Source organism: Benincasa hispida, chromosome 3, assembly GCF_027475165.1.
Source record: "Benincasa hispida cultivar pf3 chromosome 3, pf3_genome.v1.1, whole genome shotgun sequence".
In the NCBI taxonomy this organism is placed as follows: Eukaryota; Viridiplantae; Streptophyta; class Magnoliopsida; order Cucurbitales; family Cucurbitaceae; genus Benincasa; species Benincasa hispida.
Genome location: NC_143480.1, coordinates 52,213,897 through 52,285,985, shown reverse-complemented (window position 1 = coordinate 52,285,985; position 72,089 = coordinate 52,213,897). Strand labels below are relative to the sequence as shown.

The 72,089-nt window shown below is 32.0% G+C and overlaps 6 protein-coding genes, 1 long non-coding RNA gene and 1 pseudogene across 8 annotated transcripts; 5 read left to right on the top strand and 3 right to left on the bottom strand.

The window, feature by feature from the left end:
- Positions 1–16,979: 16,979 nt before the first annotated feature.
- Positions 16,980–25,802, top strand: SCAR2 (SCAR homolog 2). The gene is made up of 9 exons (XM_039028014.2): positions 16,980–17,380; positions 18,343–18,506; positions 19,390–19,513; positions 19,648–19,762; positions 20,663–20,724; positions 20,830–24,730; positions 24,817–24,903; positions 25,015–25,119; positions 25,198–25,802. The coding sequence occupies exons 1-9, from the start codon at positions 17,226–17,228 to the stop codon at positions 25,252–25,254; spliced, it is 4,770 nt and encodes a 1,589-aa protein (XP_038883942.2). The 5' UTR covers positions 16,980–17,225; the 3' UTR covers positions 25,255–25,802.
- A 6,292-nt stretch (positions 25,803–32,094) lies between these two features.
- LOC120074734 (solute carrier family 40 member 2-like) lies at positions 32,095–35,494 on the top strand. Of its 2 annotated transcripts, none has more exons than XM_039027956.2 (8): positions 32,095–32,656; positions 32,921–33,071; positions 33,480–33,676; positions 33,761–34,237; positions 34,414–34,585; positions 34,692–34,829; positions 34,990–35,100; positions 35,185–35,494. In XM_039027956.2, exons 1-8 carry the CDS (start codon positions 32,547–32,549, stop codon positions 35,350–35,352), a joined length of 1,524 nt encoding a protein of 507 aa, XP_038883884.2. In that variant the 5' UTR covers positions 32,095–32,546; the 3' UTR covers positions 35,353–35,494. The 2 variants fall into 2 exon arrangements, with proteins under 2 accessions (XP_038883884.2, XP_038883885.2); XM_039027957.2 differs by lacking the exon at positions 32,095–32,656 and adding an exon at positions 32,701–32,829.
- A 3,972-nt stretch (positions 35,495–39,466) lies between these two features.
- On the bottom strand, positions 39,467–41,522 carry LOC120073597 (CASP-like protein 4B1). Its single transcript, XM_039026414.2, has 3 exons — positions 41,259–41,522; positions 40,842–40,977; positions 39,467–39,819 (listed from the first exon to the last, which is right to left on the bottom strand). Exons 1-3 carry the CDS (start codon positions 41,519–41,521, stop codon positions 39,613–39,615), a joined length of 606 nt encoding a protein of 201 aa, XP_038882342.2. The 5' UTR covers position 41,522; the 3' UTR covers positions 39,467–39,612.
- Positions 41,523–44,268: 2,746 nt separating this feature from the next.
- LOC120074530 (seed maturation protein) lies at positions 44,269–45,056 on the top strand. The gene has a single exon (XM_039027685.2). It carries the CDS (start codon positions 44,581–44,583, stop codon positions 44,815–44,817), a length of 237 nt encoding a protein of 78 aa, XP_038883613.1. The 5' UTR covers positions 44,269–44,580; the 3' UTR covers positions 44,818–45,056.
- Positions 45,057–56,610: 11,554 nt separating this feature from the next.
- Positions 56,611–58,910, top strand: LOC120073098 (methyltransferase). The gene has a single exon (XM_039025714.2). The coding sequence runs from the start codon at positions 57,140–57,142 to the stop codon at positions 58,703–58,705; it is 1,566 nt and encodes a 521-aa protein (XP_038881642.1). The 5' UTR covers positions 56,611–57,139; the 3' UTR covers positions 58,706–58,910.
- A 1,304-nt stretch (positions 58,911–60,214) lies between these two features.
- Positions 60,215–62,841, top strand: LOC120073099 (Protein phosphatase 2C family protein). Its single transcript, XM_039025715.2, has 5 exons — positions 60,215–60,794; positions 60,937–61,266; positions 61,356–61,473; positions 61,797–62,020; positions 62,121–62,841. The coding sequence occupies exons 1-5, from the start codon at positions 60,582–60,584 to the stop codon at positions 62,574–62,576; spliced, it is 1,341 nt and encodes a 446-aa protein (XP_038881643.1). The 5' UTR covers positions 60,215–60,581; the 3' UTR covers positions 62,577–62,841.
- On the bottom strand, positions 61,535–62,247 carry LOC120073100 (uncharacterized). Its single transcript, XR_005480674.2, has 2 exons — positions 62,108–62,247; positions 61,535–61,968 (listed from the first exon to the last, which is right to left on the bottom strand). It is a non-coding gene; the product is annotated as an uncharacterized LOC120073100 (long non-coding RNA).
- Positions 62,842–63,789: 948 nt separating the features above from the next.
- Positions 63,790–66,269, bottom strand: LOC150037375 (uncharacterized; annotated as a pseudogene).
- Between the last annotated feature and the right edge of the window lie 5,820 nt (positions 66,270–72,089).

Sequence of the window (72,089 nt, the reverse complement as noted above, 5' to 3'; positions counted from 1 at the left end):
TAATTTTGAATTTCTAAAATTTTGGTCTTCACTATACATTGGTTGTTGATATTTTACTTCACATTCATCTTGCTCAACCCATGTTATATGCAATTTCATTCTTAACAAATTTCATCTTTAAAATGCTAACATAATCTGAACGGTAAAAACCAAAATAAACACTTCTTAAAAATTCAGGGATTAAAATGGACGTTTTTAAAGTCTAGAGACAAAAATAGAACAAAGTTCAAGTTTAAGGGTCAAAATAGGATTTAAACCTTAAAAAATAAAATATGTCATTTTTATATCATAAATATATATTAAATAGAGCTGCTTCGCCCCTCTCTCCAGGGATCCCAGATGAGGGAACCCTAAGAGAGTCGCCGACTCCAACTACTCGCTACAACGATCTATTAGATCGTGTAGTTATTTATTCTCTCTTTCACATGAAAGGAAGAATCGTAACAAAAGGGTGCAGATCGGATTAACCAACCAAAGTTAACTTCGGTCATTATATATTGAAATTGATATTTCTAGAAAAACCATTATTAAAATTCAAATCAACCTATGAAGAATTAAGGTATACCCTAAAAAGAGAGGACATGATGAAGAAAATATATATGTAAAGACATTTTACAAGTTAGAAGAGAGAGTAAATTTTTTTCATGGTTATGGTTTAGAGAGAGAGAAAGAAGAAAAATAGTTTGGATAGTGAGAAAGGTGGTGAAAAGTAGGGGAGGGTGTTAGGTGTAGGGTATCTATCCATTCAACTTCAAGAGAGAGAGTCCATTAATTTAGGATTTGGTCAGCCAGCTCATTTGGTGACTGGTCTAAGGCCCTTTAAAAATTGATTCTTTATAGACTTTAGTTGGTTCATGTTTGTGACAAGACAGAGAGTATGGACATTGACTAGTGAAGCAAAAATTTATGGAAATTTTGATTGCAACTTTGGCAAGAAATTAGTAAATCAAATGTATATACTTAATATGGCCTAACGTTTACAATTTACAATCTTCTATTATATTCTTTTTCAACTTTAGTTAAATGGTAAGTTTAGCTCTTAAAGTTTTATGTTGTATTTAAGTTTCTTTTAATTTTGTATCTAATAGATTGTTGCACTTAAAAGTGTCAAATAGGTCTTTTTTTTATAATTACATGTTTAATATGTCTTTAAACTTTCAAGTTTGTATCTAATAAATCTATGGATTTTCAATTTGAACATAACTAAAGTGGCATAAAATATGTATTCTTGACTATAAGGTTAGAGGTTCAAATCCTTTCCTCTACCTATTGTTCAACTTTTAAACAAAAGTTGAAGTAATCATGTCATATTTGTTTGGTGATTAAAATCATATTTTAAATTAAAAGGCGGATGTCCAAATCTCCACCATTAGAAATTGAATTGAGTGACAAACGTAATCATACCACCTATATTAGTAAGAAATTGAAATAAGTATGCGTAAAAGGAAATCACTAGTTTTTATATTGTTATATGTAATTTTGGACTGAAGGGTATAATCAACATAGAGTAAAGAGAGAAGTAACAATGCCAAGAAATTAACAAAGTTTGAGTCAAAGAGAGAGTTATTTTGTGTCAAAGCTTAAGTTAACATGCTCGGCCGAGGCTTAGCTTAGTGGAATAACTAATGGGACATGTCCCACATATCCTCCCTAAGCATCACCCTAAGACCAAAATGGGCTTAGAGGATGGGGATGCTTGGCCAAGGACGAACCTAGCCAAATGGGAAATAGGACATACCCATCGGCCTGGTAAATTGTATGATTGTCCTAAAGCAACTCTGAAATCCTATCAAAATAAACTAGGTCAATTACCTTTATAAATACATCATCTCCCTAGATTCCATATTTTTTACTCTGTGACTTGAGCATAAGAGTGCATGTAGCAAGCACTAAAGTGATGTGTAGTTTTCTCTTTTATTGGTCACATTGTTGAATGCGAAATTTGAACTAATCATAAGTTGTCATGTCATCACAACAAAAATCCAAGCTCATTATGAAAATTATAAGTCGGATCGGACCGAGTAATTAAAGTCGCTAGAGTCCAAAGTCTAACCTAGTTCGAAGAAAAGATTGGGCCAAAGCTCAACCTTAGCCCAAGCCCATTGTGAAAATTATTGGTTGAATCAAGCCGAGTAATCAAAATTGCTCAAGTCCAAAGTCTAACCCAGTTTGAAGCCCATGATAAAAATTTAGGCTAAAATTTTTTTTATAAATAGAGATCTTACCCCCTTAATTTAGAGAGAGGAAAGGGGGATTGGAAGCTTTAAATATTGAAGTTTTGAAGAATTGAAGATCGAACTTCCAAGCTCTCAAGTTTTGAAGACTAAAGCTCCCAAGTTCTCAAGCTCCAAAAACTGAAGCTCCCAAGTTCTAAAATACTAAAGAATGAAGCTCTGAAGATCAAAGGTCTCAAGCTCTCAAGTTCGAAAGATCGAAGCTCTTCAAGTTCTCAAGCTCTAAAGACTGAAATTCCCAAGCTAAGATCTGAAGACCGAAAACTGAAACTAAGGCTCCATTTGGGATTGTGTTTCCAAAAGTGATTTTGGAAAAATCTTAACCGCCATTGTCGTTTGATAAATAAATTTATAAAATAATCTAAGAGAATCACTTTTTAAATTATAACTAAAAAGCTTATAGTAGTAGTTTTTAGATTTAGTTTTCTAAAAATCTGCTAATTTCTTAACAAATAAATATATTATGATAATATTCTTCCATATTAATATATTTTTTACATATATTTTCAAATTTTAATTGATTTATTGTTTTATAACGATTATTTTTCTTAAACTTTTATCAAATAATTTAGATTAAATAAAACTAGTTGAAACACAGATGATATATATATATATAATCAATGTGAAAATAATTAAAATAATAAGTCTACTTTGATTCATATAATTAAATTGCCAATTTAGTATTAACTTATGTAACTAGTTTTTCTAATTTAAAAAAATAATAATAATAATAGCAGGCACTATTTTACTTCCTCCTATAACTAATTTTTCACAAAGCAAAATTAAGTAATTACTTTAAAAGCTACAGCACCCTTAAATGAAGCCTAAGACTCCAAGTTCCTGAAAACTTCGAAACTAAAACTCTAAGAAGATTTGGAAGATTTAAACTTCTTGTAACGTTCGAGAGAAAGAATCAGAGAAACATATATAAGAGATTGTACTGACATATACTACAAATCAATATAAATACAAAGTTCAAATTCAACGTATTAAATTTCTTCGAAAATCTCATCAATATTCTTTTTTCCTTCAAACAAATCCACTATTAGTGTTACGTGAAGGTCGGGTGCATTTCTCCTATCTAAATTTTGGCATCAACAAATTTAGTCTTTATTAGTTTCTCATTTTTAAATTTTGTGGCTTTTCAACAAGTTTTTAAAACTACTTCAAAAAAAATTAAAATTAGTTATTGAATGATTAATTTCTACTCATCCTTAAAAAGAAATTTTGATTTTTTTCGAAGGCTGATATTTGGCATGTTCCCATTTATAAGCAAAAATTGTCATGCATTACAATTTTGTTATATTTAATCCTTTTTTTACTGCAAATTCAATTTAGCAAAGCACTTCTCAATTTATCATCAAATTTTATACAACCATAGTTTTACAAAGTTAATTCAGATGTATCTTATTTAATCTCACTTATATGAGGATGAAAAATATAAATTTAGATTGGTTAGTATAATATTTTTCTTTTGCTAAAAATTCATGTGAGAAGATTGAAATCATGGTCAACTTTTTAGTCAACATATACACCTTAATTACTTTGAGAAAAACTTGGATGCTTTCTTGGATGCATCTATCTCGGTACATCCCAAGTATAGTCCAATAAAATATTACCACATGACATTTTTATTCTTTTAAAAAATATATTTTTTTAATTTTTTTTTGTATAGTAGAAAAATGTGAAACATATGAGTTAAATTACACCTAATCATTGTTCTTATTTTGTTTTTGTTTTTTTTTCTTTTCTCTTTTGAAATGTTATAGAAACTTTTATTTTTGAGTATTATTGTGCATGTTCGAATTTCTAATCTTTAGATCAAGAAAACAAATGAAATATGAGGCCCAACAGCAAGCTCTCTTTCAGCCCAATTATTGAGTCAATAATGGGCTTCTCAGTTCTCAAGCCCATGTGTACAAACACAGCTTTATCCCTTACATCATATTATTGTTAGTTGTTATTCTTTAAGAATATATGTGCAACTATATTTTTTTACACAAAAGTATTAGTTTTGTGCACATACATGTAATAATTAAATAAAATAATTTTCTTCATTTGAGTGTCAAAACCCTTAAGGAGGTCTTAAATTTTTCATGGTCAAATCTTGAAAAGCTTTATTTCTTCAGCAATGAGGCAAAAAAAGAAAAAAAAATGTAGAGAAAATGACCTAATTATCTTTTACAGTTGAAAATTGCATATAACAATATTTACATTACACATTCAATAGGATATGGCTGAAAACTACCTCTTCTTCAGCTTCTTCCATTTGAGATAACCTTTGATTATTTGATTTTTTGTTTTTTAAAATTAAGCTTATCTTGTCTTATCGTTTTTTTAATTAATGTTTTCAAAAACCAATCTAGGTTTTGAAAACTAAAAAAAAAAAGTAATTTTCGTATTTTTTTTTTTTTTTTTTAGAATTTGATTAGAAATTCAAGTGTTTATTTAATGAAAGTGAACATCATAATTAGAAATTTGAAAAGAAAAAGAAAAACCTAAATTATTTTAAAAATATAAAACTAAAAACGAAATTGTTATTAACTATAGACTTTAACGAGTCGAAAAAGAAAGTTTTGGATTCTTGGATAAACTATAGTTTTCAACTAAAAGTAGAAAGAGTTGTTAATTTATGATTTGATATATTTATTTTTTTGTGTGGTGGGACCAAAGTCCAAACTACCACAACTGTAACAAGTCCTCTCCACAATGTTTTAGTGAGCCCATCATGAATGAAACTTTTATTATTTTTCTTTGTGTTGATTAGACAGTAGTAGATTTTAAATTTTTATTTGAAAAAATAGTAAAAATTTTAAACGGTGAAAATGGCAAAATGGATTATAAAATTAAAAAATAATAATTAACAATCTAATTGCCAACCCGTATGCATAACGTTCGGAATTCTAAAGGTTAATGTTTCAAAACCATTTTAAAACAACAAATACACTCTACCTAAACAGCTATCATAAAAAACAATGCGTTCTGACAAGTGTCTAATCTACACTTACAACAACTTATTAGCACTCTAGACAAGGTATTTATTTAAACCAAAAATCCAACCAAATCTATTGTCAACAAAATCAAATTAGAGATTTAAAAAGGCTTATGACGTCCCAAAACAACTTCAAGAGAAGAAAGAAAGTGCTTCTAATGTCCTAAAAACAGCTTCATCGTAAGAAAATAAAGACGTGCCTCTGTTGCCCTAAAATCGTTAAGCCTCAAACACTATGAGTACAGAAACACCTTCTCCACAGGTATTGACTCTTAAACTTTGTCGAATATTTCATTTGTTCTATCAATCTTTGCGGAATAATGAGTTTTAATCTACAACTAGTTTTGATATTAAAGCCACTTCTTTACTGATTCGAGTGAGAGAAGAAGGTCAAGTCTCGCATGCACTACAATTATTTGTACCATTGGAACATTTTCTACAAGTAAACAAAACTAAACAATTCTCAAGCTTTCTTCTTATCCATGCATAGCAAACTGTTCTGACTCTGAAACTAGAAATGACTTCAATGGGAATACCAGATTGAAAGGACTCAAAATCTTGGAAATCAACAATTTCAGTATTGCCCTTGTGAGGTTGGGAAGAATGATCAATTTCTACTAATTCATTATTCAAATACAGTGTATTTCTAGTTTCGGGGCAACAGACGAGATATGATCAACCACTATACATAAATCAATTTGGAGGGACTATGATAAAACTGACATCAACCACAAAATATCTCTATCTTCAACAATCCTAATAAGATTTGAATTGGTGGAACCAACCGGTACAATGTCAAATGAGATATAATAAACTCACTCGAGGGAAAAAGTTTACCTTGGATATATTCCACAAATTGTTAGAATGATGGATTTGACGGGATATGAGCCTCAAAAGTTTGAAAATTATAGTACTGAGAATTCCCATCCCATCGACTGTCAAACATAAGTCTAATTCGTTGTAAAGCTATAACAAAAACAATAGCTTGAAAAGAAAACCATGAAAAACCAAAAATCGATAGCCACTTTTTTTCAAATCGTTAAAATAATATACAACGGTAGAACTTTAAATAAAATCGTGACTAAATATGAAATATGTACAATTGAATCTAATAACATGTATAAAACAATTTAGACCTTTAAAAATATGGAAAAATATTTGGTTAATTTATTGAGAATATATATAAAATGATGAAAAGTAATTCAAACATTTGAATAAATTTTAAATTTGATCAGATAAAATAAAATTTGATATTATATGGATATTTAAAATATAAATTTGGTAGAAAAATCTATCTATTTAATTCAACTGAGATTAATTTGAAAATTAGTTAAATAGAATCTAAATTAATAATAAAATTTACATTGAAACATTAACTACTTGAGGAAAATCAAAGTGAGGAACTAAGGCATCAACAATTATCCTGTATACAAAACCCCATCATTGTTTATGTTCTACCGTTACCATGTATTTGTAGTTTCATTAATAACAAAAGCTACGAACTAACAAGAATAAAATAGGGATTTGAAAATTCGCAGCCATGTGCATGTCATGTGAATGACTATAAATCTTATTATTGATCCCATTTTTCAAAACTAAAACCTAAAATCTATCATACTCTCCAATTCTCTTTTTTCGTACAAATTTTAGACAAAAAATTCTTATAAATAGAAAAAATCCAAAAATATTTATACTTTATAGCAAAAAGTTCTAAAAGTTGTTTGTACTTTTGGAACTTTTTGTTGTAAATTGTAAATATTTTTAAATGTTTTTTTTTATAAATAGAAAAAATCCAAAAATATTTATACTTTATAGCAAAAAGTTCTAAAAGTTGTTTGTATTTTTGGAACTTTTTGTTGTAAATTGTAAATATTTTTAAATGTTTTTTTTTATATATTTAAAAAGACCCATTTTAGACTTTTTCCTATACCTAAACCTACATCCACTCCCACCAAAGATTAGTTTGTCTCAAGTTATATATATATATATTATATAAAAGGAAAGAATAAGATAAAAAATGTAAAATGCAAGACATGAATTTGATGAATGTCAATAGTATTTTTTTTTTCTTATATATGTTTTAATTCCAAAAAAAGTTATTTCTTGTTGTTTTGTGATGGTTTATTGTTTCTAAAATGTCATATTCCTAAATATCGATTCTAACCTATATAATATGTTATTATTTGATGCTTATGTCATTGAACCAATTAGTAAAGCCAAGTAGATTACGGTGCTAAAGGCAATTATAAAGTAAAGTAAAGTAAAGTAGGTTATGTATGCCTAACTTGTCTAACACAAAGTGCAATGAACATGTATAAACATACCTAGCAAGGTAAGAGAGACTCTTAATATGATGTAAATTAGAAAATTTACCTCAATATTTACATACCTTCAAACAACTAAAAGGCCAATGACGCTAATCTTCCTAGAACATATAGACTTAAAATTAGGCTTGTGAGATGACAACCAAAAACATTAATTACCCTCTTTCATAAAAATAAAAAGCTTAAAAGATCATTATTAAAAGTCGTCAAATCTCACCTAACTTAGATTGAGTAATGAATTTAGTAAGTTAAGTAATGATGTAGTACAACCTAGACTGCACCTAATCTCATGTAGCTCATTTTAATTTTCTTACATAGTAGAAAATAGACAAAAATAAATAAATAAATAAAAGAATTACCACAAAGCCCAACTACACAAAGATTGGTGCAGACCAAGCAATACCCTAGTTTTTTTTATTTAGGTTTACTTTACAATCTTTCTGATATTGGACAACTATAAGGAGGTGTTTGGCCTACTGACTTCATAAGTCGTAAATTAACACCACTAACTTCAACAACGTTTACAAATGAAGTTTGCATATTTATCAATGACTAATATATTCTCCTCTTTCTCTCTTCTTCCATCTAATGTTTCCTAATTATATACTAGACAACTATAGATCTCAAACACAGACTTTCAAAGTACAACATATTAACTCTAAACTTCAGAACTAATCTCAATGTCCTAAAATCAGAGAGTTTAACAAGAACCACATTTATATATATATATGATCTTGTACGTATATATTATGTTCTCTCATTCATTCCTAATAACTTGATAAATCCGATATGAATAATCAAATTAAAAGTAATTTTTTGAGACTCACATAATTAGGGATAGATCCTAAAGCAATTTCCCTTTTTAAATAATGGTTTGAAACTTATTTGTTTATTTGGTGGGTGAAGTTTTGGGGAAGTGGAAAGGGGTTTCGATTGCTACAACTAAATAATCTTAAAGGTGATGGCTTCCTTCCCACCTTTCTAACCCAACTCTTTAAAGCTACGTTTATATGATGTCTTTCACCACTTTTTTTTTCCCTCTCTTTTTGTTCATTTCTTCAGCCCCATCGCGTTCAACGACGTCGTATTTTAATACAATTAATTTCTCTTCTCATTTACTTTTAAAAAAATTAAAACAGAATAAGGCTAAAATCCTATGCTTCCACCCGTGTAACATGACAACCCAAATAAATTAATCCCAAACATCAAACGGTCAATATTTCATCCAACGGGATCCACGTTGGAAATGGAAGCCGTGCGATATTTAAGAAAAGTTATTTTAAAGGATTAAATTGTTAAACATATTTATAAATAATAACAAAATATTATAATCTATCGACGATAAACTACAGATAGATATAAGTAGTGATCTTTCATAATATCGTAGATAGATTGTGGAATTTTGCTATCTTTATAAATATTTTAGTTCATCTCTATACTTGAAAATAATTTTTTTTAACAACAAAAATTTCATTTTTTTTTATATATATATGGAAGTGTTATAGGCACAACAATAAAATTGATATGGTTTTTCTTTACCACGAATAATAAAAATGGGATTAAGAAATTCTATTTTTATCACTTAATTTTTAGGGTTATTTTAATTTGATTTTGAACTTCTATAATATTTGTTATAGTCCTCGATCTTTTTCATAAAGAAAATTTATATTTGTTCTTCTTATTGTTTAACACCTAATATTACCTTGACACATATTCATCACTAAAATATTTCTTCTTTAAAATCTATGGACAAAAAAAATATATTTTTTTTAAAGGTTCATAAGACTTAAAATGACAATCCTTAAGGTTTAGGAACTATAACAAAATTTGAATTAAAATATACTAAATGATAGTTAATCTTTTAGGTAAATCTAAAATTAGTACCATCTTTTTAGAATTAAAAATGAGTACTTAATCATTTAAACTTTTGAGCATTACCCTTGACAACCTGTTGTAATAGGTTAACAAAAAGTAGACATGTTATTAAAATATTATTTTATTAACGAGTTCAAACACAAGAGTATACCCCATTAAAACAAATAAACTTTTTAGTTTCATGAGTGATATACTCTTACTCATATATTAATAAAACAATAACTTTTTCACACATCAATTTTTGTCAATAAAGTTTTGAGAAAAATAATCTTATTAAGACTATTGGGTATGCTTTAGCTTAAGATTACGTAAATATCAACATATTTACGATTTATTTTTTAGGTTTAAATCCTATTCTGATCTATGAAATTTAAATTTTATTTTATTTTGGTTCCTAAACTTTTGGAAATGATCGTTCTAGTCCCTAAATTTTTAAAAAGTGTTTATTTTAATTCCTACCATTAAGATTTTGTTAACTCTTTTGATGAAATTGTGTCACATGTGTTAAGCAAAATGAAACTGAAGTAAAATGACAACAATTAATGTACAAAAATATTGAACGGTCAAAAGCTTGAGCATGAAAAAATAACTTTAGAGTTCTCTTATAGAAAATAGATTTGCCGTCTAATTCAAAATTAAAATCCTATATTTTTAACGTGGTTAAATTATTTGATAGCTTAATCATATAAAAATACATGTCATTTCATCATTTTGTTTAAGGGTTAACAGAATCTTAATAGGAGGCACTAAAGTAAGCGTTTTTTAAAAATTTAAAAACTAAAATAGACATTTTTAAATTTTATGTACCAAAATAAGACAAGATTTAAAACTTAAAGATCAAAATAGGATTTAAAGTTATTTTTTATTATACTAAAAACTTAAAATTATAAACAATAATAAAAAATTTTAAAAAATGTGGGCCCCAGAAACTTGGGCCCACAGCCCTCCACGTTTCCAGAATAGACGCGCTTTGGCCGCTTGTCATCGCTCACGGGTCTCAGTTTCCACAAGGAGCTAAATTACATGTATGACCCTGACTTAATGTACGAACGAGATAACGCCACGTGTTTAAATCTTGCTACTGACTAATAAATTGTTTTTCGTATTTTTTATTTTTGCAAAGGTGAATAATAAATTGTTACATGGGAGTGTGGGAGAGCATAACATAACAGTGTGATTCCCCAAAATAATAATTGTTAAATATTATTATCATTAAAGAAGCATACTTTATTCTTTCTTGGCATTCGCTTAATAAATAAATAATCATAATTACTTTCGTTGTTTCCTAACAAACTATCTATTACTTTACTATAATCTCCTTCCTTCTTCAAGTTTGTTTCTAATCGTCTAAGTATAATATTTGGTCCTACAAACATATGCCATTCTTTTCAATTTCAACTTCCTTAAGTTTTAATTTCATACTAAAAAAAAATATATTAGTGAGATAAAAGTCACATTTGAAATAGAATAACAACGAGCCCATCAAAATATAATTTCTTTTAGTTCAACTATGGTAAAAGTGGAAAATCGAATTATTAACTTTAAAATACTATTTTATTATCAAAATATAATTTCTTTTAGTTCAACTATTATAAAAGTGAAAAATCAAATTATTAACTTTAAAATACTATTTTATTTATTATTCATTGGATTATGTTCCATTTTGAAAAAATGTATCTCATAATAATAATGAATAAAAAAATCTTGTATAATGATACATAATTGATGAATTCATTGAGTATGTTAATTTTCATTTTGTAAATCATTAGATATTTAATATTAACACTACCTCGATTTAAAGAAAATAATAAGTTTTAGATATCACATCATCACAAAACCATTCTAGTTAATCTTTTTTGTTTCTTTTACGTAAATGAGAAATATAGGGTATACATTTTGAAAATAAAAACTATACATTCATTTAAATTTAATTAAAACACGTATTGGATTTTTTTTAGGTTAAATATATGTTTTAGTTCTTAGTAATTGATTTTTTTTATTTGATTTCTAATATTTTAAAGGTTTATATTATGGGTAATTTTGGATCGAAGGGTATAATCAGTATAAGATAAGGATGAAAGCAAGAAAGTCGAGAAAATAACAATATTTAAGCCAAAACTAGCATCTTAGGCCAAAAAATGGGTCTAGGGAAGAGAGTTGGTTTGTGTCAAAGTCCAAATTAATGTGCTCAACCTAGTCAAGGCTAACCCTAACAAAATATGAAACCGACATGCCCCTTGACCCGATAAGTTATATGGTTTTCCTAAAACGACTTTTGAAACCCTACTAGAACAACCTAAGTCAATCACGTCTATAAAATACAACATTATAGCTTCATATAAGGTAATTAGAATCTTAGTCTTAAATTCCTTGAATTTCACTCTTTCAACTTAAAAGCATCAAACTATGTGATAAGCACAACAAAAAGTGTGCAAATTTTCTCTTTTGCAGGCTTTATTCTTCTCCCCTTCAAACAAATTCACTAATGGTGTTACTAAAGGTCAAATGTGTTTTCGATGTCCAATTTTTGACATTTAACAATTTTATTTTCAATTTGGGTCTCTTATGTATTTGTTTTTTTTTCCCGCTAATTAGGTCCTTAACAAAATAACTAGAGAGTAAAAGAATGGCAACGTATAAATTTTAAAATAGGATATTTGTTTTTATGAATCCTTAATATTCATGGATGAATTTTTGGCATAGTAAGTTACTACATACTAAGTCATAAAAAATGAATAGGTTTTTAAAAATTTTGGACGGGTACTAACTACTAATGGTACGACTAATCATTTTGTTAACTAAATTTAACTTGAGGTGAAAACAAATTAATTTTAAAACAAAAAAGTAAATACAAAAGAGACGAAATATAAAATACAGTTTTGATCCCTAAATTTGAAATTTGTTCAATGATAGTTCATAAACTTTCAAATGAAGTTAATTTTATTGAAATTGGATAACTAATATTAATAATCTCTATGCAATGACCACAATGAGTTAAACTTAATGGTAATTAACGTGACCTTCTTTTCTCGATTTCTTATTCCGCAGTTGTTATATTTTTTAAAAAAATAAAAAAAATCTATGCAACAAAATATAATATGTGTATATGTTCTCACATCTTAAAGAGAAAATACTAACAAACAACAATTTTTTTAAAAAAAAAAATCAACAATAAATAAATAATAGAGGCTTAATTTAAGTTTTTCTGAAAGTATAAAAATTAAAATCGGATAAATAAAAGTGTGACGACTATACAAAAATTGTATTTTAACCTAAAAAGAATTTAAAAAACTGAACATATATTTGGACATTTTTCTAAAAAGATTATCAAGCTTGTTTCAATATCCTAGTACTCTATAATAGTGACTTGTTACTAATATTTGATGTGCTCCATGTGGTAGATCATTGGAAGGAGCTTGATAAGTCATTTTTCATCTACTTTTTTACGTCATTTCTTTTAAAAATTGGATTTCCACCAATTTTATAGACAACTTTCTTTTTTCAGAATAAAAAATAAAGTGAATGTGAATGTGCCAAGGAGACAGTTGAAGTGGTAAATCAACAATTATGAACAAAATCATACATAATGTAAATGGACCATGTGCTTATTTTTGGAATCTATTTTCTTATTATTACAATGGAATTTTAGGGGAACTAACAAAAAGAAAACACTAACTCATTTTTACATAAAATATGAGCATTCTAAATTTTCAACAGGGTGACAACTTGAATGATATGAACAATTTGTGAGGTTGGACCAAAATTAACTTTGGAGATAAATTAAAACATATAAAATTAGAGAAATCAAATCAAAACTATAACAATTAAACTAAGAATTAACCAATAATTTTTAAAATATCATTTTAATCTTTATACTTTAAAGTTCGTTCAATTTTAGTTCATATACTTTCAAATGTCTAATTTTAATCCATGCGCTTTCAAGATATCTTAGATTTAGTCCATACGTCTTGTTTATTATTGGCTTTTTTCAAAACGTTTTTGTTATTTATTACCATGTTCACTCTAAATTTTGAAAACATATTCACAAACTATATTTTCTTGCATGAAAATCATTATCATTTAACCATTTTCGATAGAATTTAATTTTGTGAAAATAAATTTAAAATTTATTAAAACTACATGGACCAAATTTGGACATTTGAAAGTACGTAAATTGAAATTTAAGCAAGCTTCAAAGAGTATAGAGACAAAAATGGTATTTTAACTCATGATTTTATTTAACAAAAATTAAGTAAGTCATTAATTTTTTTTCTTCTTTTTTTTAACTTAATTCAATGGATAATACATCAATTAACATAAAAAATATGGATGCTTCGATCTCTCCCTCTCATAGATGCTAAAATACAAAAAGAAAATAAAAGTAACTGTTTTTTTCTTAGATTTAGATTTTTTTTTCCTTTTTGCAAATCAGCCCCTATGTTCTAAGGAATTTAACTTCCTTGTAACAATAATAACAACATTGTCATGGAGAAATGTTGAGATGTTAATCATCAACCTTTTTCATTCATTTTCTTTTTCCAATTGCATTCAAACTTTGTTTCATACTCTAATTGAAATTTACCTTGCTGAAATTGTAGTCTTCTAGTTCTAATTATGAAAAAGAGGGAGGGGTATAAATGAAATTTGAGATAACTTTTTTCTTAAAAAAACAAAAAGAACTATTTAGATGAAAGATAATTGCTTGTTAAGTATAATGGTATAGTGAACTAAAAAAAAAATAAAAAAAAAATAAAAAAAATAAAAAATGATCATATGGTTGCTCTTTTTCTTTTTCTTTTTCTTAACCAATTGGTTTTCTTAATTTAGGATGCAAGAAAAGAAAAGTGAGAAGATTGAAAGTCAATAGAAAGGACGGTACTGATGGATCAGGAACAGCATAATTCGGTGGAGTTCGGAACAGCCGATAACTAACTGAAAAGTTAGATATTATTATTAAATAGATACCACGATCCAATACAGCTCTGTCTTAATTTTGTGAATACAAACTCCTATGTCCTTTTTTTAAAAAAAGAAAATGTAAATTTGGTGTTTATGGTGTTGAGATTTTTTTTTTTTTTTAAAAATTAATAAGGTAGAAATATTTGAATCACAAATCTGATTGTTAATATGTTAATTAGACTATGTTCGTTTTGACATGATTTAGAAAAAAATTAGAATTTAATTTATGGTTTATAATTAGAATTCAATCCTTGGATTTGATCAAACCATAAGGATTATTTATGAGATTTTATCAAATCATCTAGATTTTGTGATTAAAAAATGTTAAATTGTAAATTTAGTTCTTGTGGTTTGGAGAAAGTTAAAATTTAATCCCTATAATTTTAAAAGATAGAATTTAGTGTATATGGTTTCACAAACTCCATAAATAATCTCATTCCTACCATAGGGACTATGTATGAAGGTTCTATCAAAACCATAAGAGACTAAATTCTAAGTATAAAACATAGAATTAACATAAGAACTAAATTTACAATTTAACAGTTTTTTTTTAATTTTTACAAAAATCAAACAAATAAATTCATCAATGTTTAAGAAATTATAAGTTTGATTTCCTCTGGCTCTACATTATGTATTAAGCTAGAAGAAAAAACGAAAGAAATGGAAAGAAAACTCATCTTACTACTAGCTATTTAAAAATAGTATTATGTTATATCAAATAATGTCTAATTAATATAGTTAGGATGCCACTTAAACATCACATTGATGAGCTAACGACACGAATTTTTAATTGAGACATATTGAATTAAAAGATCAAGAATGAAAATGACTTGTTTAAGAAAGTTTATGGACTAAATAAACAACCTTAAAAATTAAAACATTTTTAGATGGTTGATTGATATGAAACGTTTTTTGGGCTAGAATAAAATACCTTTAAATTTTGGGTTAGCTTTTAAAAATGTTCTTAAACTTCCAACTTTTCATTTTTTACTTGGTTGAAGTTTAAAATAATCATTTTCTCAACTTTTATATTAAAATTAAATTGAAAAGGTGATGTGGTGATTTGTAGGATAGTGGTATATGTGACACATGCAGTATACTTCAATTATATATTTGAATTCTAGTTATATTTTAATATCTTTAACATTTCAAAAATTTCATTTTTAGCCTTAACCATTGAAATTATTTCAAACCCCATTGTTTCATTAACTTCATTGTTTAAAATAAATACAAAAATTTGATTTGGTTGTGAGTTACCACTATTATCAAGATATCACTGTATCACATTTTTATATTTATTTTAACGAAAAAATTTGATGGAAGAATTAGAGTTAAGATATTAATAAATCTTTAACTGTTTAGAATTATTATTTAAACCGACAATAAAATTGAAGGATATTTTGTATAATTTAACTTTTTTTTTTGCCTTAATGAAAAGTAAATATCAAGTGTTTAAAAATATTTTTTTAGTACTTAAAAAATAATTTAAATATTTGAGTTTATATTTCTTTTATTTCTAACCTCCACTTAGGTATTTGTAATGAATAAATAATTAAAAAACACCATTCCATAAGTTATTTTAAGGGTTTTATAACATGACAAATAAAATACTTGGACAATTATTCGACATATATTAATTATTTTATAACATGACAAGGGAAATACCTGGACAATTATTCGACATTCAGTTGAAAACAAAAATTGTCATCTTCAAAAGTACCAACTTTTGTGAAACAAAAGAATCATAAAGTGTCATCTTTAGAAGAACCCACTACATTTGACTTTTTAGTAGTTGTTTTTTTTTCTTCCTATATAATGTCTTTTTTTTTTTTTTTTTTTTTTAATTTAATAATATGTCGAAGAGAAAATCCGAACTTGATACATATTTTATGTCCGTTAGATTAAATTTATTTAGACTATTTTCAAAATAATGTTATTCAAATAATTCTAAAGAAACTAATTTATAACAAGTTCAACTCTTTTTATATATGTAACTATTGTACTCAACTCAAGTAAAATTCATTTGATCTAGACATTATTTCTTTGGTTAAAAAGATCATAAATTGAAAGGCTAAATGACATATTTAATTTTAGATTAAATTACATATTTAGTCCTTTAATTTTGAGATTTATATCTATTTGGTTATAAACTTTCAAAAGTATTTATTAGGTCCCTCACAATTTTTTGTCCAATGGATCTCCATAAACTTCTTAATTTTATGTCAATATATTTTTTTAATTTTATTTCTAATAAGGACTTAACCTATTCGATGTTTTTAAAGGAAAAATATTTTTAATTCATCATGGACTGCACCAATCTTTTTGCAGTTCATTTAGTTGTCCAACTATAATTTACTACGTAGTCACATAACAATTTTTTTGTGAGTTTTTACGATAAATTAGATATAAATTTATTAATTTATATTCAATAGATGAATTTATATTAAAATATTTTGAATACGTAAGATTTAATAGGTAAAAAATTGAAAGTTTAAGAATTTGTTAGAACATTTTGAAAAAAATTTATGGACATTTTAGACAGATTTTGTCCTTGAAATAATAAATAACTGCTTAAAGAAACACGGGAGAAGATAGTGATAATAATTAATTATATTTATGTGTAAAAATATTAAATATACTGTTCGTAATGGAGGGTGAGACAACCGTATATTAATTCATCTCTTCACATCTTTTCGTCGACTCTCAATTAACTCACCTTTCTCTGTCTATCTCAATCGGTACTTTGCCGGTGAGAAATGTAGAAGGAAGGACCATCGGACTACGGCGGCGAATTTCACAACCACTGGAAATTGCAGTTTCGAGCTTCGGAACAAACAAGAAATGCCGCTGACTAGGTACCAAATTAGGAACGAGTACGGCTTGGCGGATCCGGAGCTGTACAAGGCCGCGGATAAAGATGATCCCGAAGCTCTTCTTGAAGGCGTTGCCATGGCCGGCCTCGTCGGAGTCTTGCGCCAGCTCGGTGACCTCGCCGAGTGAGATTTTCTTTGTTTCTTTTCTTCTGCTTTTTCTTTTCTTTTTTCTTTTTTCTTTTTTTTTTTGGAAGTGGATAGTTCTGATTCTTCTCAATTGTGGATGTTCAGTGATGGATGAGTGTTTGTGCTTGGAATTGAGAGCTGCGGGAGATGGTTTGTGTGTTGTGTGATTGGAAATGAGCGTTGAATTGAGGAGTTTGTGTTGGAATCAGAGTTTTAGGAGTAGATTGTATAATCAGTTGACCTTTACATCATTAGGTTTTTGGTTTTAATTAATGCGGCGAGTGAAATGCTGAAAACGAGGGATTTATAATAGTTCATGAAATTATCGGCTTCAATTAGAAGACTCACCTTCTCTAGTGGCTGCTTAATCCTTTTAGTTCTTTCAGATTCTTTGCTTTCCTAATTACGTTCTCAAGACTGCTTGTTGACGACTTCTGATTTGCATTGTTACTCAACGCGAGTTGATTAATAACTTATTAAGTACTCGGCAGTTCATAGGAGTTAATAATAATCTTGGATTCGCCGTTTGCGTTATGGGTAAAATATTTACATGTATATCTTAACCTTCGTAAATTTTGTGCACTTCTACTTGTAATTTAGGTATTTTTTATTGACTTCAGCAGTTGTGCTTCTTTAATATTCTTTCCTGTCCTGGTAATTGGCACAAAGTTAATCATATGGTAGGATTCTGATTCTCTGAATGATATTTCACAACGTCGTATTCGGATTCAGTTCCAATGATGCATATGTTGTATTTTTTAGGAAATATGATTCTAGTATTTCTGTTGGAGAGTCTGAAAGATAACCGATAATACGTTAGTTATCTAACTGGGGAAGTGGAAAGATTATGAAAAATTGAAAAGATCTCTAAGACCCTTTTTTACCTTCATAATATTTAAATAAGATTTCACGCCTCCAGAAACATGCATTCATCTTTGTTTCTTTTTATTTGTTGAAAGGTTTGCTGCTGAGGTATTCCACGACTTACATGAAGAGGTCATTTCAACGGCTGCAAGAGGCCATGGTCTTATGATTCGTGTGCAGCAACTTGAGGCAGAAGTTCCTTCAATTGAGAAAGCATTTCTGTCCCAAACAAATCATACACCTTTCTTCACTAGTGCAGGTTAGTGTACTGTATATATTGTTATAATTTTGCCAACAATCATGGTCACCTCGTGATTATATTGATGGATTTGAACAGTTGATCTAAGATCATGAACTGATTTAATGTCGTAAACTTCCTCTTTATTTTCTGATTATTTTAAAAAATGTGATGTAGGACTTCAAAAATTCTACTTTAAAATTTCTCCTCGTTTCAAACTGCTACTACGATCAAACAAACTTATGCTCACACTCAATGTATCACTTCATGCAAATGCAGCACCAGAATTGTCATGTTTATTTCTATTTTTTTGTTAAATCGTCTTATCACCTGGTTATTGATTTATGTACTTTAAGTGCATATATGATCTGGATACTGATTTATGGTGTTATAAGAAAGTACAGATTAATATATCGTTATTTGTTTATTGAGAGCTGCATCTGCATGTATCCTGATCATGACTAGTAAATAAAATGTACTTTTCAAGTTCCATAGAATAATTAAATCCATTTTCTTTCAATGAGATATTAATTGTGAAAGATTCACAGTTTGGTAGGAAGATCGGAGTGGATATTGCAAGACCTAATTAACATGTGTACTTAATGTTGGCTTGTTATACATAGAAGGCAGCATGCATCTAGCCATTTAATTATTCTGTGGCATATGTAATTATTTATTTTATCAAATCATTTTCATATTCAATCATTTTGATCCTCATTTTCAGATTCTGTTGTTTCTATAGATATAGGGCTACTACCATTAGATTAGACCATCCAACAAAATCTGTTTTATGCTTTGTGTGTGTTTTGAAATGATATTAGTTCATCTAAAATGAAATAAGGTTCATATTTAGAGGGTTTTAAGACCTGAAGGATAAGCTCTTAAATCACAATCAATATTGCAGGACTTGACTGGCATCCTAATGTGCAGTCGGAGCAAAGTCTTGTTGCTCGTGGAGACTTACCTCGGTTTGTCATGGATTCCTATGAAGAATGCAGGGGTCCCCCGCGTCTATTCCTTTTAGACAAGTATGTCATACCTCTGTACAAATGTAAAAGAAATATGTTTAGAGGTCCTTTATTTTATTTTATTTTATTTTATTTCTTTTGTGGTTGAATAGGTTTAGAGGATTTAAATTTTTTGACCGTCTGCCTTTGAATAGGTTTGATATTGCTGGTGCTGGGGCATGTTTGAAGCGATACACTGACCCTTCAGTATTTAAAGTGGAGAGATCAAATATTGAGCCTCAAAGGGAGAAGAAAATTCGTAAAGTGAAGGTATATTCAATGTTATAGTCGATTCATCCATTTCTTAAGCACACTCTCTTTCTCTCTCACTGATTTGACTGGTTAATTAGTTCATCTAGATGTCTTCTTTCTTCTTCATTTATGTCCCTCATGATATTAAATGACTAGGTCTTGTCACAATCACTCTAGTATATTCATATGACCTTTAGAGATTAAATATTTTGAGAAGGTCTATGAAACTCATTTCATCCACTATGGGAAGTGGTCAATGTGATAGGAATGCCATTTGAGTACTTGGGATTTAGGGATATTATTAAACTATCAAGGGTATACTAGTCATTAGTCAGGTGATTTGTTATAGTTAGAGTGGGTGGGTTGAGAATGGATGGAGGAAGACAATTTCTTAGTAAATTTTGGCTTGAGTGTGACTACTAAAGAGAGAGAAGGTTTCGAGGACCTCAAATTACATGTATCTTCTACTTCATGTATTGACCACTTTGCAGTAAATATTCTTGCATACTATGCATGTGCTTTTCGACACTTTTTTTTTCAGTTAATTTTTTTTTAAATCTATTCGGTGGATAATTGTTACTCAACAGATCAGTATTGTCAACACAATAGATGCAAATTCTGTCAAATGATGCATGAGTCATTAGTTTGCATTTGAAAACTTTTTGCATATGAGTGGCTTATGTTTGAGGCTCTGCATGTGTGAGTTGCAAATGTTGGATCACTAAAAATTCATCAAGTTTATTTACTCTTTACAGTAATGGAATTCTTAATTTCTTAGAGAACATGTGGGCCCATTTTACCTGTCAACTCTAGGACTGTTATTTATGGATGCTATACACACACCCTCCTAATTAAACTTATTTGTGTATGATTGTGATCTACTTAGTTCTAAAATATGGCTGCTTTGACTCCTAGCAGAAGAAAGGACCACGTTGGAGGAATGGAGGGACACCAGAAATTGGACCAACATCTCATACCAAGTAGGGGTGTTTAATTCCTTACTTCTTCTGGAAATTTTCTCAACTTGTCCAACTGCATATGGTCACTTATAGTCACTTGATTGCTAACGTCAACTTGTTGTGCAGACTACATCAATTATTCTTGGAGGAACGCATTGAAAGTTGTTTTAGTGATCCTTCACGGCTTGTAAAATTGAAGAAAAGGCAATTCAATGGATGTATTGACTCCAAAAATGGCAAAAGCTACATGGAGAAATTTTTGAAGACTCCTTCTCCGGAGCATAAGATGGTTTATGAAGCATCAGTTGCTGCACCAACTTTGCATTCAATGTCAGATAGTACCAACGAACTGGGGCTTAGAATACTTGATATCACTACGGTGAGTCCTGCAAGCAAGTCTCCTGGAAGAGAAAGTGCATGTTCTTCATGTATAGCTCAAGAAGAAGAATTAAAAAGACCAATCAACGGCGATGTTTCTGGTGATGGGATTTTCAAGATGCCTAAATCAACTGTAGATGACGAGATTGAGACAACTCCCAGTCTTCAATTGGTGGTGGTTGAAAATCACTTAGAATATGGAGAAGGGAAAACAGGGAGCAGTATAGATGGTTATCGTTCTGATGAGGTAATCAGTGAAGTAGACAATTATGTGGACGCTCTTGCTACTATGGAATCGGAAATAGAAACAGATAATGAACCTAGATCTAAAACAATTAACCTTGAACAGAGAAGTGAATCTGATGCTAATGCCGAACACCTAGAAACCCAAGCTCAACTATCAGATTCACAATCCTTTGCAAACTCCTCAGGATCAGATGATGGTATCAGTTCATTCAAAAGAGAGAGATCGAGTTTTTCGTGCTCTGATACAGTAAGTAGTTTGGTTGACAACATTCAATATGATTCTGAAGAAACAGCTAAAGTATTACCTTCAATTCCTAACGCATGCATGGTGGATATTGAAAATATGCCATGTAATACGGATTATGCCTCTCATTCTCATGAAAGCAATGCTAATGAACATGGAGTGCTCGATGATACTAGTGTTGATGAGGAAAGAATGTTAAAATCCGAAGTACCCGGAGATTCATGTTTTTTGGATTCAATTTCCCCTCAACCACTGTTAGACCCAGAATCATGCTTGTCTCCATCGTTATTGGTAGAACCGGAGTTGTATAAAAAGGCATCTATCGACCTTGTTAATAGTTTGCAGACATCAAGTACAGAGACAGACCTTGGTTGTGATAAAGATGTTCAACTCGATGTCCGCTCCGAGGCTGTTAGTAGCGCTAACCACACAATTCCCTTTGAGGGTTATCACAGTAGAGATGGGGAGGGCGTCGATGTAGATGCCACATCTGAAAATTCATTACATCTTTCGAATGTCTTGGGGCAAGCAGTTGAGATTGAAGCGATAGAAAAGGTCGAGGATGCAATGCTGCAAAAAGAATACCAAGATGATAGAACTATTGACAAGCAAGAAATTGAATCTTCTCCTAGTTCGTTATTACCCTCTGAGACTTCACATGTTTCTACAAATGATTCTTCAGATTACAAATATAATGTCATTGCCCTGAAAGGCGATGATAACATTGTGGCAGCGGAAGCAAAATATGAAGACTTACCTCTTGCAGTAGATTTATCGCAGACCCAGGATTTGAAGGATGACAACGTGGTTGCTGAAGCAAAATATGAAGACTTACCTCATGAAGCAGATTTCTCGCAGACGCAGGATTTGAAGGATCAAGTGGAAAATGTAGCAGATGATGTTCTAGTTGAAGATGGTATGACAGAAACTGATGTGACATGTTCTGCGAGCGATGCAAATATTGTAGATTTAACAAGGGCGGGTGATAATGGAAAAGTAACCATATTCGCCCATGCTGATGATACCCCAAAAGAACAGCAGCTTTGCCATCCAAATGATACCGTTCCTGAGCATTTGAATTCACGAGAGTTTGTTGTAACAGTTATTCCCGAAGGTGTGACTTTGCCTAGCACTTCTACTTCCTCCCATAATGAAATTACTTCATCAGGTGATCTGGACCATGAGGACTCCATGAAGCATAGTAATTTTGCAACTGGAAAGGTTCAAGAAGATGAGGTTGTTGATTTTGTGAACTGTAATGACATTGTGACTGAAAAGGCTCAAGCAGATGAGGTGGTGAATTCTATAAACTGTAGTGAAATTGCAACTGAAAAGGTTCGAGCGGATGAGCTGGTTGATTCTGTAACCTGTAGTGACGTTGCAACTGAAAAGGTTCGATCAGAAGAGGTGGTTGATTTTGTTAACTGTAGTGATGTTGTGACTGAAAAGGTTCAAGTAGATGAGATCGTAGTTCAAGAGGATGATGTGGTTGCGTCTACTTCAATTGTAGCCACAACAGCTACTATCGCTGAAGTTATACCCCAGAATTTATATCATTCCAGTGATGAAGAAAATGTAAGCACTGATAAACTTCCAACTGGAGCACGTCAAGCAGATGGATTTGCTTTTGATGCTGATCCCACGACTAGTAATGATGTGAATGGAGCTGTTAGCACATCCTTGAATGATCTTTTATCTACATCAGAGAATGTGAAGAGTGATTACCATCTTGGCTTAGAGAATTCATATCCAAATCAGAATGAATTTAAAGATGCTTCAGATTACTCTGGAACCAAAGTAAATCACATAGAAGTTGCTACTGCAACTTTAAACTCCAAAGACGAATCGATTTCTGGCTATCCAGATTCAGTTATTGATGATCTTTCTTTTGGCCCAAAATCTTCGGAACTAAGAAATCTAGAATCAAAAACCAATTCTTCTCATCAGGGTGATCTTAAAGAGGGCATTGAACTTATATCTCCTCCCCCTCTATGTTTCTCCTCCGCCATTGAGACTTCCAGTGGACCGTCACCAGGTTTGCAGGCTAAACACAAGCACATGGAGCTTGTACAAGCAGATACTGATTTTTCCAATTCTTCACTCCTTGAACAACGATCTCCTGGTCAATTAGATGAAGAGAAAGTTGAGCTGGCACAGTCTTCAGACCCAGTCCAGCAGGATCAAAGTTCTAAATGTAAAGCTAGTGAAGCAACCATTCAAGCTGGGCATTCTCTATCAGAGTTGTATATACAACATCCAATTGGTAAACTCAATGTGACACCTCGTACAATGGATACGTTACCTCCTGTCCTACCTAGCTACATCCTGCTGCCTGAGGTACCTCAAGTCAATTTGAATGAGATGCCACCATTGCCTCCTCTACCTCCAATGCAATGGAGGTTAGGGAAGATTCAACAAGCTTTTCCTGCTCCACCTGGTAGTGAGGATCCACTTCAATCTATATTACCACCAAAAGCTGAAGAAAAGGGTATGTGTTTAGAATCATCAGATGCAGCGCCTTTACAGCCTGAGAACCCCTACACTTGCTTTCAAGATAACAAGCTTACACAAATATCTGGTAACATGGTACATAACACAATGCAGCCACCTCCATTCTCATTGCAACTGCCCGTGATTAGCAACCAAAACTATGATTGTAGTTCTGCCACCATGGAGAAACAATATAATAACCCATTTTTAACATTACCGCCAATGCCCAAGGAAACCCCAGAGCATGATTCGCTCAAGTCTGATGGAGAAGTACAGTCTGATTTGAAATTACCTTCACTAGGACCAAGAAACGGCGATGTAAATTGTAAAACTGATGATGGATCTTCATATGGGCAGTCATTCCAACCGTTTAGTTACTCAGCATCAGAAATAGTCTTAAAGCCTGATATACCTCAACATGCATCACAAGATTTTGGAGGACAGATAAATTCCCATGCTATGATGGCACCTCCATTGTTCATGATGAATGAACAGTCTCAGGACGATTTACCAACTACAGAGGAAGAAGTGGCTTCATCTTCTAACACAGCTCATATGCCATCAACCTCTGGGGTTGGTATGCCAAATGGAAATCCACCTACTAGTAGTAAGCTACTTCGTCCACGAAGTCCTCTCATTGATGCTGTTGCTGCCCACGATAAAAGCAAGGTTCATATTTCGTTACCTGTTTTGAGAAATTATTTGGTAATGAGCTTATATAATACTTGGAATTAACTTTCTTAACCAATTTGCAGTTGAGAAAAGTTTCTGATCGGATACTACCTGAAATTGGACCCAAGGTAGATGAAAGAGATTCACTTCTAGCGCAGATTCGAACCAAGGTTGAAGCTGAACTTTGCCCTTACCATATTGACCTTGTATTATTAATACGTTGAAATGAATTTCATTATGCAATTGCTTAGCTAACAAAATATTCTGATTGTACTTTTCAGTCCTTTAGCTTGAAGCCCGCAATCGTAACAAGACCCAGTGTGCAGGGTCCAAAAACCAATTTGAGGGTTGCTGCTATCTTGGAGAAAGCAAACGCAATTCGCCAGGTATCTCTTTAGCTCCCCTGACCCCCACCGGTCTCTTTCTCTTAGAATTGAAACTTATCTGGAAACTATTAAAAACAGGCATTGGCTGGAAGTGATGAAGATGACGACAGTGATAACTGGAGTGATTCCGAATAAACATTCATCTCCTTCAATCCATAAATATTCCATCGCTGCTTTGCCATGAACGAACTGGGTTGAGATTTCTCGTTCTTCTCCCTTAAATGGTAATTTCGGTAGTTTAGCGTTACTCTTCTTCTCTAAGCTTCTTCATATATGTAAATCATACGTCACATGTCCTCCCACACCCTCTCTATGTTCTCTCTATCTTGGTTTATCTTTTGGTCCCTTGCTCGGGTTCATCAACAAAACAGTACCACCCGTCAACCAAACGGTATACGACATACAATACGAGGTAGAATGTTATTCGACATGAGGTGGACCGATCACAATCAGTGTTTCTGGGTATTTGGTAAAATCTTGGCAAATGTAAATGGTATTGGAATGGATTAAATTTTGGTATGTAACATACTTTTGATGTAATTTTTGTAATTGTAGTAGCGTCTCATGCATATCACCTTTATACTTCTGTTCTGGCCCCGTATATTATAATGGCCTCATTTCTTAGTACAGTGAAATTCTTTGGTACTGTGACATTTTATACCAATATATATTCATGTTATACAGACTTAGCTTTATCTTTTACGATGTACTGTGTGACATATTCATCAGCCTTCCCTGGATTTTTATGAAACTTTACTGTATATTATTTTGTCGCACTTTTTTCTTTTTGAAGAAAAAAACATTAAAAAAAGAAAACAAAACTTTACTGTATATAATTTTGCCATACTTGTTCTGTATGTGGGATTGCAGGTGATCAAGAGCAAGAAAATCATATTTCATTTTAAATTGACTTTTATTTTTTTAAGAAAAGGGTTTTAGAATAACTTGAAGGATTTTGAAGAAAATCATCTTTCATTTGAACTCACTCTTGTTTTCTAAACTTTAATTATCAATTGCGTTTTTTTAGTTCAACAACATAAGGTTCCGAGTTTCAAATCAATGGTATATGTTAAGATTGGTTGAACCATTGGCATGTTGATTCTCAATTACTGTATATTATTTATATTTATCTATATATAATAGTGAAAAAAAATAACGAAATAGAGAAAAATATGTGCCATCGATATGATTCAGAGATAACATAAACTATATGAAATCAGAAAATTTTTTAGTGGATGAGAAACCAAATTGACTTCAAAAGTAGTATACTCTTTATATAATTGTAATATTTGGTTTAAATAAATCTTGAATATTATATCTAAATTATCTTGAAAATGAGAAGGAAAAAAAAAAAGTTAACAAGGCGTTAAAAAGTAAATTCTACCCTTTAATGACTTTACACACATATATATTTAAATAAAATCTGGGTAAAATATAGGGTTATTCTTAAACATAGGAAAATGAACTAAAATATTTTCAAATAATAGCAAAATATCATCGTCTATCTATAGTGATAGACCACTATATCCATCATGATATAGATAGACAGAGATAATGTCTATTGTTGTCTATCGCAGTTTATCACTAATAGACTGTGATATTTTATTATTATTTGTAAATATTTTTAGAACTTTTATCAATTAAAATAATTTTCTCAAAATATAGGATCAATTTTTGGTGGCCAACATGGTCAGCCCATGAACGACAGTCGCAAACAATTCGGATAAGGAAGAAAAACTTGATAATGAACTTAAAAATGATGTCAAAGATTTTTTTTTTCTCTTCAAAACAAGAATAGAGTAGAAATCACACAACCAACAACTCTCTCAAACCTTCATCGAATGAGGGGAAAATATTATTTAAAAAATATTTTTCAGATTAAAGAATACTCTTGAGAAGATGCCGAGCTACAATAGTTGGAGCAATTTTGTTTTCTTCACAAGAAGAGTGACAAAAAGATGCAATATTAATAAAGTCCTTTACAAAAAGAATATCCTCAATAAGTATCTCAATATTAACAAAAGAGACCTTGTTGAGAAGTTTAACGACCTCCAAAACGTCATACTCAACCTCAAGTGAGGGATTGTTTCCAAATCATTCTAGCTCGACCGCTTTCAACCCCTCCACCACGACTTCAGCTTAAAGTAAACTTACCTTTCCCCCATGAAGAAATGAAAGTATGCTAGAAGGGGGTTGGATTGGGCATGCGGCCATGGCCAACAGGCCCTGGACAAGCATGACCGTTACATTTTCCCCTACTTAATTGGTTGACGTCCCCGTCAACCGACCTTGTTCAAAACCTGCGATGGTTGAAGCTGAATTCTTCAAATCTTCGGCCCACTCCCAACTGATCTCTTCGTCGGGGAGATCCTTCCATTTCACTAAGAACTCTGTCAGTTCTCGTCTGGGTCTTCCAATACGGCGCGTACGTTTATCCAAGATTTGTGCAACTTTTTTCTCAGCAGAACTCTTCATCGTGATCGGTGGGCGCCTTAGCATGTTTCGCTGTTCATCCTCGGGATCGGGGTGATAAGGCTTCAGGATACTCACATGGATGACAGGATGAATCTTCATCCATGAGGGTAACTGAACCCTATATGAGGTTCTCCCGACCTTCTCAATTACCTCCACTGGACCTTCATATTTCCTTACTAGCCGTTGGTCTCTCTGGCCTCGGAAACGAAACTGTTCCGGTCGTAGCTTGATCAGGACCTTGTCCCCAGCTTGAAACTCAAGGCCCTCCGCTTCTTACCAGCCCACTTCTTCATCCTCCTCGATGCTCTTTCTAGGTAGGCGCGAGCTATCTCAGAGGTTTTGCTCCACTCTTTAGTGAAGTTATGTGCCTGAGGACTTTTGCCTGCATAAGGGTGGTCCACCAAGTGTGGCATGAGTGGCTGTCTGCCACACACCACTTCGAAGGGCGTTTTTCCGGTCGCGGAACTCTGCTGGAAATTGAAGCTGAACTGAGCCACATCTAACAACTCGTCTAACTGTTTCCGAAGCTCAGCCAATTCTGGCGGGGCCATCCGATATGCATTCTTGGCAGGCGACTTTGCCCCTGGCAACAACTCACTCTCATGGTCAATCCCCCTTCGTGGGGGTAAGGACTTGGGCAAGCTTTTCGGCATGACGTCCCGATTCTCTTCCAAGACAAATAGAACGTCTTGGGGGATCTCCTCTTCAGTGGACTCAACTGATTCTATCAGGATGGCCATGAACGTGGGTTCGTCGTGGGCCAGGCCCCTCTTCAATTGGAGGGCTGAGATCATTCTCACCCCATTTGGCCGCTTGATACTGGCTTGGACTACGGTCGGTGTAGATCCGGTAATGACTAAGCATTTGGCGAGGGGCATTGGTATGACTTTATGTTCAAGTAGGAATTCCATCCCCAGTACCACGTCGAAATCATCCATCTTGACAATCACGAAGTCAACGAAGCCCTTCCAGTCTCCTAACTTCACCGGAGTTCTCTTCACTATCCCCGTAATCGGTAGGGCTGCGGAATTCACAGCTTTCATCTTCCCTGCATCTCTTTCCCAATTCAAGTTCAGGCGGCGAGCTTCCGTTTCAGCCATGAAGTTATGGGTAGCCCCAGAGTCAACCATAGTGGTTTTGGCCGATCTTTGATTGACCCAAGCGTCCACATACATGAGACCTTTCTCTAGTGGCTCCGTCGCCTTTCCCATATTCTTCTGAAGTGCAGATAGGAATTTCAATGCCCCCATCCTGGGATTCTCAATTTCTACCGCTGGCTCGGTTACCGTCTCCTCCAGTTCAGCTTTGTCTTCGGAGGTAGAGGCTAATGTGGCTTGAAAAGCATTGAACGCGGTTCGATTTGGACATTCGCCCGCCCTGTGTGGCCCTCTATATGAAACAAGACAGGGGGCGATTGTAATTGTTATGCTGTTGTGGCAGCCCCCGCCAGTTGTTTCCTGATCTTGGTTGGGATGATTTACAGTCCCTCCCTGTGTTCTTGTCTCCTCCCTCAGGTCTGGGAGGACTGGAACGGCTGTTTCTGTTTCCCCCATTTGAGGAAGTTGATTGCTTCCTCACATCCTGTGAGTCAGTGCTAAGGTCGTATAGCCGTTCAGCTGCCGCATAGGCAGAGGGGAGATCCTGTACTCTTTGTTCATATAGTTTTGATTTCGCCCACGGTTTCAGCCCTTCCACAAAGCAAAAGACCTTGTCTTTTTCAGACATATCTCGTATGTCCAACATGAGTCCTGCAAACTGTTTTACGTAGTCCCTGATGTTACCTGTTAAAGCAAATCGGAGTTTTCGTCGAGCCAAGATCTCGACATTTTCAGGGAAGAACTGCGAACGAAGTTCTTGTTTCAATCTATCCCAAGTATCAATAGTGCAGCGTCCTTCCTGTATGTCTGTAAATCGTGATCTCCACCACAGTTTCGCATCTTCAGCTAGATGCATCGTTGCTAGTGTGACTTTCGACTCTTCAGTCACTGTGTTCGTCGCCTTGAAGTATTGCTCAAGGTCGAAGATAAAATTTTCTAGGGATTTCGCTTCTCGCACCCCACAGAAGGGTTTCGGTTCTGGGATTTTTATTCTACTCACTGCCATTGCTCCCCCAGGTGAGGCTTGGTTCCCTACCGCTCGGATGGTGAGATTCACCCTAGCACTCACATCCGCTATCTCGGCTCTGACGACATCCAGGGCCGATCGAAAGTCTTCAGATAAATCGGTTACCATCTGAAGTATTGCTTTTTGGGAGTTGTCCAGCTCTTCGACATGCTCCTCTATGTGGGCAACAGAGCCCGAGGAGCTATCGCTTCGTTCAAAGCTGCCGGACCATACTGTTTTGGTCTTGAGGGTCTCTACCCTCATCATCAATTCTCTGACGGGTAATCCATCTAGGCGGCCTACCACCGCATCAATTCCATCGGCTTTCTCGGCAACTTCTTATAGCCGAGTCTCAAGGAAACGGACATTATCTGGGACCTCTCTCAGGTAGAGCATTTGTTCTTCCATCTCTACCAATTTGTCCACATGGGACTTGTTCAGGTTCTTCGTCGCCGACATGATCACTGATTTTCCCTCTATAAGCCAACCTGGATCTGATACCAACTGTCACAATCGCTCTTTCGAAAGCTTCTCGTAGCGATTGTGCGGCACTTGTTCCCGTTCACGAACAAGCCAGCCAACTCGAATACGGACAGCCGATGGCACACCGAGTGCCTCTTGCAACCTCCACCCCCGTTTTAGGGAAAACGGGTTTAGAGAAAAGGTTTTCGTAAGAAGTTTTGTGAGTGTGAATAAAGAAAGAAAGATTGTAGTAGACTAGAAAGCAATAAGCAACAACAACGGCTTTATAGAGTACTACTCCGGGTATGAGGAAGTGATGGTTAGTCTTATCCCCATATAGTGCATTCTGAACAAAAAGCCAACTGGTGCCCTTGCATATGCAAAAGAGCAAGTGGTCACTTACAATGAAGATGTAAAGAAAGCAAACTAACTAAGCTAATACAATACAGGAAAATGAAAGTATGCTAGAAGGGGGTTGGATTGGGCATGCGGCCATGGGCAATAGGCCCTGGACAAGCATGACCGTTACACCTTGTGTGGTCTTGGATGATCCACCCCAATTCACCCCTTCCTTTCTCAATGGACCAAGCAACATCCACATTTAACTTCCAATAACATGTAGTTAGCGGGAATCAACACAAAGTGGAATGAGCCGAGAGAGGATGATCCAAAGAACCAGTATCCTCATGCACACGATCCAACTCCCCCCAAGCTTAGGTAGGTGAGACTTAAATCTTTATCTTGATGGATGCCAAGTCGAGAGCCCCTTTTGAAAACATACCTCATTCCTCAGGTTTCACAAATTTCATAGGACAACTAACGCAGTCCCCTACTCTTGATTGAAATATGCAATCCTTAAAAGTTCCTAATAATCCACCGGTGGATTATTACACTCCCACATCACATGACTAGTATTCTTTTGATGTGACTTGTAAAAATAACACACCAAATTAGAGTAAATTCCTTTAGCATATAAATTTTGAATGTTAAGAATAAGATCGTGAAAAAACCTTCCATCGGTGATTTTCATTTTTGGTTTGACCCTCACACGCTACATATGCTTCCAAATCCTAAAAGCCACAAGTACATTAAAAGACGATGGAATCCTCACATTCCTCAAATTAACTCCAAGATGGTAGACATCGAAACTTTAAAACACATCATCCTCGATCTTTTTCCACCCTAGGGGATGTTAAGAATATCATTTGCATTTTAGAGGAGAAACAACTCCCTGATAACTACTCATTCCAAGATCTTTCCTCATTAAACAGAAAGACCACCCTTCTATCTTTAGCCCAATCCTAAAACCCAACTTGACTTGAATCATTTTTAATTGAGATGCCTTTGCTATTTCCTACCCTCCATCCAACATCATGAGCAAACAGGTCTCTACCCCCACAATATACAACGGATTATAACCAAGGTTCGCCTTAAGAAACACTTTATTTGGACAATATTTTCCCTTTAAATTTCTAGTTTATTTTAAAGTTTTTCTTAATTACCTTTTTTTTAATTATTTATTATTATTATTTTTTCAAAAACATTCGAAACCATGGACTGACTCAAAATCGACAAAAAATAAAAAATAAAAAATTTTATGGTTAAAATATGGTTCTGGTACTGTAATTCTAAATTTATTCAATTTTTAGATATAAATAGTAATTTGTCACGGTCTATCGTGGATAAACTATGATATTTTACTATAATTTGTAAATATTTTCAGCAATTTTGTAATTTAAAATAATTTTTCAATAACAAAAAATTTTTGAAAAAAAAAACTAAATTTAAGATTTTTTTTAAAGTAACTAAAATTGAATATTCGGAATATTTGGAAGTGAAGTACGTAACTTCTTTGATAATTCCCATAGTATAGGGACGAAACCAAACTTTTTTTTCTCTTTCGTTTGGTAAAGACCAAACACAGTCTGGTGATGAGGATAGGAGTCATGCCCCCCCCCACCACCCCACCCCACTTGTCCGTAAGCACTTAGTGAAGAAGTACATTCAGAGCCAACCCTGTTTAAATAATCCTTTCTTCTTCCTTTTCTTCATGGCGGTTTGCTGATTTCTTCCAGATTCTCTCCCAGTCTTTCCTCAGCTCATATAACAACATCCATTTTTAAAAAGAACCCAATAAATAATTACTTAGATCAGTTGCTTTTCTGGGTCTCCATCCCCAAATAGAGACAAAATAAAGAGACCCACCTTTTTCGAATCATTGATCGAACAGTGGCAAGCAGTTTCCCAAGTTCAAAACCAGAAAAAAAGAAACAACCCCTTTTGCCAAATTCCAAAGTCAAACAACATACCACTGATTTTGATTTATTTACCCTTTTCTTCGATCGATTGCTTTCATTCCAGTGGAGTTTTGATTGAAGAAAACAGTAATGGAGAAGGAGCCGCTTCTTTCCCCTCCTCCTCCTTCACTGCAACCACTTTCTTCTTCTCTTCTTTGGTGTCTTTACATTGGACATTTCTTGGCCAGATGGGGTGCTAGGTATTTGCCCTCCATTTGTGATTTTAGATGAATCCCATTGTTTGTTGAGTACAATGATTTGAAACCCTGTTTTTGGTTTAGTTTTTTGTTCTGTTTCATCGTTTTGTTTCGATGTTGCACGAATTGCAGATGGTGTTTGTGTATTCGTTTCTTTGATTAGATTTTCGTTTTGGGTATTAGCCATTTTTTTTAATCATGAAAATTTGTTCCTACCCTTTTAATTGGATTTGGATTTGTTCTTATTGCTTTTGATTTTTGTTGTAGAATGTGGGAATTCTCTGTTGGTCTATATATGATCAGTGTGTGGCCTAATTCTCTACTCTTTGCGGCTATTTATGGTGTTGTGGAATCTGCGTCCACTGCTTTCTTTGGTACAATTGTTGGAGAATTGGTTGATAAGTTAGCATATGTCAAGGTTTTGATCTCTTTTTGTTCACTGAAACTCCATCATTTTGCTTACTTTTACATTATTAGAAGAATGAATGATAAAACCTATCTTCATTATTTTTGAGATTTTAATATATATGTTGTATGTACAGTGAGTTGAAGGTGAATTTAATGAACATAGTAGCTGTTATTAGTAGGCTAATAAGATTTTCCTCCTGTTTTAACTTCTTCATCTTAGATTTATGCTTATGCATAAGCCAAACTAAATGTATTCGTTATGATCATCTACTTGAATGAAATGAAACAACGGTGGATGTGAATCAATGAAATTATCAAATTAGTCTTCAAATATCCTCTGGTTGAAGCAGTTGTTGATTGCTCCATTTAAGTTGTTGTAACTGTAAGTAGTCTTATATTTTCGTTTCTATGTTATCAGGTTCTCAAAATTTGGCTGGTGACACAAAATCTTTCATATATTATTGCTGGAGTGACCGTGGTTGCGTTACTGGTTTTCTCAGATTTGAAATCCACCTATTTCACAGGATTCATTTTGCTTGTGATATTGACAAATATTGCTGGAGCTGTTGCCGTTCTTTCGTCTCTTGCTGGTACTATCTTAATTGAAAGAGAATGGTAATTGATTGTTGTTTTAAGGAGAATATAACCAGAAAGTTCCAACCAAGTGATCTTCAAATTATAACTTTGGTTTTTGCTCAGGGTGGTGGTGATATCAGAACGCCATCCTCCAGAAGTATTGACAAATATAAACTCTACGATGAGGCGTATCGATCTAGTCTGCAAGCTGCTTAGTCCTGTAATATCTGGTTTCATCATTAGTTTCATTTCTTTGAAAGCATCTGCTGTGACGTTGGCGGTTTGGAATATCTTATCGGTTTGGTTAGAGTATTGGCTTTTCACATCAGTATATAATGGGATTCCGGCTTTGGAAGAAAGCAGCCAAAGAAGGGTTTCAAGACTTGTTTTAAGAGATGTGGGAGAAAGTAGTTCTGTATCTCAACAAATAGAGAGCTTACTTCCAAGCGATGATGGACGATCAGCTGAAAGGAGCTGGAAAGTGAAAATGTTCAACTGGTTTTCAAAGTTCCCATTTGTTAGTGCATGGAAAGTGTATCTGGAGCAAGATACCGTACTCCCAGGGATCGCTCTCGCTGTGTTATTCTTCACAGTCCTTAGGTAATCATCTTTGAACTCATTAGAGACCGCAATGTATATATCCATTCTTAAAAGTTGTCTTTAGAAGCATTTCGATTCGCTTTTGTGGCCTGGAGGGGGGATATGTTTAGCTGAATCAAGATATCAAAGTTAACGCTTAATGGTTGTTCTGATTCTCAAACTTCTCTCTCTTCCAGCTTTGGAACTTTAATGACTGCAACCTTAGAATGGGAAGGAATACCTGCCTATATCATTGGAATTGCACGTGGAATAAGCGCTACCATTGGGATTGCCGCAACACTTGTTTACCCTATTGTACAGTCTCGAATTTCTACGCTTCGAACTGGACTCTGGTCGATTTGGTCTCAGGTACGCTCGAGCCTTGTAGTGGCTTTTCGCTAACAAACATTGAAATTAAAATCTCTCTAATGAACCAACCAAACAGCGATTAATATTGGTTGTCGATGATATGCAGTGGACCTGCTTACTAGTGTGTGTTGTTTCAATATGGATCCAAAACAGTCTCTTGTCAGCATACATTCTGATGATTGGAGTGGCAGCATCTCGGCTCGGACTCTGGATGTTCGATTTGGCCGTCATCCAACAAATGCAGGTATGAAACACAACAATCAAATCATACCATAACATTTGTTTCAACTTTCATATTATCAGTAATGTAATTTGATGTAATGAATGGGTTAGTTTCCTTCTATTGAATGAATCTACTATGACTGGTGCTCTTCTTTTGTTTGCTTGCTGTTCATTGTCATTAGGATCAAGTCCCTGAATCCGATCGAGGCATCATCGGGGGCGCCCAAAACGCTCTCCAATCAACTATGGACTTGATGGGATACATTATGGGAGCCGTCATCTCAAACCCCCAGGTGAAGAGCTATCTTCATCATCATTGAAGAACAGTCTGATTATTATGCGTGTATGACCCTGTGCTATGGTGGTTATTTTTGCAGGACTTCTGGAAGTTGATTCTGATATCGTTCACGGCGGTGACTTTGGCTGCGCTGCTTTACACCGTCCACCTCTACCGCGTTCGAAAGCATTTGTTTCACTTGGAGAAGCTGGCTGCTTGCTGCTTAAGATGGCCATCAGGATTTACTATAAATCCTTCTCTCTACTGAAAGTGAAGAGTGTAGTTTCCCCCATTTGCTTCCAATGGGAAAGTGTGTATATTGTTTGATCTTTAAGTCAATGGCTAGGAAGGGAACTAATAAATCAATCAAAAGCAAGTTAATAAATCATTCAAGTTAAGGTTTAAAATTACCTGAACCCAATTCTGAAAATACATAGACCTAGGCACATAATTGTTGGTTGACTTAAGGCTATGTTTACTTCCTAACGTAGTAAATCAATTGTAATAAAAAAAGTGGGGTTAATATTATGTAATCGTAATGAACTGTAGGTTCAATAACCAAATTTGTAATCTGATGGTGGAGGTAAGGGTGTTCAATTCGATTACATTTGAAAATTACGTGATCCACTAATCTTTTTGTTTGAACATTTTAAAGATTTTTCAGATTTTTTCCTTTCATGTCATTAATTACTGTTCCAATAATTAAAATCGGTAATAGTAGTTATGGTCTAAATGACCGTATATTATTTTTGGTAAGACTATAGATATCGATTTTACTATTTTATCTAAGTGATAATAACAACAATAATGACAACATCCATTTTTGGGTCCTTTACTTTTTGTTATGGGATTTTTGTTTGTTTCTTTTTTTCTTACGTTTGTCATATATTATCGAAGTGTATTTATATGAACATCATGTGTTTTTCTTCTTTAAAAAAATATATTCTGTGTTTTTTCTAAATTGAGATTTGAATTATTGTTTTATCTTTCAAAATTAGGTATTTTTAATTTTAGTGTTAATTTTTTTAAATATAAAAATTTGAATAAATAAATAAAAATTATAATGGGTGTTTAAATTATTATAACGCATTATACACATTTTAATTAATTAAAAATATAAAAAAGACCATTAAGAAATGGTCTATATTTCATTATGTTTTTACATGGGAACAATCAAAATGAATGAAATTTTTTATTACGATTGCATTAATATCTATCATAAAACAAATTTTAATTTTCTTTATAATTGAGGTCATTAATGTAAACCTATTATGACTTAGGCAAAAGTTCAATTAAACTAATATCTTGTATTCATAGAGAAAAAAATGTAATTAACGTCCAGCACCATTTTTTTTCAAAAGAAAGTAATAAATATCCAATTCAATTAGGAGTATAGGACAAGTACACTTGGCTATCTACAGTAGCTCTTGTTACCAGTCATAATTTTTAGGAAAATTGAAGGAAATAGCAAAATCGGAGTGTGCCTTTTGATTTTTGTCAATAAACGAAGATAATAAGTTTTTTGACAAAAGCGTGTCGTGTACATGACATATATTTTTTTAATCCTCAAATTACCTTTAGTATGGTGTTTTTTCAAGGACTGTGTAATTACTATACCATGTACAAATTCTCCATAGAAATACAGTGTAAATGGAACCATCGTTTATAAGATTTCAACCTAATGGATTCAAGAGATAAAGCTGCTGATTTTTCTCCTATTTTAAAATTTGAATTGTCGATTTCATATATGATCTGATTTTACCACTTCTAAAAAATATTCAGAAATTAATTCATCTTTAATTTATTTATCACCATTTTGATTTTAGTTATAAACTTCTTTATATTTTACATTATTTTATTGGTTTTTTAATATTTTAAATTCAGATTAAAATTTTTTATTCTGATTAGGATTTTACTCAATATTTTATACATATTATCATCTAACAAACTGTATATTTCATTAGATATTTATCATTTTTTTGTATTTTTAAATTCACATTTTATTCATTATCATCTTATTATATTATTCTACCATTAATTTATCTTTTGACAAACAAATACGTATTTACTTTTGTAATCTTGCTGTTTATGTTGTACTTTCTACAATGAGTTAGACTTCATTTGTAGGTTTTGTGGTTGTTGGAGTTATAAATGGTGTAATTGTTGAAACTTAAATGAAAATGAAATTATGAATATAATGTAATTGTAAATAAACCAGTTCCCTTCCTGATTTTTCTCTCCAAAATTATATTTGAATTTATATTTTGTTATCAAACTAAATTTTATCTAACTACTTTTTGAATTAATCACAATAAACAAAAACATCCTAGTTTTTCTCACCAATTTATATTTATATTTATTTTTTATTATCAATTTTGATTTTATATAACTAACTTTCGATTGGTTTAAATGTTTGTTACAAATTCAATTGTATCTAAATATTTTTTTTCATTATTTTATACGTATTATTATCAAATTAATTTGATTTTTTTTTCATATTTTTGGTTTTCAATTTTTCATATAGAAACACGTAAAAATGACTTGTTGTACTTGAAACATATAAATGAGAATTAAATTTTAAATGTTTGAAACATGTGTGCATATATATATATATATATATATATATAAAATAGTTCAATTTATTATTATTATTATTAAAATAAGATAACAAAAAACCATAAATCTCATTTTCTTCTTCTTCACTTAGCCCCCAAAATCTCTTTTTCTCTTTATCAATCTCATGTTTTCGATTGTTGGTTCAACAACTCTTTCTAAAATCCATCATCTTGGCTAGCTTTTGACGACTGCCCTCTCCAGGTCTTCGACTTTTTTCGTTCGCACACATGTTTCCTGCTTTTATTTCCACTTTAAACATCGTTTTCAACAATGATGTTTTGGAGTTGATAGTGTTTGGAGTTGATAATATTTAGAGTTGACTTTCAAAATCCTATGAGCAAAATGGTCATATGGATTGAAGAGAAACTCCCTACAACTGGTTTGGTGTCAAATGCATAATATTTCCAATAGTCACATCGTTCTGAAGTTGCAATTCCTTCAAATACTCACTTACCAACAACAACCTCATTGGTACAATCAACTTTACTCTTTTTCACCTTGAAAGAAGTCCGTCGTTGTGGATATCCATAAATTTCTAATGACCCTTATTGCCTAGTCGTCATCCTTCCTCGCACACACACTAACTATAAGTAGTCGAAAGCGTTAAGGATCACGTTGGGTGATTTTAATTTTTGCTTCTGGAATGTTTAGATACGGTGTATTTGTTGTTCTAGAATGTTTAGTTAGAGTGTATATGTGGTAGTCGAGTTGTTTTTTAAGTAGTGTATCTTTACATTCTCGTCTGTACTTAATTTTATTATTTTAGGGTAGTTTTGTCATTTACTAATTAATATTTTCTATTATATAAATTTGTTTTGTTATTTTTATAATTTTGAAACTTTTTTACTATTTTTTCTGAAATTTTAAAATTTGCTACTTTTCTTGTTGGTCCTAATTTTTAAATTAAAAGGTACCGATCATAAATCTTCTTTAGAAAGTCAAATTTTAATTAATTGAATTATTATAGTTATCGACCACTTAGTTGAATTATTAGAGTACATTGTTAAAATTTAGGTCAAATTTGAAATTAAAAGACCAAATTAAACACTTTAAAAATGAAGAACCAAAATATAGAATAAAGAATAAAAAATATAGGATAAAATTTCAAGGTTTATGAAGAAGAGAATTGTTAGATAATTAGTATATATATTTTAGTTAATATTTGTTTAGTTGTTTATTTATATCTATTGTTTTTTTTTTAAAAAAAAAAATAGTTTACATAGTGTTTAATTTGTATTTTAAAATTCATTAGTTAACTATCTTATTTCTTTGCTGATTTATAATTAACCACTCTAAAATTATAATAGAAAGTTTTTGAAATTCTATATGAATATATAGAACATATTGTTCTCACCATTAAGAATGGACTTCAAAATGTTCTAAAATATACAAATTAAATTACGAGAAAGGCAAGCACACTTTTAAGAGCAAAATATTATAAACAAACTGGCCTGAATTATTACAAACAGAATGAAATCGCAATTAAAAAAAAAAAAAAGCAAAAAACTAAAACAAATGAACAAAGTCTTAACAAATACAAATCAAGATTGAACAAATACATCACATTGAGGGGATACACAAGAGAATAGGGAGCCAAATCAAGACATGGTTGCCCAAATGATATTAAAAAAAATGTTAAATCATAATATTAAAAGATATCCCTATGCTTTAAAAAAATTACAATATTACCTTTGAACTCTTATAAACATCTAAAAATATATCTTGAAGTAAAAATTCTTTATAGTTTTAGATGAAAACTGCAGTAATCTAGATGAAATTTTTGGATCACCACATCATACTCCAAAGATAGTTTTGAAACGTTTATAAAAGTTAAAACTGTAATATTGCAACTTATAAAAGTATTAGGGTATTTTTGAAACAAAGGGTAAAGTTTAAGGATATTTGTTATAATTTAGCGGAAAAAATGAGCAGAGAGTTTGTATCCAGAAATGAGAAGAGAGACTGCTAATGTAAAGAACGCCAAGAAAGTCATGCTAATGGAAGCAGCTGCCATATCTAAAAACGTCATTACATTTGAGTATCCTTCGTAAACTTTTCTTGCTCTGTTTGTCAATGGAACTGCTGCTGATGCTGCTGATATCAATAAATATGCCAAAACCTATAATTTCACAATTCCCTTTCATTAATAATTATAATCAACTCATCTCTATTTGAACATAAATCCGTTAGAATATTGCACGAGAAGAAGGACCTAAAATATTGTGGTCGTGACTTGTAACTAAAAATTGGACACAAACATCTACACACTCATTTCAAATAATAATTTTTTATCGAAAATTTCATTATCAGATAATTTTGAGATATCCATAAAAAGTTGATAGTAATATTACAATATTTGAAAAAAATAGAGATAAGTTCATTATCAGATAAGTTAATTTTTATTTACAATATTTGAAATAATTTTTCTATCTGTGAAAATTTCTCAAAATAAAATTGTAGAGGGATAAGTTTAAGAGTATTTTTTATAATTTAGCAAATTTTTTTCTATAAAAATTTAGAGAAAATATCCATTTATATAAACTTAAGATAAAATATTAATTTTTTTGTTACCTCTTCAAATGTAGTAATCAATGTAACCTAGAGAAGAACACGAGTAATAAAAAAGATAGTATGAATTTTGTATTAAATATGAGCATTTATTTCATTTGCTTATTTTTCTCTATTTTTTTCAAGTTATTTAGAAAGAATGATGTGATGATCTTTTCTCGCTAGGGTTTTTGAAGAAGAATGATTTCATTTAGGTGATTTTGAATTTATTTTAAATATGGCATCATATCAAATTACTAATAAAATGTCTAAATTGATTCATTTCTGAAAGCTGGTATAGTTTTAACTAATACAATTATTTACTCGAGTTTTTAATTGATACAACTCTCAAAGTTTAGAAATATAATAAGTTAATATTTGACATAATATTTAAAGAGTTCAAGAGAAAAAAACCAAAGAAAGAAAGAGGTCAAATTGGGTTTAAGTCAGTAATAATTGATATGTATTTCATCTCATAAGATTGGAGGTTCAATTTCAACAATGATGGCAAAAGCTAGTTCATTGGTATGACTTCAATAATGATTTTCATCTCATAATTGATATGCATTCCATCTTATAAGATTTGAGTTGTACCTGATCTGCAACAAAGTCAATGATGGCAAAAGCTAGGTGAGGAGATGTATATTTTTGAGTAACAAATTGGATAACTTCTCGAATTCCTTGGTAGGCCGTATATACACTTGAAATTATTGCAATTGCCAACACATAACTGTTCATTTAAACCTTTTTATCATTAGTGAAATGGTAATTTAACTCATTAAGATATTATATATTTTTTGGTAAAAGTTAGATATGCTTGAATTCTTACTCTCACCATGGTTGAACTAAAAGTATATTAATCATTACTGAATTCAAAAACTTAGATGAGTTGATAGCTTACGGTAAATTTAATTATAGATTCATATTTTTAACACTTCTCTCATTTATGGACTTGACAATTTATTTCAAAAGGCATAAACTTAATAGAATTGAAATGTATTTATAGAATACCTGTATTCTTCATAATCTTCAAAATTAATCTCCTCTCCATGTCGATTGGAGACCATGACAACAAAAGCAATAAACGAGAATACAAAGCTCGACCATCTCAAGCTTAGAGACAATTTCTTCAATATGTCTTCTCTCTTCATTCTCTTTACTATTGCAGCCGCTTCAGTTCCAACGGGCGGTACTGTCGACCTCATTTCAACATCGGGAGCGAGAGGAGCCGGCGTGATCGTTTCAGGGATATTATTGTCTCGAGGGTTTGACATGTTAACAACTGAAATGCCAAGAGACTGTGATATGAATACTAAATTATAACAAATGAATACTAAATTATAACAAACTTTACAACGTATATAAACTAGTGAATGGGAACGACAACTTGGTATTTTTTGTCGTACAAATGTTAAGTAGACAAATAAAGTCAACGTGGAATCACTAAGTCAATGGATTAAGGAGTCACGTTCATAAGGGCAATAACTGTAGACAGCTAATCCAAATGGTCAACTGTACACGTGGCGTCCAAATCATTTGAAACGACGAAAGATAACTATTGGGCCCGAAGTTTTCTTTGAGCTACAATGAGCCCAGCCCAGAATGCCGTGGCCCATTTCTATTAATTTAGAATTGCAATTTTGGATTAAAAAATGTACAATGGGTTAAATAACTAAGTTTAACGTCTCAGCTTCCAAGTTCGAATCTAACACGTTGCTAAACATGAACGTGTTTAATACGTTTTTTAACTAATTATATTTTTAATAGGCGAAGAAATTTTAAAATGTCTAATAAATTTGTGACTTTATTTTTTTTATTGATAGGCCGTCATATAATTAATGAATTTATTAGATATAGATTTTAATTTTATGTCTAAAGGACCCTACATAATCGAATGTGTATCTAATAGATTAATGGTTTAAAAAAAAAATCAAAATTTAAAGATCTATTTGGATATATAACTGAAAGTTCAAGAACCTATTAGAAATTCTTTAAACTCCATAAACCAAAAAAACACAAAAAAGAAATTTCATGTTATGAGTGAAATTAGTGCATCTAAATCAATTGACAGATTTGAGATAAAAGAATGATCCTAAGCAAATATTGTACTTGAGGATTTGGTATCCTTGATTAGCCAAAAATATTCAGTAATTGTTCTATAAGATATGGATAACGATGGCTCAAGTGAAACACATTGAGTAGCCAGAAATCCTAAGTTAATATCTTTCTATATATATAGAGAGGGAGAGGATCAAACTCTAATCTCGAAATTATCGTATGTTCATTTTGACATATCTTTCTATAAAAAGGAGAACAATTTCATATGTAAACTAAACTATCTCTACACTTTACTTTTACAAAGTAAATATGCAAATTATGGTATAACTTGGGAAATGTTTCTACACACTAGCACCACACATAAACAATGTGCAACGTCTCATTTTTTGCACACATTAGTTTGTCTCATTCTTTACCCAAAATAAAATAAAAACAACATTATTATATTTTCTTAGGTGATCCAAATTCTAAATCAACTACAACATTATCTTTATATTGCAACTGGCTAGCTGAATGCTTAGCCAAAAAAAGCAAAGCTGGACCTTTTTCGGGAGTATGGTGTGACCTTTTGCCATCTTCGTTGAAGACTTTATCGGTAAAAGATTTTTCAATAACCAAAATAGTCACTTTTTGAAAATACAAGGACTAAAATAAACATTTTTAAAATATAGGAACCAAAATAAAATAATATTTACACATTTTTTTCTTTCTAAAAAAAGGTCAATTACATACTTTTCAAACTTAGGTTGAAGCCTAAAACTCAACGAACTAAGTTCGTATTTAAACCAAATAATAAAAATTTGGTTAAAATCACTTTAAAGTAATTTAGTTTCTGAACTTTAGTTTATAACGATTTAATCTTTATACTTTTAAATTAATAATAATTTAATCTATGAATTTTAATAAATATTAATTTAGACCATGTACTTTACATTATGTGACAATTTAGTTTCATAAGTTAAAAATACTATTAAAAATTTAATAAGACTTATTCTCAGGGTAGATGGATAAATTGATTATGGATTAAGTTTGTTTATAAATTATAATAAAAATTAAGTTATTGCATATTCATAATTGGGTTAATTTTCATGATTAGAACTACGTAATTTACAAATTTGAATAGAATAATTTAGTGAATTAATCTATTATATAACTAAGTATTTCACCTTAAAATTTATTAATATTACATAATAAATTTTTATCAACACTTTTAATCTTTTGATATTTTTTTCTCTTTTTTTAATTTCGTAATATGTTAAAATAAAATATTATCATTTTCGAATTTACTATTAATTACATAAAGATTTTATTTTTTTGACATATCATTAATTATATTATCTTTATAATAAACTCATTTTTCTTATCACAAATTGGGAGGGAAAATTTTAAATTATGAACGTTGGAATAAAAATACTAGTTGAATTAGACTCTTATTGATCGGTTTACGAGGATCTATTTGATAAGTAATTCAGATTTTGTTTTATATTTTCATATTCACAAAATTTAGTAGATATGTATTTGGTTGACAATCTGAATTCTATTTTCTAGAAACTGTTTTCGAATTCTGTGATTCAAACCTTACAAAGTTCGAAAACAACTTTTTTATATTTTTCGTATCTAGATGTTGAATTCAAAATTTTAAAATGTAGAATTACATTAAAAATGAAAAAAATAATAATAACAAATATACTATTTCATGTTATAAACTCAATTACTTTTTGTTAAATTACAATATATAATATATTATATATTATATGATATTATAAAATAATAATTATACAAAAATTTTAACTTCAAATAAGTTCATAAATTAATTAATAATAATTTAGGTTTTGAATTTACCACCAATTCTAAACTCTGTTCTCTTTCAATTCCATCTTTTCCAAATTCTATTTTTAGATTACATAGTATACAGGTCCTAATCAACTCTGACCAAAAAAATTCACACAACGTGGCAAACAGACCAAAAAGTGTTAGACAAGTGTTACATGTTGGGTAATTTTTTAACTAAAAAATTTAAAGTCTATCCATCAGAAAAAGCTGATCAAAAGACGAGAAGAGAGCGAGAGAGACGAGGAGGTGGCAGCTGCATGTGAAAGGAGCAGAATTTGGAGTTCTTCCATGGCCGCCACGCTTCAATTTCACTCTCTCCTTTTGCATGCCCGCCACGAACCCATTCATCTTTTCCAAATTCCAACAAACCCATTAATAAATTAATCCATTTCACTGTTCCAGTCCCCCCATTTCTCTATTTCTATGATTAAATAAACTGGCAATGTCAGGAGCTCAGGGCGCGCAGCCGAAGGAGTCGTTCACGGCCACCACTTACGAGTCCGTCCCCGGCGGAGAGAATCGAACCAAGACCGATCTCCGTTCCCGGGAGGACGCCGGAATGATCCAGATCGATAAGCTTCAGGACAAAGTGCAAGACGCCGCCGGGAAAGGCGGTCCGGTGTTTGGCGCCGGGAAAGATGACAAAAAACAAGACCTTGGAGTTACGGGCACTGGATAGTATAAACTATGATAGTAATTTACAAATTTCGAGGTTTAAATTTGATCTTCACGTTCATATGTTTTTTGTAATATAATATATGTTTGTTTAGGTCATTGATATGACTTTTGTTGGTAATTAAAGTGGTTTATTGTCATTTTAAAGATTACGGGTGTGTGTCATTCGTAGAGTCTCAATTAATCAAGGATATTAATGTTACTTGGGTGAATTTAATCAATTCGGTGGAGTTTAGTTTCTTTTGCTGGCGGTAGCGTTTTCTTGACTTCTACTCTACTCACATTATAGCTTGAACAAGTTAATTACTGCCGTTGTCAAATTAAAGCTAATAATTTAATTAAGTGATTTAGTTTGGTTTTTTATAACATGCTAGTAGGATAAGAGTTAATTGACAAAATTAATTAGGAATTAATGTGTATACCTCTTTTAATTTTAAGAATCAAAGGTTTGGTATTTTGCCGGCTCGCTGGATCTTAATCTTGTTTGTTGATATTTTTGTAGTCTTCAAAATTTGTTCTTAATCTTGATTGTTGATATTTTTGTTGTCTTTAATTTTAGATTTTGATTGATAATTTTGTGATCAACTTTAAATTAGATTAATCAATTAAATTGGTATTTTGGTAAATGTAAATTGATATTTGATTGATAATGTGGTAAATTTAAATTTGATTAATGATATTTGACGAATTGCTTTAATTATATTATTTGAGTAATTATTGGGTAAATTTTGGTAAAAGATTTATAGGGTATTTTTCTTTTTTTTTTTATAATAATATTATATTATTATGTCATATATTTTGGATTGGATTAATGAAATAATGTTATCAAGTAGTCTATGTTATCTTAGATTAATTTAATTATAAAATATAAGAGGTATATATTTATGAATTTATGCAGAAAATTATGTAGATATTTATGTGGTTATGAGTGTATGATAATTATAAGGATTTTTTTTTTAAGAAATAGTGATTTTTATGATAGAGTTTATGATTAGTTGGACATCAATGTCGTATTAGATACTTTGTTTAAAGTATCTACTCTTTTGTATGGTTTGTAAGCACCAAAAAATCTTGGGGTTTCAACTTCAAGTTATTATAGTTCAAATTCATTTTTCCATCACCTTCTCAATCAAAACCTTCATCAATAAAAGGACACAAACTATTCAAGTAAATGACATGTGTAGCATCGATATGTGTGTCATGTACATCACTCCTGAAGAGAAATTTTGGATGTTAAAAATAAAATTGCAAGAATCAAATTATGCTACTAGTGTAAGTCTAGCCCATTGTACTTCTAATTGATTGGTTTTCCAAAAAATTACAGAGTAACAAAATGGAATAAATTACCTATCTTAAAATAGACATTAAGGTCCAAATCACGGGCTTTACAGGCTGAAAAAAGAGAGAGTGGGTCAGTTTAGAAAGACAATTAAAAGAGGAGAAAGAGAAGAAGGCCGTTGGAATATTTCCTCTGTGTATTTTCTGTGTATTTGTTAGGGATGATGTTCCAGTGTATATAGCCGTTGGCCGTTAAATTAGGAGAAATAATTTGGAAAAAAAATACAATAATTATAATACAGGTGTGCACACATCATTGTCTGTAAAGAGATTTGAAAATGGTGTTGTTGACTTGTAGGTCTTCTTTGTAACATCCCCTCAAATGAGAGGGTAAATCAAGTATGCCAAATTTGGAGCGAAGAGATTGTAACATCCCCTCAAATGAGAGGGTAAATCAAGTATGCCAAATTTGGAGCGAAGAGATTGGAAATGAGAGTGTATAAGTGGTTTTTAAGATAGTCAGCTAGCTGACTGAATGATGAAACATACCGAACTTCCAAGGTCCCTCGAAGAATATGATCTCTCACAAAATGAGCATTAATCTCAATCTGTTTAGTTATGGCATGAAAAACAAGATTGAATCACACCAGATTATAGGTTTGACAGAGGATAGCATACCAAGCTTTGACAACAATTGGTTGAGCTAGATAATTTCAGAGGCAATATGTGTTAAGGCCCGGTATTCAGACTCAGTGGTTGATCGAGCCATAGCCGTTTGCTTCTTGAATGACCAAGAGACTAGACTATTGCCAATAAACACACAATATGCTGCCACAGACTTGCGGTCGTCGATGTTAGATGCCGAATCGGCATCAAAATATGCAGAGATTGATATATCGGAGCTGGGTTGGAACAACAGTCTAAAGTTTTTTGTTACATTGACATATGAAGAACCCGTTTGAAGACTTGCCAATGAGTATCTATGGGTCTCTGAAGAAATTGGCTCAAGTGATTTACAATGTACACAATGTCGGGCCTTATTATTATGAGATATTATAGTGCGCCTACTGTACTCCTGTAAATGAAGGGATCATTAAAAGGAGAACCATCATCAATGGATAAATGTTTGCCAAGCACACTAAGTGAGAGGGAAAGTTTAGATTTGTAAGCTGTAATCTTTGTAGGAGATCATCAACGTATTTCACTTGATTAATGATAAGGCCAAAGTCAAGGTAATACACTTGAAGTTCAAGGAAGTAGGTGAGCTGTCCCAAATCCTTTAAAGCAAAGGTTGTATCAAGGGATCAAACAAGTTTATTGATTGACTAAGGATCATTTCCGGTGATGATTACATCGTCAACATACACCAGAAGAAAAATAACAGATGATTGTTTGTTATAAATGAATAAGAATGGATTTGACCTGGAATTGATGAAGCCCCACCGAAGTAGTTCTTTTGTTAAGGTTGTATTCCAAGCCCTCGAGGCCTGTTTTGATCCATAGAGTGCTTTGTCAAGTTTGCAGGCATAGTGTGGACAGAACTAGTTTATGTATCCAGAGGGTTGTGTCATGTACACGCTTTCCTCTAAAGTGCCATTCAAGAAGGCATTGTCGAAGTTGAGTTGTCTAAGGCTCCACCCATGAGAAGCAGCAATGCTGAGAATAACTTAAATAGTCGATGACTTTACAATCGGACTGAAAGTTTCAAAGAAGTCGATGCCCAGGCTTTGGTGAAAACCTTTTGCTACAAGCCTCGCTTTGTAACGTTGTACTGAGCCATCTGAATTTCGCTGGATTCTAAACACCCATTTGTGTCCCACAATATTCATCTAAGGGGTAGGTGGAACTAGATGCCAAGTATCGTTCCGTATTAAGGCAACATATTCGGCGTCTATGGCTTTTTTCTAGGGAGGAGAAGCAATGGCGTCTTGGATCCGTGTAGGTTCTGTCAGAGACTAGTCGACTTGAGAGATAGTTGTGAGGATTTTTGGTTTAAACACACCAGCCTTTCCTCGGGTTATCATAGGATGGCTGGGTAAGTTCAGGAGGCGAGGTATTAAAGGAATTGGTCTGTCAGGTTGAGATAACAAGTTGAGGTTAGGTTGGGAGGTGGGGGTAGATGGTCGGGTGGGAGAGGCCAGTGGCAAGGAAGGGAAGGAGTTATCATTTGAATTTATAGGGCTGAGGGAATTTATTGAGTCTGGGGTGAGCTGAGACGAAGTAGGTAAGCGATGAGAGTAAGGTAAACGATCGGGCGTTTTGAGCAGAGGTGTATTGGCACAATAATCTGGTCATGATACTCTTTGAACTGCAGAGGCGATGGATCTTAATATATTCTCCTTCATTATCAGTTTGAAGCATTTTTATTGTTTATTAAACTGAGTCTGAACATAGGTGAGGAAATGCTGAAAAGCTTCAATGGCACCACTATTTTGTTTTAATGGAAAGATCCAAGTATATTTGTTAAAATCTTCAAGAAACAGAATGTAATACTTGTGACCTTCTGAAGATACAACCGGGGCTAGTCCCCATAAATCAGAAGGGATCAATTCGAAGGGCTTTGTTGTGTAGCTTTCAAACGTAGGAAAAGGTAAATTATGAGCATTGCCCATTGGACATGAGTCACAAAACAGAAATTCTTCATTACTTTTGATAGGCAGATTACCATCTCTAATAACAGAGTTCAAAATTTTGAGTGAATGACGTCCTAAACGTCTATGACAGAGAGCTTTAGATACTGCTACATTGACATTTGCTATTTTTCAGACAACACCAATGCAGAGGTGTTGTTATTTATATCCACAAGTTGTTGGTGTTCAAGGCCACTGTGCATTAACTTCTCAATCTTCTCTACAGCTACTTGGTCCAAGTGATACGACCTATCCTTAATATTTCCTTTTAAAAGAGTTCGACACGTACGCTTGTCCTTAACAAAGCAATGAGCATCATGAAACTCAAAGTAAATGTTATTATCTTGATCTAATTTTGACACACTTACCAACTTTTTTGTGATGCCAGGTACACACAATACATTTTCAAGTAGTACAGTGCTGTTTCCATCAGATAGAGAGGTGTTACCAATGTATGCGATTTGTAATTTGTTCCCATTTCCAACAATAACATTTTCATTACCTGAGTATTCATCTGGATTGGTCAGATTGGCATAATCTGTAGTGACGTGATTTGTAGCTCCGTTGTCCACGTACCAATTTGGATCCACAACGATTTCAGGTCCAGCAAAGGGGTTCGAGTTCTGAGTTGCAACAAGGGCAGCAGAATTAGATCCAGTATTACCTCCATTGTTTGGGATTTGTCCTCCTTTGTTTTTTCCCAAAATTTCCAGCAAATTCTTTGTTGAATCGGTTGTAACAGACGAGTGCTGAATGTCCATATTTACCATAGACTTGGCATGTTGGTTTGTTACAACGTCCTCAACCGGAGTTGACATTGCCATTTCCTCCTCTTCGTTGCTGATTGAACTGAGCTCGAAAGTTTTGCTGGTGATAGTTGTTCATTTGTCTTGTGTCATTAGGACTGCGACTCTAGGCCACGTTCACAGTAGGTACAATATTTCCTAAGTTCCTTTGTGAGTTTTGATATTCCAGGCGTTTCTCAAATAGATTGCATATCAAGCCATGAAATGTCAGGTTTGTCCTGTATAACTACAATCACTGGGTTGTAGACTTCTTCCAGGCCGAGAAGGACTTGAGTTTATTGGGAATGACTAGTCAATTAGTCATTTGCGAAAATAAGTTTTCATAAAATTAGTCAAATATTTCTAAATGTATTTTCATATTTAATTTAAATTTGAAAATGGTTTTATGTATCTAATTTAGATATGAAACATTTTCCTATTTAATTTAAATATGAAACATTTTTTTATTTAATTAAGATCTTTAACGTTTTCTACATTTAATTTAGAAAAAAGTTTTTATTGGATTCTTTTTTCAAAAAAACAAAGAAAGAAAAATGGGTGTTTTAGTTCTCAAGGGTGAGATTGGAATTTGACATGATATTTCTCTCTATTAAAAATAATTTAATTATGAACAAAGTTTTCACTCGATTCCAATCCTTCTTCAACGAGTGCACATCTGAAAATGGTGTTGTGTTAATCTTGGGAAGCAACCGGCTTGTGGTGATTTAGCATCAAGGTCTCGTCGATTTTGCTTTCAAGATCGTGGTTTCCATGACACGACAATTGAGATCTAAACTCGACCTATTTGACACTCCGATTCTACAATTTGAAAGAATTTTTTTTTCTAGAAAATGTCAATCAAATCTAGAACTGAATTGAATCACAGAGACATTATCATTTGGCACGCTCTCCAAAATTTGAAAGAATAATCCTCATTAAGCTTTTCGAGATCTAATTTTCTTCACCAAGCTCTATAGCAAATCAGATCTCAAACCCAGATAAACAAATGTAGAGAAGTTGTGCACTCTGTTGATGCGCTTCAATCAATGAAGTATTAGAAGGGAATGATATTGATTCCATAATTGATTTTGGAAACAATACCTACATCAATACCATTCCTATTGCCCACTCAAATTACCCTCCCTATGGTCAAACTTTCTTCATACATCCCTCTGGAAGATGGTCCGATGACAGAGTTATTCCAAATTTCTTTGATCTCTTCAAATCGTGAAAGCAAGAGATTTGATGGAGGGTTTCAATGGAGCCCGTAACTGATCTTGGTGGACTTCTGATCATGCAACTTCTTTGGTGTTCGAGCGGCCACCTTTCTTTTTGGAACCGCAATCCAAATTATGGCATCCTCCTACTAATGACAACAAAACTACTCTGTTGGTTGAGATTACTACGTATTCATTTCATTTAATTTCATATTTCTATTTTTTTAAAAAAAATATTTGATTTTAAGTTTAACTATGGTAGCTTGGTTTTTGTTGATAGAAATAAATTTTGATAGGAATTGTGTTTTGATTCTCTATTTTGAGATTGCTAAGAGTTTATCGAAATTAGGAAAATTTTGAAGGAAAATTAAGAAAATAAAGAAAGTATATTGGGTAGAATAAATTAAGGAAATAATTACCTAATTAAATTAATAGGTGCTTGTGATGAGATTTCCTTAATTTATTTCAAATGTGTTGAAGATAATTTGATTGGTTGTTTGTTCCACCAAATTCAATTTTTTTTTCATTTTTCATATGGTATTTTTCTACTTTATGAATACATTTTCATATCTTTACTGTCTTCGGTTTGGCTTGAACATGAAGTTTCAAGTACTAGTCTATCATGGGTATGCTCTATCTATGTTTCGAACATTTATTAAGTTTTAGAATGAATATTTCAGAACTAGAATGTAATTTTATCGATCAATGGACTTCATTCTAATCTTATTTATGGTGTGTTGACTAAGTCATCCATCAAGGCATGAATTTTGACTTTGTGATGAATAAATTAGTGGACTGATTTATGCTAATTGCCATATGCTAAATGCATCAATTCAATTAAATTTATTCTCCTATATTTACTCAGGTGAATTATTTATTGTTTTTTAATTGTCAATCATTCAATTAGTCATTTGCTGGAATGACTTGTCATAAAATTAGCCAAAGATTTCTAGATATATTTTCAAATTTAATTTAAATTTGAAAACGATTTTTTGTATTTAATTTAAATATGAAACATTTTCTATTTAATTTAGATATGAAATGTTATTGTATTTAATTAAGATCTGAAACGTTGTCTACATTTAATTTAGAAAAACGGTTTTATTGGATTCTTATAAAAAGAAAAATGGTTGTTTTAGTCCTCAAGAGTGAGATTTGAGTTTGACATGATATTTCTCTATTAAAATGATTTAATTTTAAGCAAAATTTTCACCCGATTCCAATCCTTCTTCGACAAGTGTTCTAGGGGTGGTCATTCAAACCACAAAAACCAAACCGAATCGAAAACTCAGTGAAACCGAAAAATGCGGTTCGATTCGGTTTGAAGAAATTTTGAACCCGAATTAATTCGGTTCGATTCGGTTTCACTTTCGAAAACCGAATTTGAAACCGAACCGAACCGTTTTTATCTAATATATATATTTATTTATATATATATTAAAAAAAAGAGTAAAATTGAATTTAAAACCAAACCGTTTTAATTTAAAGAACAAAACCAAATTTAAAATCGAACCGAACCAAACCGTTTTTAATTAAAAAATATATATATAACATGGATTTTTTGAAAATACCAAAACCGAATATGTGTTCGGTTCGGTTCGGTTTGAACCAATAAATCGGTTCGGCTCGGTTTCACGTTTTAAAAAATTCGGTTCGGTTCGATATGACTACCAAACCGAACCGAACTGAACTGTTTTCACCCCTAAAGTGTACGCTTGAGAAGAGTGTTGTGTTAACCTTGAGGAGCAACAACTTTTGGCGATTTAGCATCGAGGTAGCATCGATTTTTCTTTCAAGGCAATGGTTTCCAATTGAGATTCAAAATTGATTTATTCAACACTTCGATTTTACAAGTTTTACCTTTTTATTTTTCTTTTTCTTTTTTTATTTTTTGCTGAAAGGGACCCATTGATCATAAGGGTGTACATAGGGGTTGATTGAGTGTATTTTTTAGACAAACCCAAAAATTCAGATTGGATTGGGTGGACTCAACCCAACCCAACCTAACTCTTACTTTTTCTTTTTAATTAAAAATATGTAAATTCACCTACAACATAAAACAGATAACTAAAATCTCATAAAATTTAAATATTAAATATCAAATATCTATGATAGTTTTTACAAACTTCAAACAAGGACAAACATTTTAATCATTTGTAACAAGATATCATAGCAATTTGGTTCAAGAGGTTCTATGTTCAAGTCTTTACAACATTATTTTCTCTTCAATTATATGATATTAAATTTACATTCACCCGTTAATTTAAATTTTTAGGTCAATCGAAGATGTTAACAGATATATATTCTTCTCCATCTTCATAGAATAAAGAATTTTCTCATGGCTAACAAATTCCAATGAAAGAATAATCTTAAATACCATTTAAAAAATAACAAACAAAAAGAAATTCCATGGAATTGAAAATATGATTATGACACCAACAGCAGCATCAAATCCTTCTTCTTCTTCTTCTTCTTCTTCTTCTTCTTTTCTTTTTTTTTTTACATGAAATGGCAAATCTAAAAATTTCCCAATTGATAGATAATTCATAAATGTTGAAATGATTAGAAAAGAGAATTTCCAATCTTCTTCTTTTCTCCCCCATGCCTTCCTGTCTGAAACTACCACCAAAAGAAAGGGCTCTCATCAATCAACTCATGTCCACTTCCAAATGGACCTACAACACATCCATTTCCAAATCATATTCCTCTTTTCTTTTTTAGTAATTTTCCAAAATTGCCCCTCAAAATGAGCTGTTTGATTTTGATGTATGTTGGTTAGTTATTTCAAATCTTAATTAATAAGCTATAAAACCCATCTCTTAGTTTTCTTCTTCAACTAAACCCCATGTGCTAAAACTAGACACATTCCACTGTTTCATTCCCCATTTGTAATCTCTAAGCCTCTACTTTCTCTGCCTTTTTCTTTCCCAACTCCAAAAATGACAAAAACTCATTATTCTTTCTATTCCCTAGTTTGGTTCACATCTTTTTAGGGTACCCACTCCATTTTGGGTTTCTTTCTTTCACTAAATTAACCAAACTATCTTAAAATCATAATAAACCACTTTTTATTATCGTAAAAATACTATTTCAAAACCTTCAATTAACTACCGTCAACATTATTTCAAAATTTTTAAAAATTTTGATTAAATTTGAATATGTATAAAGTAATGAAAAACAATTCAAAGATAAGAACAAATTTGAAATTTGATTAGATAAAATGAAAATTGATAATATATGGAAATTTAAAATATAAATTTAGAAGAAAAATTTGGATATTTAATTAAAGTGAGATTAATTTGAAAAGTGGTTAAACAAATCTAAATTAATAATAAAATTTGCAAATTATGTTAATACATGAGAAAATTAGGAGGACAATTGTTCTTGAAGAAAATCGGCAATTACCTCGTATACGGAACTGGACCTTGTTTATGATTTTACACTTACCATGTATTTGTATCAATAACAACTACAGACAGAGCAAATCAAGATTTAAAATTTTTTTGTCATGTGCATGTCACGTGAGTACCCAAACATTATAGTTAATCGTAGGTTATAATAGTTAGAAACACTAACTATTATAATTGGAGCCCAAACATGGAGTAGACTATAATAGCCCACTCTACCCATTTGAAGTTGAGGCCGAAACACTCCTTAAAAATTTACAAGTATCAATTTAAAAATCTTTTATTAGGATTTCAATTTTAAATTTGGTGTTCCATGAATTTTTCACAAGTGTACAAGGACTTGTTTTGATTGACTTTCTAAAGGTAAAAAACACTTTTTTTTTTTTAGTATTTAGAAAATCAAATGAAGCATAATTCAATTGACATATGAGTATGTTAGAAATAATGAGGTTTATATTCCGAATTTCCCTTATCTTCAATTATACTAAAAAAAAGTATCAAGAATCACTTTAGAAAAAAAAAATGTATTAATTTGTACCCTTATGTTTGTAATGCTATATTCTACCAATTATAAAATAGAATGAAAACTTAAATTATGACTCAGTAATTTTACATTCAGAGTTTATTTATTGACTTTTTAAGTGTTTAGAAAAGTATTTTTAAACGGAGAAAAAATATGTGGTTTTAAACACTTAAAAATCAATCCAAACGTATCTTGAGATTTAGGTTCCTTAATAAAGATGGAAGAATGGGAGACTGGTTTTATCCACTATCAATAAATTACATGTAATCATTTGATTTTTTTTTAAAATTAAGTCTATTTCTACTCAATTTCTTATTATTATTTATGCTTTTTTAAATAAAAGAATGAAAAATAAAGATAAACTTTTCAAAACTACTTTTTTAATTTTTAGCTTGATTTTAAAAATATTGGTAGAAAGTAGATAATAAAGAAAAGAAACTTAGATGTAGAAGGGAAGCGTAGAGGCATCATTTTCAAAAAAACAAAAAAGAAAAAAAGAAAATAGTTATAAAAAAAGAGATCGTAATTATATTGATTATAACCTATTGATTATAAGTTGTAAGATATATTGGCTACTAGAAATTATACTTTCAGCAATATATGTAGTGATGTTTTTTTCACTGTGTTGCTAAAAAATCGTCGCTAAATATCAAATTTCTTGTAGCGTTAGAATTCTCTTATTGGTATTTTGGTAATTATATTTTCTTTTAAGATAAATGACTGTCTCAATTTGTGGCTAACCCTTCTTTCTCACTCCATATAATATTGTAGGGACACCAAAAAGAAAATTTAAAAATATTACTTCAAATGAAGTTGAACTTAAAAAACAACAGAATATAATAATTGGAGGTTATACCAAGAGTTTTGTATGGATGTGTAGCAAGATGATGAGGGAATATTAGGGAAATATTTTCTTTAAGAAAAAAAATAAAGCAAATGTGTAATTTCCTTCATTAACAAATGAAAAGTTATTGTACTCACCAATTACAATATTATCTCCAAAAAATAAAGTCAAAGGTTTCAATTTTTACTTCTTCAACTATTTAAAAATATATATATTTATTAAAAAAAAAAGTTATTGTGATAGTTTATTACTTGGCTACTAATGGTATTAGCCCAAAGCTAGTTATTTAAGAAGCTAATTAACTTTGTTGTGAGGACCAAATTTTGTATTTTAGGTTCGATTTGATGATCATTTGACTTTTTATTTTAAATATTAGATTTATAAATCAAGTGAATACTAAAAAAAAAAAATGAAAGAATGAAAAGAAAACTAGTTTCTTTTAAAATTTGATTAAGAATTAAAACGTTTTCTTAGAAAAGGTAAAAGCTATGATAAGAAAATTGGAAGGAAACAAAATAAGTATAAACTTAAAACAAAATTGTTATGTAATAGGGCCTTAATAATTTAAATCTAATTTTTAGTCCTTAAAGTTCTAAAATCTCTATTTTAGTTTCAATTTTTATATTTTGATAATTTGTTTCATTTTAATTTCTATAAAATAATTTCTAATTCTTACTATGGTTTGAGTGTGTATGTTTAAAGTGTTAAGGTGATCATTGAAAAACAAATAGATTGAATATCCATTAGTATTGATAACATAATGGATATTAGATGAAAAGAAGATAGTCGCAATGACTAAAATATATAATTTTTCAAGAAACATTCAATGTTCAATATCTAAAATACTTATTTTAATGACCAAAATAAAATTTACATGTATTAAAATGGGTGTTTGGATAAAATTTCTAAGTAATATTTTTTAAATCCAGAATATTGGGTAATCAAAATATATTTTGAAAAAATATTAACTTTTTTGAAGAATCCCTTTAAATTTAATTGTCAAAAAGTTATTCCAAAGTGATTGAACAAGAATCACTTTAAAATCAGTTTATAGTGATTTATCATCTGTAGAATCACCTTTAAATATAGTAAAATCAAACAACATATGACTAAAATTATTTTGTTAATCAAACATATAAGTATTTTAATTAAAAAATGAGGATTTATTGAAAGTAGTAACTTATTATTTATCGTTTTTTTCTTAAATAGAATTTTGGAATTTTGCTTAGAAAAGCCAAAAGCATCTTCACTTTCATGTTCCATTCTCATTCTATCAGCTTCCTATCCACATGGTGACCGGCTGATCCGGTTGCCCACTCTCCATTATCTTCACCGTCGACCTTCCGATTCCATTTTCATCTCCTTTTTCCACACACCAAAGACAACCACCACGGCCGCCGTCGCCTCTTTCTCACTACAATTCCTTTAAATTTCTTCCCGTCGATCATGACTTCCCATTTCTCCTTCCTCCATTTTCCAATCTCCACCGCCGCCGGAGCTTCAGTCAAAGCCCTAATCGGAGCCAACCACACCTCCTCCAGATTCTGCTCACGCTAAATCTTCTTCAGTTCATCACACTGCCTTATCTTCTCCAATCCTTTGTTTGTATTTCCTCTGTACTAGTAGAGCTTAAGTGGGATATATGGGATCCATGTCAGGGAAGTTCGCTTCTCTGAGAAACCTTCTGGTCCGAGTGCTTCTCTTCTCTATTCTTGTGATTGTCGGTCGATTCGCCTATATTGTGACCATTGCCGGAGAATCTTGTAGCATCGGCGACTTCTGTTTCTTCTCTTTGCCTGAAAATTTCAATTTCATGATCGCCGGCGGCGGTGGTCGTGCCGGAAGTGCGGCTTTGTTCACGGACAATGCCGATCCTCGCGTCATCGGGCCTCCTCGTCCGGATCTGTATTCGAGTGAAGACTGGATCAAGACCGTCCAGTTTTACTCCTCCGTTTTCCAAGATCTCATTACCGAGGGCTACTTATCCCCCAATTCGAAATCGTTGTGCATTGAAACCCCTGGCGGAGCTGATGTGTCGGCTTTGAAGGAGATCGGCGTTTCGGATTCGGTCGGGATTTTCAAGAAGGCGTCGAAGCCTCTTGTGATTAAGGGCGAGGCTCATCGGATTCCATTCGAGGGTAATACCTTTGACTTCGTGTTCTCCGGCGGAGGTCGATTGGATATTTCCCGTCGGCCGCATGATTTTGCTTCGGAGATTGCTCGGATACTGAAACCCGAAGGGTTTGCGGTGGTCCATGTGAGTGCTAAAGATACGTATAGTTTCAATTCATTTGTTGATTTATTCAATTGCTGCAAGATACTTAAATCAAAAGATATAGATATTGTTCTTCCATCAATGCCTTTTACTCGTGAATATGTATTGAAGAAAGAGTATAGAATTCTGGAAAATGGGTTGCAGAAACTGGATGGAAATGGAGATGGAGATTTTTACAAGAATTGCTCTGTTCCTGGGTATAAGCTAGCTTTGGTACGAAATGCTGAGCCACTGATATTGGAGGAGCCATTGAAGCCATGGTTAACTTTAAAGAGAAATATACAGAACATCAAGTATTTGCCATCAATGGCCGAAATTAGCTTCAAAAATAGGTATGTCTATGTGGATGTTGGAGCTAGAAGTTACGGCTCCAGCATTGGGAGTTGGTTCAAAAAGCAATATCCAAAGCAGAACAAAACCTTTGAAGTTTATGCCATTGAAGCTGATCAAACCTTTCATGAACAGTATAAATCAAAGAAAGGAGTGACATTGTTGCCTTATGCTGCTTGGGTGAGGAATGAGACATTGGCTTTTGAGATCAACAAAGACCCAGCTCAGGAGAAGGAAGATAAAGGAGGCAGCAGAGGGATGGGCAGGATTCAACCGGTCCAATCTTCGAGCAAGTTCGATGGTGAGGTGAATCAGATTCAAGGGTTTGATTTTGCCAATTGGTTGAAGAACACAGTATCAGAAAAGGATTTCGTGGTGTTGAAGATGGACGTGGAAGGAACCGAGTTTGAATTGATTCCGAGACTCTTTGAGACGGGAGCGATTTGTTTGATAGATGAGATGTTTCTTGAATGTCATTACAATAGGTGGCAGAGGTGTTGTCCTGGGCAAAGGAGTACAAAGTATGAGAAAACATATTCTCAATGCATAGATTTATTAGCATCTCTCAGACAAAGTGGAGTTCTGGTTCACCAATGGTGGTAAACAACAAAACATATAATACAATTCTTTTGGATAACATTTTTTTCAAATTGTATCTCATTTTACACAACACCCCACCCCACCCCCCCAAGAAAGCTGTTGTTAACTTCATTATTGCCAAGCATCACATTGTTTTTGTTTTAAGATTAAGTTGCAAGTGTAAAAGTTGTTCTTATTTTTATACAAAATCCCCCAGTTGGTGTCTTAACGTTCTGTGTGTGTCTTCTTCTGCCATGTTTTTTTTCTTCAGCTGTAGCCATGGAAATGTACCTTGACAAGATTTGTTCCATAGGTTATTCAACTGTATTATGGCCTAATAGGTTATTCAACTGTATTATGGCCTAGTATCAACAGCTTGGATTAGTCCAATTCCAGCCAGAAATGATAGTGCTTGGCCTGCACCTATTGCCCATTTTCTATTTATTCAAATGGGATGGATGGAAAATTGGCTACTTAGATATTTGACTTGTCAAACTAACATTACAGGTAATATTCTTGGGAAATGTTTCCCATCTTCGAGACGCCTTTTTTTAGAAAATTTGTTGAGATAGTTTTTTTTTTATCTTATTGATTGTTTGAACTTTCTCCGTGTAATATCCGAAGGATTAACACCAAGATTCTACAAATTTTTCAAATATTATATAATCTTTCCAAATCTTATTCCAAGTCATCTTTTTCAATTTATCTTTTGCCCAATTTTTTCTATAATTATATGAATTTTCAAATTTCTAAATAGATTTATCAATTATCAAAATCTTGTTGTGAGAATTCGTCGAGAAAATCTAATTATATAAAATCTCAGTGTTAATCATGTCTAAAATTTTATCAAAAAAGCTCAAAACATTCGATGGGATGAAAAAGCCAATTTTTTATCTAAATTTTGGTGGTCCATCTCAATCAAGATGAACTGAAAAAAAATTATTTCAACAAATTTTCTGTTTTCCTTCAACTGAGGATGAAACTTCTCTCTCAACCATGTCCCGACTTCAATTTCTGAAAACTTAATAAACTTAAATGAATACATGCTTTGTGAGTCATAAAATTATAAGAACCTATCACTTGAAACTGAATTATAATTTATATAACATTATAGTTCATTTAGAAGTTGCATTTTTAAAACTTTTTTCTATTGAAATTCTCTCTACTATAGGATGAATATGTCTATATTGGACTATTAGTCAATTTCAATCGAGATTGTTGAATCATTTATTAGGTCAGAGGTTATGCGGGGTTGGGGTTAATTGGAACAGTAAGATGATAATTTGATGATAAACATCAAAGTCACATCATAATTAAAAATAATTCCAAAATGATGAAGAAACTAAGCACCATTAATCACAAACTTGGAATAATTAAATGGATGGTAATCCATTTCATTTGCATTGGTTTTTTACGAAGAGTTGACAAACCATCCACCCAATGGAAGTGGCACAAATTCACATCCACCATAAAAAAAGCACCTTTTTGGTTAAGTGATTCTTCAACTATCAGATTCATTTCCGTAAATAAATGTGGGGGGGTGGGGGGTGCAATGAAAGAAGAACAAACCCACTAAACACAAATGTCAACAAGAGACCCATTGTGGTAAGATACCACCCTTGATTTTCTAAATATAATTCTGTTTGTTGAAATTCCCATATTCTCATCCTAACAACATTTTTTCAATTCATCATCTCTCTCCAATTGTGTATTAATTCAATTCTCTCTCCTTTCCTCCTCTTCTCTGTCTCTGCTTCCCTTGGGTCCAGAATCAGAGAAAGACCCAATATTTCTTCACTTTAATGCAATTTTCTTTCCCAGAAATTTTGTGGGTATTTGATATCTTGTGGTGGGACAAATTCCTTTTTGAGATTGCCCTAGTAGGGGGGTCGTCTCAGAAATGGGAGCCTGTTGTACAAAAGATTACATGTATGGAGGAGGGTATATGACCTATGATAAAGATGAGAGAGATTCCAATGGCGCTGACGGAGAAGAGGTTCGACGTGGTGACGATGGCGCCACCATTCGACTCCGTGGATCCTCTGTGTTCACATCAATGTTCACTCAACGAGGAAGAAAAGGAATCAATCAAGATGCAATGACAGTTTGGGAGGTAAAAAAACAAAAGAATAACTCTCTGGTATTTTGTTTGTTTTCCCTCACAATTTGATTTTATGGATGATCTGCAAAAGGATTCATTTGTGATATATGATTTGTGTCAACGTATTCAAAGAAAGTTGAATCAAAACTTACAGGATTTCTCAGGGGAGAAAGATTTGGTGTTTTGTGGAGTTTTTGATGGTCATGGTCCATCTGGTCATAGGGTTGCTCGCCATGCACGAGACGTGTTTCCCACGAAGCTCGCCAAAGCAATCAAGAAGCAGCTATCTCAACCTGAAAATGGGGTGGTTTCTGAAGCTTTTGTTGAACCAGATAACAATGGTGGAAACCAACGAAATCGATTGGTTTCGAAATGGGAAGCTGCTCTTGAAGAATCTTTCAAAGAATTTGATCAAGAACTCAGCTTGGATTCATCTATTGATTGTTTCTGTAGTGGAACAACAGCCGTGACCATTATCAAACAGGTGAATTTCCTGGCTACGTTTTTCCAAATTTCCTAGAAATTTTAAAATGAAAAAACCCCATTCAATCCCTTGACCATTTTGATCATCAGGGAGAAAATTTGGTGGTTGCAAACTTAGGTGACTCCCGGGCGGTTCTATGCACCAGAGGAGACAAACATCAACAAATTCCTATCCAATTAACAGTTGACCAGAAACCAAATATTCCATGTGGGTATTGTTCATTCCACATCAATCAACTCTTTCTTATCAATTTGAGATAACACTAATGATAGCAACAAAGGAATTGACAATTAACAGTTGACCACAAACCAAATATTCCATGTGGGTATTGTTTATTCCACGCATCAATCAACTCTATCTTATCGATTTGAGATAACACAATTGATAGCAACAAAGGAATGAACAATTTAGCAAGAAAATTTTAGTTCATCCATTGAGGAGATTAAGCTATAGCTTGGCTTTAGATATCTATTCATTCAATCTATCTATCAACCCATCATCTTCATTCTTATGTTTTCAATGTGAATCAGGCGAAGCAGAAAGAATAAAGAATTGCCAAGGCAGAATCATAGCAGAAAAAGAAGAACCAGATATATACAGAGTATGGGTACCAGATGCAGATTACCCAGGTCTAGCCATGTCAAGATCTTTGGGAGACTTTTGCCTTAAGGATTACGGTCTCATCTCAACCCCTCAAGTTTCCTACAGAAAGCTCACCAGAAAAGACGAGTTCATCGTTATAGCAACAGATGGGGTTAGTTAAAACAAGATAAAAAGAAACCCCCAATTTCCAAAACCCTAAAAAGTTTCTCCATTAATAACGTTAATTATTGAACCGTACCACGAAATTGCAGATATGGGATGTGTTGACAAACAAGCAAGTGATCAACATAGTTGCTTCAGCAAGGAATCGGTCCATGGCAGCGAAATTAGTAGTGAAACTAGCAGTTCGAGAATGGAAACGGCGATTTCCAGGGTCGATGATCGATGACTGTGCAGTGATTTGCTTGTTCTTCAAGAACCCACCATTGTTAACGAAATCAATGACGAGTGTGGGGCGGAGGAATGTGAGAAGCCATCCAGAACTTACGGTTTCAAGAAGCTGTAGATCAATGGGGATTGATAGAAAAAGAGGAAGAGACGAAGAAGAAGGTGGGCCTGTGAAAAGAGATTGCTGTTCAAAGGAAGATCGGAAAGGTGTACAAGGGCTAAGCAGAGCAAATTCACTGACGAGGGCTACTCGATATACGAGGACTTTGAGCCATAATCAGAGAATGGGGAAGTTTTATCATGAAGTTGAAGCACGTTAAAGGGCTTGATGAAAGTCCTCACAGAACCATGAGAACGAAAATGGCAAAACCAAGTGGCCACAAGAAGAAGAACCAAGCTCTCTTCTCTCTTCGTTTGTTTTTTAATCTTGTTTTGTTGGTATCAGAAGAGTTTAGAAGAAACAAAAATATTGGCAACCTCTTCCATAATGCATCTATATATAAATATATATATATTTTTTTCTTTTGGGTTGAAAATAATGTAAATTTCGATTTTATGTTATATAAAATTTGTTTATTTTTATTATTTTGAGAATACAAAAACGCACACAAAAAAACAACATTGGAAAGGAATAACAAGTTCTTTGTGTGGACCAAGATCAACTTGATATCTTCTTCTGAAGTGCCCGATTTACAGAGACTATGAGATTCAACTAAGAAACTGATTAATGGACCATAAACCCTCTTCACTTGCCATTGTGATGTAGCAAAATCCATGCACTACCACTCTTATGAACATCCTCTCTCCATGTTGCATCGCAGGACAAAGTATGCACGCACCTTCAAGAAGAATACATGCCACCCTTTCATGTCTAAGAGAAAGGGCTTCCTACTCCCGGATCCTAGTTTGAATGCAATCGCCATTGTCAACTCTCCACCTATATCCTTTTTCAAAATTATAATAATAATAGAGTAGCTATCATTTGTATTCTTTAGGGGCCGTTTGGATTGAGGAAATTGCTTGGAATTAAGGATTACTATGTTTGGCTAGTACATCATGTGTTTGGTATTGCATGGAAATATTATTAGATCACCCAAGTATGTTATTTTTGTTTAAATCGTGTCGTCACTTTCAAAATTTTGTGTAATTATAAAGCATATAACTAATTAAAAAACTTGCCTTAATTGATTTTAAATAATTAATTTGTGTAGTTTTATTTTTATTATGTAACTATTAAAAACAACCTCAACTACATTATATTTTATTTCAAAAATTAAATATAACCAATATCAAAGTATAAATACTAGTAGACAAAATAAGCATTTAGATTATGTCAATATTCGTAGTTACAAACAAGAGTACAGTGCAACATTCATTCAAAATGAGAATACTTAGCAAGCACTAACATGCTAGCTCAAAATAAGGAGTACACATCATTTGATAAGGACACCAATATATATATACATAATTGCCCATGTATAATATGTTATAAAGTCTAGTATTACATAGAAGATACTACAATATTCCCACAGTTTAAGAATGAACGTCTTCTTGCAAAACCTCCATTATGAATTCATATCTTTCATCATGTGGAAGATTGAAGACATAATCAATCTGAGATTGGTCTTTAGTGATAATCTTACCCGCTCTCACCCTTTGTTGAACACTTAATCCATCTACCTTTCTAATTTCACTAACTAATGAGTTTCGACGTGTTTCTCTTGTAGACTCTCGTTTAGCTACCTGTCGATAAAACATAACAATTTCTTGAATGTTATCATTAGCGCTTAAGAGATGACTGCTCATAACATTCTCAAGACCATTCACTACCATCACCAATGGGTCCCTACTTCTTGCTCTTTTTTTACTAGACCTATTTGATGTATGTGCACTAGATTGTATATTTGTTGCCGTTTCACTCATTGAAGTAGGTCCATCCACTTCTTCCCCTCCAACTATTGGTGGATCAGACACATAAAAACCATCAATTTCTTTCCAAAGATCATTGTTGTCCATTTCTCGCTCTACTACTTCAAACATGTCAGCTGAACCTTCTGCACCAAGTCCATTGGCTCTATCTTTTCCAAAAATAATGGCTAACTATTCGTAGAACGGAAAAGAATTGTTTCTCAGTCCTTTTGCATTTGGATGACTCTGTGAAAACAAATATAAATCAACTTTTAATACATTTCAACAATAACATGATAACAATACACTAGCAATAAAAAATCTACATTTACCTTTACCCATGCATCAAATATATCTTTTTTTACTTCTATACACTTTTCTTTATCATTTCATCCGAAGCCACTACAATTTGGGCCTAACATTTTAGTTATTGCGTTGTACTGCTTTTTCAACAATTTAACTCTAGACTCTATGTGTGGTTGAGCCTTAACTTCACAATTATGAATTTTTTTCAACCATCCATTTCTCTATTTGATTGAGAAATCCTGGTTTGAAAGTACCATTATCAGCCTTCCATTTGCCAATGTTAGATAACTCCAATAAGCATTCTACTAATTGCTCATCTTCTATCTTACTCTACATGTGTTTTGACCTACTTGAACCAGTTGTAGATTGTTTATTGACATCCATATCTATGATTCACATCACATATTAGACTATTAAAACTCAAAACTTCACATATAACATAGTATGAAAATCAAAAACATACATCATATATCATAATTATGAAATAAGTAGCAGTATAGTAGTTCATAGTGTTTCATAAAAGCTTATAACAAGGTGCATATTTAAATCATAATAATACATCCTAGTATTAATATCTAATGCCCCTCCACTCCTCAAACATCTCAATTGCTATGTTATCACTCCAATTTGTCCATTCATTTGAACTCTCAACATGTGTTATTCAATCACTATCCATGTCAAAAATATTTGAACGAGTGTCTCTGACTTCATCTTCTTTTGACGGATCTACAGGCATTTCTCTTCTTTATAAGATTATGAATGAGACACAAGTTGCAATAATGTGACATTGAACTTTTACTGGATAATAAGATTTCCCTCGAAGAGTAGCCCATCGACCTTTTAATAGCCCAAATGCTCGTTCTATTACATTTCTTGCATATGAATGCTTCATATTAAAAAATTCAGCTGGAGTTCTTGGTTGGTATCATTGCATCCAATCATTTAAATGATATCATTGTCCTCTGTAAGAAGCCAAAAATCCTTCACCATTTGTATAGCTAGCATCATATAGATAGTAACAACCTAAATATACCAACTGAATACATGAGAATGTATGTACAAAGTGTTTCTAATTCAAACTACATACCAATCCTAATATCATACATGTTACCTTTCGAAATCTTTAATCCATTCCTCCTGGATACAACATCTCGTAAAACTCTTGAGTCAAAAGCTGAACCTTCCCATCCAAGTAAAACATAGATAAATTGCATATCTTGGGAGCAAACTCCTAAGACATTAGTAGCAATTTCATTCTTCCCGGTTTGTACCTAGGTCTATCGAGAATACCCACATTGACTTTAATGTAGGTTCCAACTAGTGCACCTAGACAATTCTACATACAAAGAAGACTCTAAATTAATTAAACCACCTACTAATATTTAAACATGAGTAAAACTATAAAACAAAAATTACCTTAAATCACTCCCATTTTTTATCCCAGCAGTTGGCAAGAATAGGCTTAGGATGTTTAAGTAATGACTCAAGTAGTCGTATCACAAAGTTCAGAACTATATTAAAATGTCTACTAATTGTTTCTTCTGAACGCATAAAATGTCGACGTATAACTCTATTTTTAATGTCATGTGCAAGGATATGTAAAAATATTGCAACCATTTCCTCAACTTCTACATGTGTCGTACCTCTTAATTTGTCAGTTGCTTTAAGCATATGACATAATATAGTAAAACATCTCCTATTCATTTGTGTTGTCTCGAAACATGTTAAATCACTCTCATGTATAGACGAAAAAAGTTTAATTGTCTAATTTGATGCCTATAAAAAGAACTTCCACTCATAATTTTGTTACGTGTTTATCCTTTATACAATAGTATTACTACCAATAGAAAAGATGTTTTAATTGCTTGTTTTATTGTCTCTAAATATGACAAGACAATAAGACTTTGTTATTCAGGAGCTGAATATATGTCAATTCATATCTGCATGATGAATGAAATGTTTTATCCCATCATTAGTTAATTATAATAAACAATTCTTAGAAATAAATCACAATGTAGCAAATCAACTCATTCAATACATCAAAAGAGAACAAAAAAAAACGTGCAGAATGAATATGATCCTAGTTACTTCAATTTAAACAATTAAGAAAAGTCAAAGAAAAAAGGTAAAATCAAATAACTCATCAAACATATCTTAAATTTCACAAAACCAAAGCCCAACCGAATTAGATAAGAAATCGAACAAACTCCACCAAATAAACTAATGAAAGTGATGCAATAATTATATTATGACAGCAATAGATAAAATGACAAAGGCAATTCATGGTTGCCAAAATTCTGTGGTCACTCTCTTGCTTGGGAAGAGCAAGGTTTTAAAGTTAAACCATACATTTTAGTATTTATATTTTTTGAGTTCTAATAATAAGTGAAGTGGTAGTTTGAATATTTTGATCGCTTAATCAATAGTATATGTCTTAATTAATTGAATTGTGTTTTTTTTTTTAGTACTTTAATTTTGGAATTGGTTGCACAAATAACGATCGGACTCAAAATAATAAAACATATAGAACAAGGATAAACATGTTAGGGTTATATTACAAAATTAGCGTCAAATATCATTGATAACAGCTATCAGTGATAACTATATAGGTAAATGACCAAAAAGTCCACACACAACCCACTATTTTCCGCTTCTTCTTCTTCTGGTTTTCTCAAATTGAAAACTATCCCTGATAGCAATTATCAATGATAGCAACTGATAAGCTATCAGTGATAGTTACTGATAGCTACTATCAGTTGCTATCATTGATAGCTACTATTGGCCGATAGCTTTCAATCTTAGAAATATTAATACAACCTTAAAATAGAAATACTTGAAATATATCATTTTAATTTGCTATAAATTTTCAATGGCTATCATTAATACACTTGATCAATTGGAATCAAACTTGAAATATTAATACCTAAGGCTGTCAATGGATATCAATGATAGACTTTTATAAGAAGTTCTCAACTTTTGAAAGGAAACTATCATCTTTCAAAGATTAACATTTAAAATTTTAAGTGATAGAAGTCTATGTATAAGAGGTCTATAAGTGACTGTCTCTAATATTTATCTAAGTCATATCACCAATATCATTAATATCATTCATTTTATTGATATATACCTAAGTCATATCACTAATAGCTTCAATCAGTAGCTACCACCAATAACTTTTAGCAGTGACTATCTATGATAGCCTTTCATCAAATGGAATTGACCTTTATATCATTGATATCATCGATATATGGATATCACTTAAGTTCCATCACTGATATCACTGATATCACTTATATCATAGTTATCGGCGATAACTTCTATCATTGATAACATGCTATTTAGAGATAACTTATGTAATTCTTTTTTATCATCAAATAACATGTCATCGTTAATATCTTCTATCACTGATAAACATGCTATTAGTGATAACTTATAAGCATTCCACTTACACTTTAGTTTGAGATTCAACTTTATTAATTAAATTCACTAAGTTGACTATCAATGATATACTTCTATAAGTGGTTATTAACTATTAAAAAATCATCAAAAATTAAGCTATCAATGATAGAAAATATTAGTGGCTATCACGGATAGACTTTCATTTGTTATTTATATTTAATATTTCGTTATAATAATCAAATTTGATGATTGACTTGTTGGTGTTAAGTCACTTATGGGTATTTTCAAGTATTGGGTATGAAACTCAACCTAAAAATGGAAGAAGAAAAAATCGGATAAAGGAAATAAAATTTTTAAAAATAAAATAAAAATAAAGAGAAGAAGCAAAAACGGAGGAGGGAAAGAAAATTTAAAAAAAAAAATCAGAGAAATGAAAGAAATAAAAGAAAAGGGAATAAGCAAAAACCGAAAAAATGAAAGAAAATAAAAAAAAAATAAAAAAAAAGGAAGAAGAAGGAAAGAAAGAAAATAAATAAGGGAAGAAGCAAAAGCCACATAAAAGTGAAAGAAAATAAAAATAAAAAAGGAAAGAAGCAAAAACAAGAAAAAAAATAAAAAGATTAAAAGATTAAAAACAAAATTGAAGAAGGTGTACAACACCACAAGATAAGAAGACAAAATTGAAAATTAGAAAAAATTCAAATGTCAACTAGCCAACATTTCTATATTTGCAAATATTTTAAAAATGTGATATATTTGTAGATTCTTTCCCTGATTTTACTATCTATTAGGGTGTTCAAAAAACTCGATGACCCAAATAAACCAATCAACCCAACCCAAACTACGGTTTGGATTAGGTTATCAACTCATTTGGGTTGGGTTGGATTAAAATACATGAAAATTTCATGGGTTCGGTTGGTTTATGGGTTCGCCTAATATAACCCAAACCCATCAAAACCAACCCGAATTTATTATTAACTTTAAAATATATTTTTTTTTGTTACTTATAACACAATTATTTATACATATATTGATTTTAATTTTATTTAATTCTAATATTTTTTGAATAATTTATTCTTCAACAACTCTTAAAAGTAGTTTCTTTGCATTTTAGAAAGAAAAATTTCACTATATAAATTGAAATTGAGTTGTTAATCTTAATTCAATATATGAAAATAATTAAATTAGATTTTTACATATTTACGTTTTGCTTCTTTTTAGAACAAAATTTTAAATAAATAACTCGATTAACCCGAACCAATCCAACCCAAATATTTCATGGTTGGGTTGGGTTGGGTTCACTTTTTAAATAAGGGTTATTTAGATTGAAGAAATTTACAAACTAAACAATTGGATTGGGTCTAAAAAGTTTTTCAACCCAACCCAACCCAACCCATGAACACCCTTACTATCTATTACAATTATCCTTAATTTTGATATTATTGAACTTTGTACTTCAAATATTAATATTAAAATCAAGTGAGCTTAGCTTAATTGGTTAAAGTATTGATTGACTTTCACAAGTGTTGGAAGTTCAAATCTCTCTATCGCATTATTGGACAAAGAAAATAGATAGATATAAACTTATCTTAGTTTTGTGATAGTTTTCTATAAATTAAATAGTAGAAACTTGTGACGTTACTGATTTGAACTTAACTTAGAATATGTTTGTGAGTGATTCTAAAATAGTTAAAAACACTTTTGTTATTTTAAAATCACTCGAGTATAGTTTTAATAATTCAAAACAAATTTCCATGGAATGAGAATTGCATTTTAAACGTGTAAAATTAAATTAAAATAATTTTGAGTTATTAAAGACATAGTTTGAAGTGATTCTAAATATGAAAAAAGTGATTCATTTACCCTTTTAAAATCACTCTCAAACGTGCACTTAATTTTTATTTATTTTTTTGTATTATATATATATATATATATATATTTATTTATTATTATTATTTTTTATTTTTTTTATTTTTTTGCAAAAGCACAAGTACCAACAATCAACAAAGTCCCTTAAGACCCAACCCTCTCATCATGAATGATGGGTGAATGCATATAAAGAAACGTCTTTTCAAAGCAAAAAACAACCTTGAGAGGAGGCTAAAGTTGCTAAAGCATGAGTAGATTTGTTCTCCTCTATAGGAAAGTGAATAAAATTAACAATATTTACAGAGTTGCCAATAAAAATAATATGCTCAATGAGGATCTAATGCTTGCAAAAGAAGTTTCATCCCTATTAAGAAGTCAAACAACCTCCAATAAATTCCCCAGCAATTGGCAGATTCTCACCAGTCCACTCCCAAAACAAAATTGCTTTCCAGTCTTCCAACAAAGTTTCATCTTCAAACAAGCTCACGTCCCAATGCTTGTGAGTAAATTTACAATATAGGAATAACAGATATTTCTAATTATGCAGAGAATCGGTATTAGATACGTATCTGATACGAATACGTACAGATATGTGGTAGATACGTGTCTGATATGTGATTGAAGTATCTGATTTTTTTTAAGTTTCAAATACGCATATCCCCTTATCTCCTTCCGATTATATGAAGGGGATATGTTAGTCATTTTTTTTTTTCAATTTTAAGCCCAACCCACAACCTATTTTATTTAATCCACTTAAATATAGCAATAAAAAAACAAAATAATATAAAAATAATAAAAAGAGAAAAAGGTAAATAAATATTCTCTCTTACTATCTAAATCACGATTCTCATCCCCTCCCCTTTCATCCTCAACTTCATTCTATAATCTTCATCTTTTACTTCTTCGTTGTCGTCTACTCTAGCCACTGAACTATCACTCGACGTTGTTGGATTTTTTTCTTCTTTTTTAGTTTTCACTCTCTTTTCAAATCTAATTTAATCTAACTTAAAATAAGTATGATAAAAATTAACTGGGCATTATCATAAAAGAAATATATATATGTATAACGTATCCTTAAATGTATATGTATCTTAGTTTTTTTAGAAATTGGCATATCATTATATTCTATAGTATCTGTATCTTGTATCTATTTTTGTGTCTGTGCTTCTTAGTTTACAGCCTCCCAGAAGAGCTCTATCTTTATGATCACGGACAATCTAGCCAAGGCCACCCCTATTGTTTTTTAAGGGATCGAGTCCTACAGTGGATACAAGTGATTACTTTACTTTCAATTTTGTTTTAGAAATTTATAACACATAACAAAAAAAAAATTACATTTATAATGCAATTACAAATTAAGCATCAAAATATATTGTAGAGAGGAAGAAAGGACTCACCTTTGAAGACCGTCTTAAAAAAGAACTAGCATCTTCTTCCTCAACGAACCGATCTTCCACGAATAGTATCGTGTTGCCACCATAGGATCTTTTCTGCTATTATTTTGGTAAGGACCAGTTTTTATATAGATAAAAGAGACTTTAATTTTTTAGAGCTTTTTACATAAAACTCATTGTTGAATGAGAAATTTTAGACTAATCACAAATTACCACATCATTTACTAACTTAATGGCGAAATTCCAAATAATTGAATTTGAGACAAATTAGAAGTTGACATGTGTCCCAAATTAAAGTTGAAGACATAAATTGGTAAATTCAAATTTGGATCAATCACAAATTGACACGTCATTTCTCAAATTAAAGATGAAATTACAAATCATCAAATTTGGGACCAATTAGAAGTTGACATGTATCCCAAATTGAAGTTGAAGACATAAATTGGCGAGTTTCAATGATGCCCGTGTTTTCTTCATGACTGTTGGATTGAAAAAAATTAACTTGGTCCAATTTGATATTTTTATTAAGGCTAAAGTCTAATTAAGGCCAAAAATAGGTATTAATTTGACCCAAGTGTCAAATTAGGCCCAAATCCAATTAATTGAGCCCAAAGGATAGTTCCATGGATCAACCAAACCCAAGCCCACCTGAGAACTCTATAAATAGAGGAGCTCTCCTCATTTGCAGGGGTCAAAAATTTTAGACTCCAAAGAGATTAGAGAGAAATTTTTATAATCAGAAGACTCATTGACTCCTGAAGCTAACAACACTTGAAGATTGAAGTCCTTTGGAGATACAAGCTTTCTTTCAAGACTCCAACTTCAAGAACATCCACAACATCCACAAGCTCTGCTTCCATACATCAAGCGTACACATTCAATCCAGAGAGAATCAGAGAAGCAAGTATTAGAAATCAAGCCACATCGATATCAAATCAACATCAACATAAATACAAG

Coding starts and splice junctions, on each gene's coding strand:
- SCAR2 (XM_039028014.2), top strand. CDS start 17,226: ATGCCGCTGACTAGGTACCAAATTAGGAACGAGTACGGCTTGGCGGAT. Junction 18,507..19,389: donor ACCTTTCTTCACTAGTGCAG/GTTAGTGTACTG, acceptor TCAATATTGCAG/GACTTGACTGGCATCCTAAT. Junction 20,725..20,829: donor GGACCAACATCTCATACCAA/GTAGGGGTGTTT, acceptor CTTGTTGTGCAG/ACTACATCAATTATTCTTGG.
- LOC120074734 (XM_039027956.2), top strand. CDS start 32,547: ATGGAGAAGGAGCCGCTTCTTTCCCCTCCTCCTCCTTCACTGCAACCA. Junction 33,072..33,479: donor ATAAGTTAGCATATGTCAAG/GTTTTGATCTCT, acceptor CTATGTTATCAG/GTTCTCAAAATTTGGCTGGT. Junction 34,830..34,989: donor CCGTCATCCAACAAATGCAG/GTATGAAACACA, acceptor CATTGTCATTAG/GATCAAGTCCCTGAATCCGA.
- LOC120073597 (XM_039026414.2), bottom strand. CDS start 41,521: ATGTCAAACCCTCGAGACAATAATATCCCTGAAACGATCACGCCGGCT. Junction 40,978..41,258: donor GAAGATTATGAAGAATACAG/GTATTCTATAAA, acceptor TTAAATGAACAG/TTATGTGTTGGCAATTGCAA. Junction 39,820..40,841: donor TTGACTTTGTTGCAGATCAG/GTACAACTCAAA, acceptor GTGAAATTATAG/GTTTTGGCATATTTATTGAT.
- LOC120074530 (XM_039027685.2), top strand. CDS start 44,581: ATGTCAGGAGCTCAGGGCGCGCAGCCGAAGGAGTCGTTCACGGCCACC.
- LOC120073098 (XM_039025714.2), top strand. CDS start 57,140: ATGGGATCCATGTCAGGGAAGTTCGCTTCTCTGAGAAACCTTCTGGTC.
- LOC120073099 (XM_039025715.2), top strand. CDS start 60,582: ATGGGAGCCTGTTGTACAAAAGATTACATGTATGGAGGAGGGTATATG. Junction 60,795..60,936: donor ATGCAATGACAGTTTGGGAG/GTAAAAAAACAA, acceptor CAAAACTTACAG/GATTTCTCAGGGGAGAAAGA. Junction 61,474..61,796: donor CCAGAAACCAAATATTCCAT/GTGGGTATTGTT, acceptor AATGTGAATCAG/GCGAAGCAGAAAGAATAAAG.